The sequence below is a fragment of the Oryctolagus cuniculus genome, chromosome 1 (genome assembly GCF_051225735.1).
Source record: "Oryctolagus cuniculus isolate XC-2025 breed Fujian yellow rabbit chromosome 1, ASM5122573v1, whole genome shotgun sequence".
NCBI classification, from domain to species: Eukaryota; Metazoa; Chordata; class Mammalia; order Lagomorpha; family Leporidae; genus Oryctolagus; species Oryctolagus cuniculus.
Window position 1 is genome coordinate 66329823 of NC_142867.1, and position 60948 is coordinate 66390770.

A 60948-nucleotide genomic window follows, 5' to 3' on the forward strand; every position below is an offset into this window, starting at 1 on the left:
GCCTGCCTGCAGCAGGCCTGGAGCAGGACTAGGATGAGAATTGAGGTCTTGGGACTGGTGCTGTGGTGTAGCAGGTTAAGCTACCACCTGCAAAAATGGCATACAAGTACCTGTTCTAGTCCCGGCTGCTCCACTTCCCATCCAGCTCCCTGCTAATGACCTGGGGAAAGCAGTGGGTGATGGCCCAAGTGCTTGTGTCTCTGCACCCATGTGGGAGGTCCAGATGAAACTCTTGGCTCCAGGCTTCAGCCTGGCCCAGCCCTGGTGGTTGTGGCCATTTGGGGAGTGAACCAGTAGATGGAAGATATTTCTCTCTCTCTCTAATTGCATTTCAAATAAATAAAAATAAATATTTTTAAAGAACAAGAATAAAAAGCACAACTTGCGTGAATGGAACATTAAGGGAGATATGGGGAGGGCTCAGAAGAGAACGGTAGGGAAAGTTGGAACTTAGAGATTACTGGTGTGGCAATGATCAGGATGGTAGAAAGATGACTGGGAAAGGCCATTCTGGAGGTCTTAGCTGGAGCCAAGGAGGAACTGGAGCCTGAAGCAGAGACCATCCTTGTTAGATAGTTGCAAAGGACAAAATGAGAACTCTTGTATTTCATCTGCTTACAGAAATGTAGTTCTGTAGTTGGGCTGACTGGAAGAGGGGAAGGGCTCGGGTTTTGCACGCCGCCCAGGAATCTGACCAGCAGCAGCTTAGCTTGAGACATGCGTGCGAACGGCATGAGGCCCTGGGAGCCGCAGAGCTCTGCAGATCATGTGAAGCCCTGCCAGCAGCGTGAGACGCTAAATAAGGCATCAAGTTTTGCAAACTGTGGGAATCTACAGCTGGTGCTGGAGCCGCACATGTCATGGGGCTCTGCAAAACTCAACAACAGGGAGCAGCCAGCACTACATGCTGGCAAGCGACAGAGCTGGGTGCAAGCCCATGTGTGCGGACCTGAGCCTAGGCCATCCACAGGGGGACTTGGCTGCAGGACTAGCCTGGAGCCAGTCTGCAGGCCTCTTAACTTCAGTCCCAAAGGGTCCTAGGTGGCTTACACTTGCTCCAGGTCCACAGCTCTGAGATCAGGCCTATCCTTGGCCCAGGCTGTGGCAGCCTGGGGGGGCTGCAGTAATTAATGAAAGCCACTCGGGCCCAAGAGTACAGCACGTGCAGGGCACAGAGCAGGGTTGTGTCCAGCAATGGCAAGATGAACTTAGCCGGCCATGCTGGCCCCAGAATATACCTAGACTTTGCACACAACTTCTTCAGCCTCTGAGGCCAAGATGGGACAATGGAGCCTCCGGTGAGTCTAAAGGGCCTTTCTTGCTCTCGGCAAGGTACCTACAATTGGAGGCTGGAAGTCTCCGTGTCTGCCAACTCTGTGAAGACTCACAGCACTGACTTCAGTCTCAGGAAGTATAGACAGACCCAATTTGTTTTTCTCAAGCAGGATCAGGGGCTGGCATCTTGACCCATCCATGTCAACTCTTGGTCTCTCCCACGGCAGTGGTCATGCGTGCCTTTACACCTCCAGTTTCTCAAAGACTCATTCATCCACACAACAGCTGTCTGCTGAGTGCCTGCTGGGTGCCAGTAGAGTGTGATTACTTCAGATATGCCCTACTTGTGACTTGCGCCCTTACACAACCACTAGGAGCCAATTGTGATTGATGGGTGTTTATCTGGGCACCTCAGAGACCACAAACCTCACATGCCCACTCCATGCAAAGGTCCTATCCTGGAATGGCATCAGGCTCACTTTTGTATCTTGGATTTGGAGAAACCCAGAGATCTTCCTCAGAAAGAACAGCCTGGACAGAGAGAAAAGCTTGTAAAACACATAACAGGGAGCAGCCCACACCAGACACTGGCAAGCAACAAAGCAGAATGCAAACCCATGTGTGCAGACCACACAGAGGTTGTCCAAGCCATGGCCCTACCACTGGCTAGCTGGATGACTCCAGCTAATTCCTGAGCCTCGCTGTAAAGTGGAGGAACAGACGCCCAACCCCAGGCCCTCTGGTGTGAACACACTGTGTGAGCTGGGAAAGTGAAAGGGATTTGTTTTCCCTGGCTGTGAGGTTCCAAGTTCACCCCTGCCACTCCCTTCCCTGAATTCCAGGCCTCCAGGCGCGGTGTCTTTCTCCATCAGGGAACTTCCGCAGGGGCCCTGCCAGCAAGGATTGTTGTCCTTGGTTCACAGATGAAGGGACTGACGCTCAGTGAGTTGTAGGGACTCTCCCAAGGCTGCTCAGAAGAGAAGCATGAGATGGCTGGGATGACACCAGTCTGCCTGGCTCCAAGGGCTCCATCCTCAGGCTCAAGTCAGAAGAGTCTGGTCATCTCGCTGCTGCCCTTCTGCTCCCCGCCCCCATGGCTGTGACTGATGGGCGGGCCCCACCAGCATTCTGGGGGACAGAGTCCTCCCTTCCTCACAGGGCAAAGGGCAGATGGGGTGGCGCAATGCGAGGAGATGAGGGCTTGGGGGAAGAAGGGGCTCAGACAGAGGATCAGGGAGGCCCACTGACATCCCGAGTCCTCCTTCCTCCCCCAGTGCTAACAGAGTAGAAGGAAATATCCAAGGGAAATGCCTAGAATGAGGCTGGGAAGAAACAGGCGGAGTCTAAGCCACAGGGGGGTGGGACCACAGCCCTTTCCCAGCAGGGGGCAGGACCTAAACAAACCCGCCTCCTCTACAACTCTGGCCCCAGGCTGCCCCTGCCGGGAGAGCACAGGAGCCAGGCACACAGAGGCAGGAGCAAGTTTCCCAGGAAGACAGCTGCCTGGAGAGTGGGTTGAGTCTGAGCAGGACTCCCTAACCCACGCCTGGAAGCAGTGACTACTGGTCCGTGTGGCCTGGGAAACATCGCCGGGTGCCTGCGGTTCCCGCCGTGGGTGCATCCGCTGCAGTCTCCAGAACCCTTGGCAAGGCTCACTTCCTCCCTGCTAAGCTCCAGGTCCTGAGATCCAATTGAGGGCTGGAACTTGCTTCACTCCAGCCATCATGGGACCTAGGATAGGTGAGTCGGAACAAGGTTGGGAAGGGGCATCGGGCAGAACCCAGGGAGCCTGCTTGTGTGAGAAGGGAGGGGCAGTAGAGCCCAAAATGGGGGCAGGCAGCAGCTCTACACAGAGTCAGGCACGTGGCCAGGAGGCGGCGGAGGTGTGCTGAGAGGGAATGACCGCTGGGGCAGGAAGGGGTGCTGTTTACTCAGCTGGAGCCAGGGAAGCCAGCCGCCCCTCCTTGAGGGGACTGAGACTGAGACAAGAGGAAGGCAGGCTGGGAAGCCCCTCATCACGTCCTGCTCGCCCCCTCCAGGGGCGAGGGAGCAGAGGGAGAGAGGAGTGTGGTCAGCGAGCAAGCACCCGTCCAGAGAAGGCAGACTCTGAGCCCGCGGCGGGAAGGGCAGATGAGTGACACTGCAGAAAGTGGTGGCTGGGCCCAGGCAGGGAGTGATGTGGATGCAGGGAGGGCAGACAGAGAACCCCAGAGGTGTGCCCCACAAGGAAGCGGGTGCCAAGACCCACAGGGACCTACCTGTGTTGGCTGGGAGGAGGCTAGACAGCAAACGTCCTGAACCCTCCAGGAGCCAAGCTCAGAGAGTGATAAGGAAGCAGTGGGTCCAGGATGGTGTTTCTGGAACCACAGCACTGAGCATTTGTTGGGCAGGCAGAGGCAGGGGGAGGCCTTGGGAGGGGCGACACCTGCGTGTCACCTGCTCCCACCAGGTGACCCTCACACCCCCTCAGGCAGGGCGGCACTTGCTCCTGGGAGCCCGGCAGTGAGGGCTGCATGGTCCATGGGGCAGGCAGGGACTCCATGGAGTGGGGACTGTGGCCGGCAGGAAGGGCCAGCGGGTGCTTCCTCTCAGGGACCGCTCTAGGGAGATGCAAGGGAAATCAGACTGGGAGGGTCACTTGGGGTTGTGAGTGTGCCGCTGACAACTTGGCTGGGTGTTGGGGGAGGGCTGGAGGTGTACGGCCATCATGCTTTGCGCCCCCCTCCCCGTGACAGTTTCCTGACCTCTGCAGGGCCAGCTCTGGACCAAATACTCTAGCTCCCCACTCCCCACTCCACCACCACCACACACACACACACACACACAAACACACACAGGCATGTGCATGTGCACATGAACATACACGCACACACATAGGCACACAAGCATGCGTATATACACAAACACACATGTGCACATACACGCACACACATAGGCACACAAACACACATACATGCACATACATACACATGCACACAAACACGTAAGCACATGCTTTGCAGCAGAAAGCTGGCCCCAGCATCTCGCCCCTCGACCACCAGAAGCCACTTCTATACCCTGCTTCCTAAGCCCTAACATGCACTGTGCTCAGGGTCACAGGGCACGGAGGGATGTGGGAATGCAGGTGGGGCAGGATACAGAGCCAGGCTGCAGGTAGAGAGCCAGCTGCTCAAGCCATGTGCAGATACCAAAGGGATGAGGGTCAGATCTGGCTCCCACAGAGCCCCAGGCCAACTCGCCGAGGACCCCCGGCATCGTGTCCTGCCACTCCCACAATGGGATTCAAAGAAGCTGATTTCCTCTCTGTCTTTTCTCACTCCTCCAAATGCCAGCTCCTCCTGGAAGCTTTCCTAACTTCCCCAGCAGGAGGTCACCTCTTCCTCTCAGCTCCCAGGTGCTGTTTGACCTCTCTTTGTGGGTCATCCTTCCTTGTCCCCAGTGGTGCTGCTGCTATCTCCCCATCCCCCTGTGTGAGCCAGTTAGGGAAAGAACCAGCAGCCCTGGGTTCAAATCCAAGCTCTGCTCCCCTAGCTTTAGGATAGCTATGTAGGAAACAGGGATAGGAAGGCAGTGATTGGAGTGGGGATCAGGCCCAGGTCTGCCTGGCACCAAAGCTCTCTCCTCTCTGTGCCCTCGCCCTCCGGCTCTCTCCTCACTTCCACAGACCCTGCACATGATTATTCTAGGGGAGGAAACAACATTTGCAAATGCTCAGGGAAGTGACCTGACCTGCATGTTCATGGGGACACTGAGCTGCCCAGACCAAGTGGTGTAGGGGGGACCCTGGGCAGTGCCACTGGGCTCCATCACCTGGAGCTTGTATGCCAGAGTAGTATTTGGACATTGTCTTGAAGGCAGTTGGGAGCAATAGAAGGTACCTGAGAGAGGCATTGGCCATGCTTCAATGATGCGGAAAATCTGTGTCTTTTTTTTTTTTAAAGATTTTATTTGAGAGACAGAGAGGGAAAGGTCTTCCATTGGCTGGTTGACTCCCCAGATGGCCACAACAGCTGGAGCTGGGCCAATCTGAAGCCAGGAGCCAGGTGCTTCTTCCGGGTCTCCCATGCAGGTGCAGGGGCCCAAGCACTTGGGCCATCTTCTGCTGCTTTCCCAGACCATTAGCAGAGAGCTGGATTGGAAGAGGAGCAGCCAGGACCTGAACTGGTGCCCATATGGGATGCTGGTGCCACATGTGGAGGCTTAGCCTACTACACCACAGTGCCAACCCCAGAATCTGTCTCTCGGGAACGTACAATAACAACCCCACTTTCATGAGTACAAAGCACTCTCGCATCCATTTCACAGGGGAGGAAGCTAAGGCCAGGAGCAGCCCAGTGACCAACCCTGGGCCACAGGGTAGTGCAGAACCAGGCTCAAACTGAAGCTCCCATAGGAGGCAGGGCCCTCGCTGGTCTTTGACCAGTCTATTGCAGGCCTGTGCTGGCGAAGAAAGACTGAGGGGCAGGAGCCACAGGGAGCCACCCAAGCTGCTCCCCAGGACCTGTGGGGCCTGTGCAGCTCAGACCTGTGTTTGGAAGCTGGACTTTCTCAAGGGCTGCGGACTCATGAGAGGGAGGTATCTGGGGTGCTGTGAGCCCCGTTTGGAGGCAGCTTAGCCACAGAGAGCAACCATGTAGATGGAAAGCAGCGTGGCCCTCTCTCTGAACTGCTTGCTTGGGGTCCAAGGAGACCGGCCTGGGTTCCCAGGGGTTCTGGGAGCACCATCCCCCATGCTCTTTCTGGTCTCTATGTTTAGGGTCATCAGGGGTCTAAAGGGAGCAGCAGGGGCCAGAACTGGGAACAGAAAGTCCCAGCGCAGGGTCCCTGACCCGGCTCGGAAACCACCAGACAATGCCTGGCCCCTCCCCGATGTGGCCTGCTCTCCCTCAAGGAGCTACAGCTGGGAGGCCACAACAGCTGCCCGTTGACCACCCAAGGGGCCTGCTAGGAGGAATTTCCCCGGAATGACAGCCAAGCCCAAAGCCGAGACCTCCTTCCTTCCTGTCCTGCTCCAGCCTTCCTTCTCTCTCATTTGGTTTAGCTCAACTCAGCAATTGTGTTTGTGACCTGGGCAGGCCTTGAAAACTGAGAAGTGGTTTGTGTGGAAGGACACCCCAGGCTGAGGCACAGCCTGGCAAAGGCTCAAAGGTGGCAGGGGACATGAGGTTGTGAGGAGTGGTGACAACCTATTGAAACCAGAGAGTAGGGGTCACTGGGGTGTGTCCCTGAGGGAGGAGTAGCTCCAGGAGCCAGGATAACTGAGACATTTGTCTGTTCCATTCTGCAGGTGCCTGTCCTGTGTCACACCTTTCTGTCCTGTGCTACATCTGTATGTCCTGTGCTGTACCTATCTGTCCCATGCTGCATGTGTTTGTCCTGTGTCGCACCTGTCTGACCCATGCTGCACCTGCCTGTCCTGTGTCGCACCTGCTTGTCCTGTGCTGTACCTGTCTGCCCTGTGCTGCACCTGTCTGTCCTGAGTCACACCTATCTATCCTGGGCTGCACCTGTTTGTCCTGTGCTGTACCTGTCTGTTTGTATCACACTTGTCTGTCCTGTGTCACACCTGCTTGTCTTGTGTTGTACCTGTCTGTCCTGGGCTGCACCTGTTTGTCCTGTGCTGTACCTGTCTGTGTCACACTTGTCTGTCCTCTGTCACACTTGTCTGTCCTGTGTCGCACCTGCTTGTCTTGTGCTGTACCTGCTTGTCCTGTGCTTCACCTGTCTGTCCTGTGTCACACCTGTCTGTCCTGTACTTCACCTGCTTGTCCTGTGCTGTACCTGTCTGTCCTGTGCTGCAGATGGAGCCAGAGGAGCGGGGAGCTCACCAGTGTTGAGGACTCTGGTGTGCCAGGCCAGGGGATTCTCCTTCAATCCCACCAGCAATGCTCTGAGAGAGGCACTCTTCTCTCACTTACAGAGAAGGAAACTGAGGCGGGGAGAAGCTAAACAAGCTGCCTGAGGCCACACAGCTTCAGTGTGGCAGATCAAATATTTGACTCCAAAGTCTTCTGACCCCAAAGGTGTCAAAGGGGACCTGACTTGCCCCATCAGGCAGGAGGACAGTGGGTACAACCTCTGCCCGGGGCGGATGACTGCCTGCTCAGGCAGAAACAGGGGTAAACAATGCCAGATTTTACTGTGAGAGAAACCCAGACCACCCAGTGCTGCAGGAGCCAGGCAGGGGAACCAGTGGCCAGGGGAGCCAGGACAGTGCAGGAGGCAGGCAGTGCTTGCGGCAGGGGGTCACTGGCAGGAGGCTGGCCTCCCCGGTCCCCGCCATATCTGACCAGAGGCATCTGCCCTCACAAGGGACGCTGGCCCAACATCTGCTGCTGGCCACTGTTCCCTTCCAGGCTCAGGCAGCAGGCATGGTAGTGAGGGAGCCTGGTGACTTTCCCACTGGCACCATCCCTGGGTGGTTCCTCCTCAGTTCAGGCACAGGGTACAGGCATCTCATTCCCTCTGTGCAGGTGTGGCCACTTGTCACTTCATCCACAGCTCCCAGACCCCCCAAGATCTGCCCCCAACCCACATCCCCTCTCCTGGAGCCCATGGTCTCCTGGGCATCAGCCCTGGGTGCTTCTCTGCCGCCCAAACTCACCATGACTAACGGTGAACTTGCCACCACCCTGTGGGCCTGGCAGTCAATGATGGTGCCCCTGGCTCCGGTGCTGCTCCCCAACTCCGGGCCCTATCACCCCTTCCCACTGTGGGAGCACCTGCTCCTCAATCCATTGCCACTGCCGCTGCACCACCCTGGCCCTGTTACCCTGTGTGCCCCTGGACCTCACTCTCCCCTCTCTCCCATCCCTGCCTCTAGCCTGGCATCTCTACCCTGCCGCACAGCCATGGTGGCCTTCCCAGGAGGGGGAATCCAACACATCCCCAGCCACAGGGCAGAGCCCAGCCCTTCAGGCTGGCAATCAAGGCAGGTCACAGCCTGGTCCCCCCAACTCCCGACACATCCCACCCCACCTCCCGGCCTACCTCTTGGTGCTCCAGCCTTGCCACTATTGTACTCTGCCCATTTCTCTGAGGCTTGTTCCTTTTGGAAGCTTTCCAGAGCTCTCCCTTCTCAGCAAGGATCCCTCTGGTGTATTTCTGTAGCCTTGACACACCCAGTGTTACACTCTGAGCACCTCTCAGGGTTCAAAGTTCAAAGTCTGCCCCACTCCCACGCGCATGAACCAGGGGCTCCCTGAGGGTGGACGCTGGGCTGCCTGTCTCTGATCCTTGGTGGCCTGGCTCAGGGAGGCATACATGTGAATCTTCCTTCAGAGTTTCAGCTCTGAACCTGCCATGGTGACCCTGAGCAAATACTGGTACCCTGGCCCCATTTCCTCACCCCTGAAAGTGGTTAGCCCAACCCTGTCCTGTGGATTCCCCATGCCCACCGTTTCTGGGGTTCACAACTGGGGAAGACCACAGGCAGGTGATGAGATCCCCAGAAGCAGGTAGGTGGTCACTCCCAGCGAGGTTCCCACGGGACAAACTGCCACGTGCAGGTCCAACTGAGCATGGCTGTGTGGGAATAGGGGCTCAGCGTTGCCAGATCTGCTGGTCTTTCAAGACAAGAAAAAGAAAAAAAAACATCTGAAGTTTTGTGTGGGATTTCCTGGTTTTTAAATGCTGGCAACTGATTGAAGGCTGTCCAGGAGCCAGCATTGTGCAAGCCCGAGAAAAACAGGCCTCAGGGCCACATGTGCTCCCAGGCAGAGCAAGCCCAGAGGACACCAGCCACCTTGGGGTGCCCACCAGAGTTCACTGCCACCCGGGGGCCAGGGGCCTAGTGTCCTGGTGAGTTTGGGGCAAAGGCTGACAAAGCTGGCGCTTGTGAGTCACCATGTAGTTGATGAAAGACGTTCTCTGGGTGACTTCTGTGCAGGTGGAAATAGGACAGGTGTCTCACGGCTGCTTTCACAACACACAGGGATCTGCTTGGTAGCCCAAGGGCACACCAGGGCCAAGTGGTCCTGGGTCTTGCTCTCTACCAAGTGACAGGCTGGAACATTCTAGACAGAAAGTGTTGCAACTTGTGACTCCCGGGTCCAGGCCCTTCTCTGGAGGCCAGCCTGGAGCAGGCGTCAGGACTGAGAGCTTTCCTGGGCTGTGGCTCAGCCTCTCCAAAAGGTTCAAATCCAGGCCTGGCTGTGGGTCCTGGACCCCAGTGTGTGCAGTTCCCCTGACCACAGGCCACATGTCCTTCTTGCCGTGGTCTCCTTCCCAGCTGCAGCTGACAGTCACTGGGAGAGGGTGTTGACCGTCCCAGAAACTGACTATTCAGAGAATGGAGAGCTGAAGGATAGGCTGTCACTTTGACAGTTCCCAGAAGGGAAGCCGGACCAGAAAAACAAACAGCCATGGGATTATCTTTACATTTGTTCTAAGCCTGTCATTGCAGGCACCACCTTGTGGTTGCCACTGGGGGCCCAGGAGTCAGACAGACATGAATCCCAGCTCAGGCTTCAGGATTTACCAGCCCTGGGCCCCCAGAGAATCACCTCCCATCCCTGAGTCTGTTTGCTTGTGTACACCGTGGAGTCACAGCAGCACCCTCAAAGGGTGCTCGGAGAGGCCTACGGGACCAGCCTGTCCCCGCACACAGCGATGCTGGGACTGTAACAGCCCCTGCTTCCCCCAGGACAAGCTCCCCAGTCTGGCTCTGCTGTCAGATCTGGCCATCCTGTCAGGATGACGGGAGCCAGGGTGCCCTGTCCCCAGCCAGGGCCCTTGTTGACTCTCCTCCCCTCCCCCAGCACACTGCTGTTGAACTTTGCCAGAGTCTCTGGTTCTGGATGTGGCAATGCTTGTTGCTGCCACAGAATAAATATGGAGACATGTGAGTGGTCATGGCAGAGATCAGACAGCTGGCAGGTGGACTGGCTGCCCGACGGGCAAGAGGGCCACACTCATGAAGCCTCCACTATGGGTCATGTCGATATGGACCCCCTAGGTTTGACCTACACAGCTTGTTGATGAGATCAAGTCTATTGCTGGCCACAGTAGGGGACAACACTGCTGCTCGGGGCTTTGGCACCATCTCTGGGCAGGGAGGTAAGGGCAGCATTTAGGATTTAGAAATGGAAGTTTGTGTTAAAGCCTTTTGGTGCAGCCTGGGAGGTGGATCCATTTGGGAAGAACTGGGTATGAATCCCAGTTGAATGGTTTGTGATTGGTAGAAATTACAGCCAGGTGAGAGATTCAGGGGGAGAGGTCATGGGAGCTGAGGCCAGCACTGACAGTCTCCTTGGGGGAGTAGACTGGTCTCTTAAGATTTCATGTTGGCCGGCACCGTGGCTCAATAGGCTAATCCTCCGCCTGAGGCGCTGGCACACCGGGTTCTAGTCCTGGTCGGGGCGCTGAATTCTGTCTCAGTTACTCCTCTTCCAGTCCAGCTCTCTGCTGTGGCCAGGGAGTGCAGTGGAGGATGGCCCAAGAGCTTGGGCCCTGCACCCGCATGGGAAACCATGAGAAGCACCTGGCTCCTGGCTTCGGATCAGTGCGGTGCGTCGGCCACAGCGGCCACTGGGGGGTGAACCAACGGAAAAGGAAGACCTTTCTCTCTGTCTCTCTCTCTCGCTGTCCACTCTGCCTGTCAAAAAAAAAAGAAAAAAAAAAAGATTTCATGTCATGTACAAACTATGTGCTTGGGCTGTACAGTCTGGAAAGGGGAAAAAAATGATATCAAAGGAAATGGTATAGCAAGATCATGTTCATGTAGGTGCTCAGGTGTGGTTTCAGGTTTTTAGTGCCTGGACTGAATATGGGGGTGGATGCTTTTGGTTCTCATAAATGCCTTCAGCACTGGGAGATGAGACCACTAGCCTAAGTCCACACAGCAGGACTGCAGCTGGGGGCTTCAAACCTGGGTCATTGCAGGAAGAGAGCTAGGGGTCCCAATCCTCAGGCGTTGTGGTTGACCACAGCTTGGCTGAGGGGGCGAGATGATGCAGAGATGATGGTGATTGTGTCAGAATGGAGGCAATACCTTGGAGGATGACCAGGTATGTGTGGAATGGGGTGGATCCAGTTGGGCCGAGCAGCCTCAGAGGCTCTTGAAGATTTATCAGGAAAGGGGAGGGAAATGGCTGTTTTGGAGAGTCCACTGTGTGCCTCATGTGCCTCACCTTGTGTCAGGGGAGAAGAGGTTTCTTGCCCTCCCCCACTGCCAGGCTCATGGCTGAGGCACCCGTAACAAAAGGCAGATTCACAAGAGAAGAGCATACTAGTTTCTCTACTGGAAGCTTCCAGCCATGGACATGCATGGGAACAGGAAGCCCGAATGGATAGTTGGCATGATGCAGACAGGCACCTGTGGGGGAGTGTGGCTGGATGAGGGGTCCACTCTCACAGTGATAAGGGAATTCCATAGAGCCTGTGCATCGGGATTCCTCTCTGCCCCTGATCATCAGATGTCAGCTCGTTCCCAGTCTGCAGATACGGGGAGGACAGCTGGCCATGGGTCCTGCTGCAGGGAGAAAGGCAGGAGGGTGACCTCTGACACTTCACAACCTGCTTCTGCTGTTGGCTCAAATGCAAGGGGGCTGAATTGAGGGTGCGATGTCCTCAACCTCAACCATAGACAGTGTCATCCACACCTCACAGATGAGACCAAGCCTCAGAGAGATTGAGGGCTGGGTCCTGGCTCACATAGCGGGCAAAGCCAGGGTTCCAATCCAAGTCTGAGGACATCTAGCCTCCAGCCAACTCCATGTTTCCCTGAGGGGGGTGGGCTCCTGAGCCTTTTCAGCAAGGGATAGGCTGGACTGGGCAGCTTTGCCCCTCGCCACCCAAACTCAGCTGCACTGCACAGCTCAGATACCTGACCAGCCAGGGGAAGCCTGCAGCAGGAGCTCTGACAGATCTGCAGCTTCCTGTGCCCCCCACCCACCCAGGGGTGCTGGGAGGAGGAGGTGTCATCTTTGACCTCCAGAAACAGCCATATCTCTAAGGGATGAAAGAAGCCCCGGACACTGAGCCTCACAGAGGGGTGAAGACTGGGTCCCTCAGGGGAGCAGACTCCAGGAGAGAGCAGTTGAGGGCATGGGGACTCTGGGACTAGGGACAGTCTCGGGCATAAAGAGGCCCCAAGGATCCAGGCTGGGGCTGAGAGCCACATGTTCTGAGCTGGCCCCTGTCCATCTGTCCCTCTCCCCCTCTCCCCCTGCCATTCCCTGGTGGCCTTCAGAGCTGGGGCTGCCGGTCAGCGACTCCTCTTCCCCAGTCGCAGCTCCTGCCCTGTCATCTGGTCTGCATGGCCTCGTGAAGGGCTGGCCCTGCTGCCTGCAAGGTGACCCAGGGAGGCCTGGGGGCCATGGCAGAGAAGCATGCTGTGTACACAGAGCCTTGAGTGATGCTGAGCTCAACCCCTGGGGTTGAGGCCCAAGACCAGTGAGGCCCAGCAAAGCTAGGGCTCCGAGCCTGGCTGTCCTTACCAGAGGCATGGCAATAATAAAGCACAGAGGGCATGGAGCCAGGGAGAAGGTTCTCGGGTGTGTGGCGCATGTGGCCCAGAACCCAGACTCCAGCAGGTGACCTGAGGCTGCGAGGGAAGGGAAGCCAGGTTCAGCCTCCCCTGGGAGCTTGTGCTTTGAACCACCCTAGCTCCTCTGCCTCCTGACCCCAGTAACCCTGCAGAGCCTCCCCACACTCCCCTGCCCCAGGCTAGCCCCCACGCCACCTCCTCCCTGTCAGGTGTCCATTTTGTTATATTTTCCTGTTTCCTCTGAGTGTTTATGCCCCCCCAAAAAGGGACTCCTCCCCAGACGTACGCACTTCCATTTCCTCAGTTGCATTCCTCAAGGCCACCAAAGAAAGATACTCAAATGGCCAGCAGTGGGGAGTGACAAATAGAAGCTACTCTGGCTCTGGCACTTCACCTGCAGGATGCTAATGATTGGAAAGACAATAGCAAGTATCAGCAGAGAAACCTGAATCCAAAATGGTGCGGCCACTGTGGAAAACACTGGCAGTTTCTCAGAGTTAAATCTACAATTGTACTATGACTCAGCAATTCTACACTCACATAGACACCCAAGAGAAGTGAAAACGTGTGTCTAGTATATGTTTGTATGGAATGCTTATGCACAATGTTTGTCATACCTGAAAACAACCCAAGCATCCGTCAGTTCCAAGGGGATGAGCTGACTGTGGCGACCCCCGCGATGGATTATCATTCAGACACACAAAGGGGTAAAGCACTTCCACCTGCTGCAACGTAGATGAACCTTGACAAGATTGTACTATACCATTCAGGGCTGGCACTGTGCCGCAGTGGGTAAAGCCAATGCCAGCATCCCATATGGGTGCCAGTTCATGTCCTGGCTGCTACACTTCCGATCCAGCTCCCAGCTTATGGCCTGGGAAAGCAGCGGATGATGGCCTGAGTGCTTGGATCCCTGCACCCATGTGGGAGACCCAGAGGAAGCTCTGGCTCCTGACTTCAGCATGGCCCGGCCTCAACCATTGTAGCCATTCAGGGAGTGAACCAATGGATGAAAGAATCCCAGCCTCAGTCTCTCTCTCTCTCTCTCTCTCTAACTCTGACTTTCAAATAAATAAATCTTTTTTAAAAAAATAGCTGGTAGCAAAAGACTCATACACACTGTATGCTTCCATTTATAGAAAATGTCCAGGCTAGGCAAGCCCGAGACAACAAGTGGCTTGGTGGCTTGCCAGGGGCTGTGGGGAGGAGCAACAGCGAGTGACGGCTGATGGGTGTGGGGTTTCTCACGGGATAATGAGACAGTGTGGAATGAGATCCTGGTGATGGTTGTACAACTTTGTGAATGAGCTGGAAAGCATGCCTTGTGCACTTGAGAAGTGTGGATTTACTGCATGTGAATTGTGTCTGGATTTAAACCTCAGGCACCCACGCACCCTGTGTGTTGAGCATCTGGTGGTCCAGGGTCTCGGCCGCCGCCTCCCAAGTTTGCTTCTGGGTATGAAGACCAAACAGGGAGGGCCTCCCTGGTCAGAGGTGTCCTCAGGTCGGTGTTCAGGACTGTGTCCTCTGAGGGGAAGTGCTGCATGCTGGGCGAGGGGCCTGGACAGTCGGCAGGAAGTGGGGCCCTGGGAACAGGGTGGGGGGACAGAAGGCCCTGGGGCCTCTGTCAAATGGAGGGTGGAGTCTCCCAGGGCTGGACTTCCGTACTCCCCAATGAGTCAGCAGCAGGAGATGCCTTTGAAGAGGCTCAGCTTGCCTCTGGCTGCAGTGACAGGGATGTGACAGGGGCCCCACAGACACCTTGTGAGACAGGGCCTCCGGCGTCAGCGCAAGGGTTGGATTGGGTGAACACAGAGAGCCCTTTGTGCGCTGGCCAGCAACGTGGGTGGTGGTGTGATCTGGGGACCGGGCTGGCTGGCCCTGTGATTCCATGCAGGGTGCACCCTGTGGGGGGTGGTATCTGTTCCAATGCGTCTCCAGGAAGAGCCTGATGCCCTGACTGTGGACTGGGTCTTGACCCTGCACCTGGATCCAGACAGACCCAGGAGATTTGGGCCCAGACTCAGCCTTCAAAGTTCCCGCTGTCTCATAGGTGTGGGCCCACTGCCGCCTGAGAAACTCTACATGCCTCGTCCAGGTGGCTGGGCCACTGCTCTCGGGTGTGCTGTGCCCAGAGGTGGGCAGCTGCTCCCTAGAAGGGGAGTGTATGCTGGGAATAGAGCGAAGGTGTCGAATAGGTGCCCCCCAGCGAAGACCTAGGTGTCATGGCACGGGGGACACTCCCACCCTGGTAGGGAGACCCCTTCCCATGCGTGAGCTAGGAATCCAGACCTCTGAAGGTGGCTGGATTCAAACTCTCTCCAACCACTGAAGTCCCTCCCCCTGAAATACCTTGGATTCCAAGGTCTATGGGACATGGATTAGGACTGTTCTCTGAGATTTCACCTGTTCCTGGGTTGTCCATCCTATAGGGCCAGCAGGCGAGGAGCCTCCCACACCAGACAAGGCCACCATGCCCTCAGAAGACACAGCTGGAGAGGATGCCAGCCCAGCCCCTCGGGACTTAAGGCCCAGCGTGTTCTACAACATCAAGGTAGCTCTTGGGGCCTGGCAGGGGCTGGGGCCTTGGAACCTAGTTCTCTGGGGAACTCTGCCAGGTTTCTAGGTGGGCACTGGTGGGCGGAGGTGGGGGTGGGCAACTGTATGCAGGTGGGCTCACAGGGCTCCTCTAAGGGACAGCTCTGTGGTACTGTGGGAGGATCTGGGTGAATCTGGGATGGATCCCTAGAGAAAGCAGCAGGGTGGTGGAGCAGGGAGGAAGACCTGGTCCAGGCCACAGGGAGCTCTGAGGGTTGGAGGCCCCCCAATTCTTGGCACCATGAAGACCCCACTCTCCATCATGTGGGTCTCCAGTAGCCTCCAAGCCCCCAAGAATAGATCCAGTTTTGAGGCTGGTATGAGAAACTATGGGCTATTACACTAACTTTCTCTTGCTATGTCTCCTCTGATCTGTTTCCCCTCCTCTATTCCACACTCCTCTCCTCCTTGCCCCGCCCCACCCCACAATCTCCCCCTTTCCCGCACTCCCTGGGACAGTTCTTCGTCCTGTGCCACAGCCTGCTGCAGCTGACCCAGCTCATGGTGTCCGGCTACCTCAAGAGCTCCATCTCCACCGTGGAGAAGCGCTTTGGCCTCTCCAGCCAGACCTCGGGGCTGCTGGCCTCCTTCAATGAGGTACCATCTCCAGAAGCCCCCAGCACTCCCCAGTGCCCCCTGGAGCATACCCAGGATAGCAGTCTAGTTTCTAGTTTCTAGGAGCCAGAGGCTGCTCCAGGCACTCTGCCCTGCCCAGTGCCCTCAGGCAACCCCCATCACAGTCCCCTCCCTGAAACCTCCCCAGCTTGCTCCTGCTAAGACATCCTGGCCCAGCAGCCTGCCAGCCACGTGCTCAGGACAGAGGCCCGCAGGGACCCCTCCTGCCTCGTGTCCCTATAGTGGGTGCTATCCTGCCCTCATGGGTGCTATGGAACACTTTAGAGCGAGTCGGTGTCCCCAGAGACACCCACTGTCCCTCTGGTTCCTTTACCTTTGCAGGTGCCTGGCCACTGCCTGCCCCTGGAGGTTCTCAGAGAATCACCCTTCAGCGGTAGCAGGGGAGGCTTAACAACATTCTGACATCTAAGGCAGAACTTTCAGCCAAGGGGTGGCGAGCGGTGTGTGACTTTGGGGCACCGACAGCGGCCCTGAATCCTGTCTAGGACTCCACAGGCCTCTGCCCCTGGGGACAGCAGCCAAGCAGGAAGGAGTGGATGAGCGGCTTTGGGTGGATTTGGAATCCAGCTGTGACCAAGCGCCTCCCCCACCAACTGTTATCTCCTCTCCCACCCCGGGGCAGACTGCTACGAATTCTCCCCAAGGCCTGCCAGCTGCACAGTGTCCCCATAATGCTCTGTAATGCACCCCCACCCCCCCTCCCACCACCAAATCTCAGGGCCCAGAAGGGCGGGTCCTTACCTTACAAGTTGCTTCCTGTCTCTGGGCCTCAGGGTCCCATCTATAAAATGGATACCACATCACCACCCCCACTCCCCCAGCAAGGGGCCTGGGGCTCACCCCTAGTCACCAGCCTGTACCCCAGCAGAAGTGCTGACCGGCTTATACCAGCACAGCCCACCCCTGCCCTGCAAGATCACACATCCCTGCTGCACCCGCATCCTGGGACTGTGATTCTGAGGCTTAAATTCCTAAGCCTAAACCCTCCAGCCACACACTGTCCCTTTCGTTCAAGACATCCCTGAAATTCAGGACCCCTTTCCCTTCCCGCCCGCCCCCTCCCTGTTCTAACAGGGCCCAGAGAAAGGGACCTGGTTTTGCCCACCCTGCCCTCCTTTCTGCCCCCTAATGGAGCAGTAGCAGCCCATCACACAGAAGGGAACACTGCAGTGGGCCACAGGGATGAGGGTGGCGGAGACTCTGGCCCAGGTTTTGCTCCCCTGTGACAGGTCACCTCGTCCCTCTGCAGGTGGGGAACACAACCTTGATTGTCTTTGTGAGCTATTTCGGCAGCCGGGTACACCGGCCGCGACTGATCGGCTGTGGGGCTGTCCTGGTGGCCCTGGCAGGCCTGCTCATGACTCTCCCACACTTCCTCTCGGAGCCGTACCGCTATGACCACAGCAACCCCGGTAAGATCAGAGGGGCTAGGCAGCAGCCTCAGATGAGGAATTGTATTACCACACACCCGGGCTCACCCTCAGGCCTTCCTCAGACTGAATGGATCCCAGCTTCCCAGGACACCTGCTAGCCCTCCCCATTCCCTCCCCACTGCTCACTGAGCCCCAGTCCAGGTGGGTCTCCCCTGGGGAGTGGAGATGTGCAGGCCCAGGGCAGGGGGAAGAGAACTCCTTGAATGTCACTGAGGGCTTTCTGAGATGGGGTTGGATTTAGAACGCAGCCTTCTTTAGGGCCTGGCATGCAGCAGAGCTTATGAAATGCTTGTGGGATGATGACAGCAGCATCGTGCCCTGCTTACTAGGCACCACACAGGATTCTAAGCTCTTTGTGGATATTTACACGCTTAGTCCTCACAAAAAGCCAAGACATCAATGGAAAAAGGAATCAAGGAGTGAATGAAGAAATAAAATATGAAAGACTATTAGGCAGGAATAGTGAAGCCCCAGCCCGTGGGATTTTGTCGAAGGCCTACTTGACAGATACCTGTCTCTTAAAGAATGACCAAGCCACTTGAGAGTTTACCTCATTCCTTCCCTCTTCTAATCACCCATCTATCTGCTCATCTGTCTATCTACCCATCTGTCATCCATCTGTCTGTCTAACCTTCCTTCCATGCATTTGTCCATCCAATGTTCCATCCAACCATCCTGCCATTTATTCATCCTTCCATCTACCTATCCATCCATCCATCTATCCACCCATCCACCCATCTGTCCATCCATCTAGGCATCCATCCAACCTTCTTTCCATCCACCCTTCCATCCATTCATCCAATCTTCCATCTTTCCATCCATCCATCCATCCATCCATCCACACATCCATTCATCTATCCATCTACACATCTATCCATCCATCCAGTCATCCGTCCATCTAATGATCCACCCAATAAACACTTAATGCTGTCTACTTTATGCCTGACCCTCACAGTGAGCTCAGTACTTGCATCCAGGGAGCTCCTAGTCTGGGAAAGGAGACAAAAACAAACAAAACCCCCAGTGTCAATTGTGTAAGCAGATAGCAATAGAATGAGCCCAGGGGAGGAGCCCTCACCCGAGCCTGGCATCAAGGAAGGCTTCCCAGAGAAGTGCTGTCAGCATCCTTCTTCCCTTACTCTCCCATTGTCTCTGACCTCTGGAGTTTCACCATGTGCCAGGACCAGGGGAAGGGGATGAAGCTGATGTGCCCCAGTGAAGTGCAGGGTTGGAGTGAGCATGGTCGACTCTGCTATGAGGCCTAGAGCCCAGCACCTTAGGAGATGGCCGGAGAGAGGCTGGAGAGACCCTGAGTGGGGGCAGGACTATGGCAGCTGGAAGGAGCTGCAGGGATAAGGAAGCCCCTGAGCTGCAGCTTAGTGGGAAGGGGGCAGTGCAGGTAGAGGGACAGGGACAGAGCTGTGGAAAATGCAGAGTGGGTGTGGAGCATACAAACTGGACACCTCGATCCAAGCCAAACGGTGATAAGAAGACTGTTGCTCGAAATACCCCAAAATAATACTTCCTGATGTTTCTTTGTCCAGAATTTTCATTTTACAGAGTCTTTGTGCAAGGTCCCTTATGCCCTTGTTCATCTTTACTGCCACACAACACCGCCCCAGCTACAGCTCTCTGTGAAACCCCAGCAAAGCCTTCCCCTGCCTGAGCCCTGTCTGTATGTGGGCCCAAAATGAGGGCAAGTCTTAGTGGCCTCTGAGCCCCCAACCTGCTCTGCCTCCCAGGATAATTCATACAGGAGTGTCTATTTACCCCAATGTCTATGGGGGCTCTCTTGTGTGCCAGGCCCTCTGAGAGGTGCTAGGGACCCAGGAGCGGAAGAGGTAGGCATCTGCCCTAGAGTAGTCCTCAGAGCTGACATCTAAGGGGAACTGTGCAGGCAACATTCATCTTCCATGGGGAAAGAGTAACTGCCATGTCCTCCCAAGTGAGGGCAGCCAGGCTCAGAGAGGAGAGGCATTTCCCAAGCCCACAGCCAGCAGAACGATGACCCAGCTAGGTGGCCCTGCCCAGAGCCCAGGCACTGCATGCTGACTCTCTGCTTCCAAATCTCTTATCTCAGGGAACATCAGTGCCAGGATGTCTGTTGGTTCTAGAAGCTCTGCTTGAGAGATGAGGAAACCCAGGCCCAGAGAGGGTGAAGGCCTCTGCCCAAGTCACACAATGAGGTCTTGGCAGCCTTGTGGAAGGTCCAAGTCCAGGTTCATTTAAACTTGGTTCCCATAGCTCTTTCCAATCCAGGGAGTGGCTCTCTGGGCTTAGGTGCCCCAGCCCAGAGTCCCATAATGGAAGAGCCACAGAGAAAAGGCCTCTCTGACACCCACCCCAGGATAATAATAGTGTGAGGGTCTCCTCCTATTTGCTCGCCAAATACTGGTAAGCTACAGGGAGCAAACCTCGGGGACTAAAATAGGAAATCCTCCTTCACCACGCTCTGCAGCTGTGTCCCCAGCTAACACTGAACCTCCCCAAAGTGAATGCCAGGGGCACCAGAGTTCCCCAGGTCAAGCCCCTGCTCCCTGCCCCTGCCCAGCCCTGCCTTTGGCCTTGGGCCAGCCCTTTACTCTTTGGGACTCAGCCGTTCTGAACTCCTACCAACACAGTGCCCTTCTGCAGCCCTGGGTTTTGCCTGTTCTGTGACCTCTCCCTGGAACGCCCCTTCCCTCCTCTCTTTCTGGAAAATCTTGTGTGTTCTAAACACAGTTCAGACTCTACCTCCTTTGCCTTCCCCACCCAATGCAGAAGCCACCATGGCCAAGCCACTTTCAAATACCTGTGCCCACAAAGGTGGCATACAGGGCATGGACTTGAAGCCAGACTGTCTGGTTCCAGTCTTGGCTCTGCCCATTGCTAGTTGCTGTCTGAGCATCAATGAAATTAGAGTCATGAGAGCACCTATCCCCTGGGTTTGTGGTAAAGATCCAATGGCTTAGGCACAGAGGCTTCAAACACTTCCACGGGGATGTGCTGTACAGGCCCTGGCAGTTGTCAACAGTTCTGTTCTCTTCTCTCAGAGGACACGCCCCAGGACGTCCAGGCTTCCCTGTGCCTGCCCACGACCCCAGCCCCAGCCCTAGCCCTGTCCAACAGCAGCTGCTCCAGCTACACGGAGAACCGGCATCTGACCATGGTGGGGATCATGCTCACGGCACAGACCCTGCTCGGCGTGGGCGGGGTGCCCATCCAGCCCTTCGGCATCTCCTACATCGATGACTTTGCCCACCACAGCAACTCGCCCTTCTACCTCGGTGAGAACCAGCCCCACCCCTGGGGCTCAGAGGGTGAGGCCAGCCTCCCAGAGAAGCAAGGGAGACCCAGGGGAAAAGCCAGGCAATGAGCTGCAGACCTCCACCCTATCTGGCTGGTAGAGGCCTGGAGAAGCCCTGGAGAAGGCGGGTCCTCACCCAGGCTTGTGTTGCAGGGATCCTGTTTGCGGTGACCTTGATGGGACCAGGCTTGTCCTTCGGGTTGGGTAGCCTCATGTTGCGCCTTTATGTGGACATCAACCGGATGCCAGAAGGTGAGCCTCGGGAGCCAGGTTTGTCCACAGACGCACGCAGCCACTAGCTAAGTGCCCCGGCATCACAGGGGATACGGAGCCAGGGATCTTAGCTCAACTCCCAGAGACACCACTGGCCCCAGACAAACCTCATAACCTCCCTGAGCCTCAGTTGTCTCATCTTTTGAGCTCACCTCCCTCCTGGTCACCTCCCATAGCTGCCCTCAGACCCAGGCTGGAGCTAGAGGTGGACTGCAAGGTGCTGCCCCACGGCGTGCTGGCCACTATCACTGCTGACAGGATAAGGCTCCACTTGGTTTCACGGCCATCCTCAATGAGGCCCTCAGCCATGCTCACACATGCCAGGGACCACACAGGGGACAAGCTCCCTTGGCCTGCAAGGAACTCCCATCTTTGGGGGAAGCTAGGAGCAGGACTCATGATGTAACGTGTATCCTTGGCCTTCTCTCAATGTGACATTTACTGAGTGAACTCGGAGGGACCCCAGAGTCTGGGAAAGTGGTGGGGTCACCATCTGTGAAGCAGCAGTCCCTGACCCACGTGAACAGCAGAATGGCCAAGCTGTGGGACCACAGCTTGGTCTGAAGATGGCCAAGAGGGAGGAAGGTTGGGGTCTCTGGAGCCTACGAGGGGGTTTCAGGGGGGACTCCCATGGCATCTCAGCTTCATGTTTGTCACAGCAAGCAGCCAGAGGCCCCAGCTGTGCCCTCTACCACCTGGGAGTCCTGTCCCACATGGGCAGATCTTCCAGGAGGTCTAGAGGCCTTAGGTGCCAGTGCATGGCTGTGTGGGCTTTCTCAGACCTTTGCCCATGGGTGCCCATGCCTGGAGAGGGTCGGGTGGCTCCGTGCCACAGTCACTAGGGACAGCCTGCCCACCTCCCTTTCTTTAAGGGAGCAAGGCCTAGGAGCCAAGTCTGTGCTCAATTGCAACATCTCCTTCTTCCTCGGAAAAGAAGCGCCTGGGAGCCAAGAGTTCCCCAGGTTTCCCAGCCAGACGCACCTGTGCCGGGGGCGCTTGTGTGGTTTCTAACTGCTGGTATCATCCTGGCAGATGTGGCGTTTCAGGGGCCCCACTTTCCCCCTCCCAGAAGCTTCTTTCTCTCTGGGGAATGTCTCAGAATGGGCAGCTCAGGCCTGCTGCAGGCACAGACTGGTGTGTGTAAAACGGAGGAATCAGGGAGGTGCAGGGGTGAGCTCTCCCTGGCCCAGCCCAGAGGCAGGGCAGGTGATAGGAGAGGAGGGAATCAAGCCCTATCAGTGCAAAGATCAAACTCATGGCGCACTAGACGGATGCATGTGCTGGGTCCTTCGGGTCAGGCACCTGGGGATCCTGGACCGCACACAGAGTGGGGGCTGCCATGTAGCTGTATTTTCAGGAAGTAGGGGCAGATGCTGTGGAGACTGAAGAAGGGTATATCCAGCTCAGACTTGAGGTTCAGAGGTTTAAGGTCCGTCTGGCATAAGCCAGTCCTCATAAACCTGGTGGGGGATGAGAGTACCCTGGGGAACATAGAAAGGGACTGATTCCGTTCTTGTCTGCCCTCCTCACCCTGTGGGCATTCTAAGTGGGTCTTCTGTAGGGCCAGGCACTGATGACAAGCACTCCTGCTTATATTACTGGGCAGGCAGGTCCAAGAGTCACAACAGTAGTTCTAACTATTAATGTCGTGCTGATCATTGTGATAGTAACTTAGCAGGGGAGGAAGAACAAGCATCCACACAGCACAGCTCTGCTCCGCATTTCACATGCATTTGTTTCCACACTGCTCACCACTCCCCAGTGATACAGGAACTATTAATATCTGTGTTTCACGGAGGAAGAAACTGGGGCACAAGGAAGCTAAGCACATTGCCCAAGGTTATAAGTTAGCAGTAGAATTCAGACCCATCGGCCCATCCTGCCATCCATGACCTCGACCCCTACACCAAGTTGCCTTGTAAGTTGAAGAAACCAAGGCCCAGAAAGGGTCAAGGATTTGCCCAAGGTCACACAGGATGTAGGTAGCAGACCCGAGACTGAAACTCAGTTCTCCTGACTCCTGACCCAGGCCACCGAATGCCTCAGGGGCCAGTCCTAGGGTGCTGTGCTAGAATGGAGAGCCTGTCCTGACTTGAACATCACCATGGTCTTCTCTTGCAGGTGGCATCAAGCTGACCTCAAAGGATCCCCGCTGGGTGGGTGCCTGGTGGCTGGGCTTCCTCATCTCTGCAGGCGCAGTAGCCTTGGCTGCCATCCCCTACTTCTTCTTCCCCAGGGAGATGCCCAAGGAGAAGCGTGAGCTTCACTTCCGGCGAAAGCTCTTGACAATTGCAGCATCACCTGCCAGCAAGGTAAGGCTCGTCCCCACCCCAGTGTGGTCTCCAGCCTCCACCCCCGTGCCCTCCTTTGTCACATTAAGTGTCAGCCTCCTGGGTGCTGCACACTCGCCACTCACCAAGCTCATTCCTGTCTGGGCTCCATTGCGCCCTCCCACATCCCGGCCTGGTGACTGCCCTCTGCCCCTTGCAGACTTGAGGGGACCAGGAGCAAGATGGAAGTGAGTTCCCTAGGATCACAGAGCCAGCACAAGCTGGGGTGACAATGTGTGCTAACCGCAGCACTCCCACCCTGTGCTGTCGCTGAGAGTTTTGTGCTGCTGAGTGTGCCCGTGGGAACATGGAGGCCTGCGAGGGGGCTGAGAGTGTGTGTGCTGGGGCTGGGGTAGGGGTGTCTGGGAAGATTTCCCTGAAAAGGAGGGACTTGAGCTGCACAGGAAGGGATGTGAGGAAGCACAGGGAGGAGAGCCTTGGGCATCGCATGCCCAGAAGCAGCACGGGCCGAGGTGTTGCCTATAGAAGTGAGCCTGGCCCTTGCAGGGACAGTGGCGGGTTCCACTGTGCATTGAGTGCTTGCTCTGGGCCAGGCCCCAGGCACATGGATGGTGTCTACACTGAAAGTGGGCACCATCCAGGGAGGACAGAGACACGAGGACAAGTGACAGCTGTTGGTTTGATGCTCCAGGGATCAGTCGGGAACCCCTGCCCCCCCCACCCCAGCTCTCGGGGCAGGTGGGCCTCTGCCCAGTGGTGGGATTTGCCCAGGGTCACACAGCTGGTAACAGGGTGGGAATATGTGTGCTGTGGGGGCAGGGTAGACAATTCCAGACCAGGGCCTTGGTGTTCTCCAGGGACCCACAAAAGCAGCAGCATGTTGGCTCCAAATCAAAAAGAGAGAGGATAGAGATGCGATTCAAAAGTTCAGTTTTGTCATGACTGGCAACGTCATCCATGTTTCTCTAATGTTCATACTCACTTCACTGTATTCTGAAAAGGCGTGTGTTAGAGGTGCTTCCTGAGAAATCACAGACCATCACTAGTCAAGTTCCTCATGCTGAGTAATTCTCATTTCAAAAACATATTTTATAAAAACCCTTCTGAATATTTTGCCACCAGAAAAACCCTAGTGACTGACTGTGCTGGGCTGATGCATCCCAATGGTTGCCGTCATGTGGGACAGGCCCTCCCCAGAGCAAGAAAGGTTGAGCCCAAAAGGCAGGGCTGACAGTGGTTCTGTCTGGAAACGGGGGAGTGGAGCCCGAATTTATCTGCAGCCCAGGCCTGCTGCCCTAAGGAAACTCACCAGGCAGGGACGCAGGGCATGGCCGTGGGGGCTCCAAATAAAAACGACACTGGAACAGCCAATAGGAACCAGAACAGGCAAGGTCTTGACTGCAGGCTTCAAGGCCAGTGGGTGGCCCTTGGAGGAAGAGGGGTGGGCAGAGGGGTGCTATGGCTCGGCCACCAGGTGCCTGGCAGATAAAAGGATGGTGAAGCAGAAGGTGAGCGTGCAGGCAGGGAGACGAGTGAGACCTCTGCAGCTCTGGGCCGGGCAGGAAGTGGAGCCGCCGCTGGGAGGGGATATGGTTGAGTCCAGGAGCCGGCACTGGATGTGCATGGATACTCCCTGCACTACTACAGGGTTCACGGAAGGCAGAGAAGGGTTGGCCAGTGCTAGGGATGCATTGGATGCAGCACGTTCTGAGGCAGGAGGAAGCAGGTGCTGCTGGGAGGACAAGTTCAGGGCAAGAAGACAGCTTGGGACTGCAAGTGTTCCTTCCTGATTCTGCCTAACTCAAGCCCAAATTTGGATGAGACGGAATTCTCGGAACTTAGGGAAGAGTTATTGGAAATGAGGGCAATTGCAGGGCCAGGCGGTTGCTGGTTGCCAGGTACAGATAATCTCTGAGTTGGGAGCTGAATTTGAATGGAGAAGCAGGCCAGTTGGGCAATGGGGTAAAAAATTGGTGGAAGGAACAGGGGCTGGGGGCTGGCAGACTGTGCTGGGCTCTGTCCCACGTCAGCCCCGTGACCTTGAGCAGCAAGTCACTTCCCCATTCTGCACTGCGTGTCAAGTGCCGAGGTCAGATTCCTAGAGGATTCCGAGAATCTGGGATTCCTTGAGTGGCAGCTGCAGTGCTGCAGGGCCTGGGGTTTTAAGAGCTGTGTCTCTGTGATGCACTGAAAGCCTGGCTCCCCGGCTGGGAACCTGTCTGGCTGTCTGGATTCATTGTCAGCACATTGGGGATGGGGAGTGCAGAGGGAAGGGGGTGAGAGGTTCTTTAAAAAGAAGCAAAGGCTGAGAACATCATGATCTGCTTCCAGCCGCTCTGAGGCAATAAATATTGATGTGGGAGGAACCGCTCCCCTGTCTCCTGCAGGCTGCCTTGGCTGGGGCCGCTTGCAGCGATGCTGCTGTCCTGGCCCACCAGGGCCACTGATGGGAAGGGATGGAGCTCCCAGAAAGTCCAGGTCCTCAGACACTGGCTGTGTGCCTTCTGTGCAGAGAGGGACTGGGCAAGGGGAGAACGTGGGGTGGGGGCTATCTCTGAAATCCCTCCAAGCACCTTTCCCCAGGCTGAAGGCTAAACACCTTCCTAGAAGTAAATGCAATTTGAAAGCTATCCAGTTGATTCTGATAAGGGTTCTGTGACTCCCAAAAAGGTCTCTGGCCTTAGTCTCACTATCTGAATAATAGGCAGCAGACTGGACCAGGTCAGCCAGCTCTGGCGAGTTAGATACCATCTCTCAGTGGCTCCCTGTCTCTGTAGCAGTACCCAAGCAACTCCACAGGGGAGTGTGGGGGTGCATCCCACAGCCCCTGCCCCCCGGGAGCTCTGAGGGAGCGAAGGAGGGTCAGGTGCAGGACATGGGCTGACACTCCGCTTCCTCCCATGACCACAGCTGCCTGCCCACTTCTCTGCCTGGGGGCGGGGAGCCAACAGTCTCCATCGGGAAGAGGATGAGATGGGGCTGATAGGAGGGTGATGGCCATACAGGCACAAGAAGGACAAAGCTTTGCTTTCCCGCCCTTGGCTCTGCCCCTTTGTCTGTGATATCAGGGCACAGGTAGCCACCCTGACACTTTCCTAGGAGTGATCCAGGTCAAGCCTGGCCTGCTCTCTTACAGGTTCCCTATGGAGGCAGGGCCCCTGTTTGGCCAGCATCCCTCCCTGAGCCCTCCGAGAACCTGGTCCTTGGGGCTGAGCCAGGGGTTGAGCAGGGCCCCTTCCATGGAGGACCCTATCCCTGTGCAGCTTCTAAGCACCCTGGACTCCAGGCCCTCCCTTGGGTCACTTCCCTGGGATAGGGCTGAGTGTCTGGGGTCCTTTACAGTCCAGACTGCTAATATTTAAAGATCCTCACATACTCAGGTTCTGTTACTCCAGGAGTCTAGGCATCACATGGTCTAGGACGGCCCAGATCCATCTTCCTCAGTGGCTACAGTTTTGACAGAATGTGTGCGTCTGTGAAATCCACTGAGTCCCGCTCATTAACCTCGATGGTCAGGAGGTCACCCCATGCACGGTGCAGTAGCTCCCTGAGCTTACTCCTGCTGTCTAACTAAAGTTCTGCATCCTTTGATAAATAGCTCCCCCATCCTCCCTCCACCCCAACTCCTCAACACCCCAACCACCCTGCTACTCTACTTTTGTGATGTTGACATTTTTAGATTCTACATAGAAGTGAAATCATATTTGTCTTTCTGTACCTGGCTTACTTAAAGCTTAGTATCATGTCCTCCAGGTTTGTCCATGTTGTCACAAATGACAGAATTCCCTTCTTTTCCAGGGCTGAAAAGTATTCCATTGTACATAGATGAGAGTACTTTTTAAAGTTCATGGAAAACTGGAATTAAAGGGGCAGCCATTTAGTCTAGCAGTTAAGACACAAGTTAAGATGTCCATGTCCCACCTTGGAATATCTGAGTTCAGTTCCCAGCCCTGGCTCCTAATTCCAGCTTCCTGCTCATGCAAATCCTAAGAGACAGTAGTGTTGATCTGGGTAACTGGGCTCCTGCTACCCACATGGGAGACCTGAATTGACTTTCTGACTCCTGGCTTCACCCTCGGCCCAGCCCCAGCCATTGTGGGCATTTGAGGAGTGAATCAGAAGATAGGAGTTCTCTGTCTTTTGGTCTCTCTGTATCTTTGCCTCTCAAATAAATAAATAATAATAAATCTTAAAAAGAAAAAGGAAAATTTATTTTGGTGCAAAAATATTTTAAAATCCATGCATAGTATTTTCATAATACACATGTCCATGAGCTCTTTGAAGGTCCCTTGTATGCATGAATTTTTTTAAGAAAACTTTTATATAATAAATAAAAATGTTGAAAGTACAGCTTTTGGATTATAGCGGTCCCCCCCCCCATAACCTCCTTCCCACCTGCAACCATCTCATCTCCCACTCCCCCTCCCATCCTATTCTTCATTAAGATTCATTTTCAACTATATACAGAAGATCAACTTAGTATATACTAAGTAAAGATTTCAACAGTTTGCACCCACACAGATACACAAAGTATAGAGTACTGTTTGAAGACTAGTTTTACCATTAATTCTCATAGTACAACACATTAAGGACAGAGATCCTACATGAGGAGTAAGTGCACAGTGACTCCTGTTGCTGATTTAACAATTGACAGTCTTATTTATGATGTCAGTAATCATCCGAGGCTCTTGTCATGAGCATATGCATGAATTTCAAAAAATTTTTTGCATCAAAATAAACTTTTAAAAGTCTGTCTTCCTTGAACATTTGAAACACCCTTATATATCATAGTTTCTTTATCCGTTCATCAGTGGATGGGCTCCCAGGTTATTTCCATGTCTTGGCTATTGTGAATAGTGCTGCAGTAAACAAGGAAGCATGTATGTCTCTTTGATAGACTGATTTCATGTCCTTTGGCCATGCACCCAGTAGTGGGATTGCTGGATCATAACTTTTTGAGGAACCTCTGCATGCCTTCCACAGTGGCTGTACTAATTTACATTCCCACCAACAGTGTACAAGGCTTCCTTTTTCCCACAGCCTTGCCAGAACTCGGTACCTTCCTCGTCCTCTACAACAGCCATTCTGATAGCAGTGAGGGGAGAGCTCATTGTGGTTTTATATACTTCTCTCTATCCTACTTCCACTGCATTCCAGGGGAGGCTCGAGACAGCTCACACCAAACACAGATATAGATAATGCTAGTAAAAAGCCTTGATGACTTTCACTATCCTAAGACCCTTGTGCCTGCTATCTCATGTAATCCTCATAAAGCCCACCTGTGAGTCAGGTGCACTTACTACCCCCGTTTCACACCTGAGGGACTGAGTTACAGAGAGGGAGATGATACAACCTGGTCACATGGTTAGCAAATGGTGGAGCTAGGAGTCAAACCTCAGAAAACCCATCCAGGACCTCTGCCAACAGATAAAATATAAATGAGAACAAAAGGTTAACTGAATGAGAGAGAAAGTCGTAGATGCATGCATCCTGAAGATGTACTCCGTGGACCCCCAGTAGAGCAGCTTATTTGGCTCGGAGCTTCCTAATAGCCAGCCAGAAGAGGCATGGCCAGTTGCATGCACATGGGTAAAAGACAGCTAGAAGCACATGTAGTTTCTCGCAGAAGCTCCGATCTCCGGGCAGTTCCCCTGCAGGGGTTCGGACATTGAGCAGGTAAGCCCACTCAGGTGGCTGCTGTCCATGGAAACATGTGACAGACGCTGAGTGCTAGCAGCTGGCTTCATATTACCTGCCAGAGTCCTAGACAGAGCCCTCTGGGACCTCACCTCCCTCTCGGGATGACTCCTGGATCCCTGGAGGCCCAGCATGCCACAGGGCCCTTGTCTGTGGCTGAGCCGCATATAGCGTGTCCCAGAGGCTCACGGCGGTCAACACAGAAGCCCTGGGAGGGAAGTCCTGACAGCCTCTCAGGCCAGGCTGCTGACCTGGACAAACCGCGGCCCAGACGGGTGTCCCTGCAGACCCTGCTCTGAGCACAGCACACGCTTTCCTGTTTCTGCTGCCCACTATTACTCAGCAGTGCTCAAAACAGACATGGGCCGAGAGACGGAAACCAGGGGCGAGGGCAGGGTAGGAGCTAGGGGTACGCAGGCCCAGGACGAAGCTCCAGTCACTCACTCTGGCCCTTCCCAATGGCCCAGGTCCAGCTCAGCCCCTCTCCTGCTCCAGCTGCTGCCCCTGTGAGGCACTTGCAGTAGGCAGGTTGGCATCCTCACTGCCACCACATATGCCAGGCACCTTCCCCACCACTACACTTTAAACAGTTTTTTTTTTTTTCCCTACTGGTTTACTTATTTATTGGAGGAGGAGAGATCCTGTCAGTTATTTCACTCTCCCAAATACATGCAGCAGCCAGAGATGGGCCAGAGCTGGAGCCCAGAGCCAGGAACACAATCCAGGTCTCCCATGTGGGTAACAAGGACCCAAAAACCTGAGCCATGACCATGGCCTCCAGGGGTCTGCATCGGCAGGAATCTGGAGGCAGGAGCTGGAGCCTGGACTCACACTCAGGCACTTAACTGCTGGGGCTAATTGCCTGCTGACCAACCCCACACTGTGCCCCTGCTTCAGAGAGCCTCTTGCTTCCTGTCTGCCCAAATCCCAAACCTCAGGTCTGCCCTCCCCACCTCGCCCGCCCCTGAGATCTGTCTCTCTCCACCTGTCTCCTCTCGATCGCAGCCTGAGATAGAGGCGAGCCAGGGACACTGGAGGATGTTCAGCCAGTAGCCTCTTGGGTAGCACCCTCCATGTGGGGGCCTCGGCCTTCTCTCCTGTGCAGTAGGCACCGTCATAATCCCTGCACCAGGTAGACCCGTGTGGTAATTGCAGAAGCCTGTGGGTGTGAACGTGCAGTGTGGACACAAGGAGGTGCACCTGGGAACAGATGATGCTGTGTTTGTCTACATGGGGACAAGGAATCCCAGGTGAGGACCTCACAAGACTGCTTCTCTCTGAAGGGTGGGCCTGCCTCTCCCAGGTGAGAAACACTGGAATTGGCCAGGCTGTCCACAGCTTCCTGCCACCCTGCCACAGCAGCACCGCATCCCCAGACCCTCGTCCCTCTGCGAGCTCCCTCCGGGACCACCCACCCACCCTACCCCACCCCAACCCCCATAGCTTGGCTGGGACTGAGGGAAGAGCATGGGGAGCTGCTCACTTCCTTGAAGGCAGCCTGTCCCAAAGAAACGAGTGTGGTGGCCACAGACATCATCCTAGCAGCCACGCTCAACATTGAAAGCAGTTTGTTTTAGTAATGTCCTTTATTTACCTCATTATATCTAAAATAGTCATGTTTTAGCATATGATAAATATTAAAAAGTAATAATGAAATTTCTTTTTTTTTAAGATTTATGTATTTGAAAGGCAGGGTTACAGAGAAAGAGGGAGAGACAGAGAGAAAAATCTCCCATCTACTGGTTCTCTACCCAGATAGCTGCAGCAACTGGGGCTGCTCTAGGCAGAAGCCAGGAGCCAGGAGCTTCTTACAGGTCCCCCACATGGGGAAGCATTTGGGCCATCCTCCACCGCTTTCCCACGCCATCAGCAGGGAGTTGGATCAGAGGTGGAGCAGCTGGGACTCAAGCCATTGCCCATATAGGATGCTGGCAAGGCACACATCAGCTTTACCCGCTATGCTGCAATGCCAGCCCCTGAAATGTCTTTTTCTTTTTATTTTTTTAAAGATTTATTTATATATTTATTTATTTATTTGAAAGGAAGAGTTACACAGAGGCAGAGGCAGAGAGAGAGAGAGAAGTCTTCCATCCGCTGGTTCACTCCCCAAATGGCCACAGCAGCCAGAGCTTGTGCCAGGAGCTTCCTCCAGATCTCCCACACAGCAGAGAGCTGGATTAGAAGTGGAGCAGCTGGGTCTCAAACTGGTGCCCATATAGGATACCAGAACCACAGGCAGCAGCTTTACCCACCACGCCACAGCACCGGCCCTGAAATATGTTTTTCATGCTAAGTCCTCAGAACACCATGTGTGTTTTCCATTGAAGGCATGCTGCACTTGGACAAGTCCCATTTCCCGTGCTCAGTGGCCCACGTGGCCGGTGGCAGCTGCATCAGGCAGTGCAGCTCTAGGTCTAAATGAGTAACAGACCCAGGATATCTCACCTAAAGAAATAATAAAGAGCGGGACTTCAGACACCTTCAGATCACACCACAGAGGGGCCTCCTGGCTCTGCCTGTCCTGCGGCAGGGCCACTGGCTCACCGGGCACCGCGGCTACAGCAGGTGTTTCCTACGAGGCAAGCGAGCTCAGATCTTCATTGTGCCACTTTGCAGCCGTGTGAGGCTAAGCAAGCTGCCTAACCTTGGAGCTCGTCTGCTCGTGTGTGAAGTGGCATGAGATTTCCCCCGTGGGCGGGGCCAGTGAGCTGTCTGCACAGGTCTCAGCCCACACCCCAGGGGCCTGGCAAGTCCTGGAGTCTCTGTTCTGCCAGCCCCCAGGGGCGCTGTGTGTGGGTAGACCCCTTGCCTGTCTCGGAGCTCCCTCGAAGCACACCAGCATCGCCTCTCTATGTTCTCATTTTTCCTGAGCCTGGCACAGGCTGCACCCCAACCCGTTTGAGCCATCTCTCATGCTCCTCCCCTGAATCGATGTTTATCGGCTGCTCGCTGTTTCACCCCCGGCCCTGTGCTGGGCACCAGGGCTTCAGGAGAGAACATGAGAAACACAGCTGCTGCTCCTGCAGAGCTCAGGGCCCCGCAGGAGAGAAAGAGGCTGAACAGACTTAAACTCAGGCATTAGTGTGCATGAAATAGAAAATCTTATTCTTTTCTCTAAAAATCAGCTTATTTTACTCTGATTGCCCATCCTGCCAGGTCATCAAAAAAATTCAACGTTAGCCTTCTCAAGGTTTCCCCACCTGAGGTCTTACACAGTGTCCAGGACTTGGAAGGGGGTCCCCACCCCCACCCAGCAGGCATCAGCGTTAGTCCACAGTGGCTGCTATGATGATGCCCACCTGCCATGATGATGCCCACCTGCCACCCTAGTCCATCTGGTTCCCTTTAAGACACTTGGAACAGAGGTTAGGGAACCTGCATTCTGCATCACAATGCCTGGGTCCAATTCCAGCTTCCTCCTAACACGCCCCCTGGGAGGCAGCCAGTGATAGGTCAACTACCTGAGTCTCTGCCACCCACGTGGGAGAACCAAATGTAGTTCCAGGCTCCTGGCTTGGGCCTGGCCCATCCTCTGCTGTTGTAGGCATCTGGGGAGTGGGCCGTTGGATGGAAGAGCTTTCTTCAGCTATTTCTCAGTTTCTCTCTGCCTTTCAAATAAATATTTAAAAAAAATAAACAAGAAGAAAAGGCCGCACATTTTTGAAAATAATGGAAAATAAATACATAAGTAAATAACTGCTTGGAGCAGAAGGGTCTTGGTGTGGCTGGGAAGGGGACAGCCCAGTCTCCCTTGTCAGCCTGGGCTGTCCCTCCAGGTACACAGCTTCCTCAGCTCAGTCTCCCCGCGGCTTCAGAACCCACAGACTGCCTGCTCCTGGCCCCAGCCTCATTTCCAATTTTTAGTTGTGGGGAAGACAGCATTCTCTCCCCGTCACCCTCTAAGGCCAAGGCCTCCCTGTCTCCTCACACCACTCCCAACACCCAACAGAATCCTTTCAGTGTCCTCAAACGTTGGAAGTGAGCCAGAGGAAAATCCTGAAAGTGATTACTGCTTTCTGCCCTGCCACAGCGCCTCATGGGGACAGGAAACCCAGGCCAGCTCCCGGCTGGAATAAAGGAGAGAAGGGAAAAGCCCACGGGGCAACAAGCTCATGAATTAATATTTGAGTAGATTGTCCTGCTGGGACAGCCAGCACCAAGGAGCCAGGTGGAGGGAACTGGGAGCCAGGCACCCCCAGGTGGAGAGGGCAATGGAGGTTCCAAACTGTGTTTGCCTCCTGAGGTTCCCTTAAAAAAAAAAAAAAAAAAAAAAAAAAAAAAAAAAAAAAAAAAAAAACCTGAGATGAGAGCAGGAAGAGAAGGTGTCAGACACCAGCCAGAGGGTGAGGCCTAGGGACCTCACAGAAGCAGGGAGAGGAGTGGCAGAGCCAGGGAAGCGCACGTGAGCCCCACAGCCCATCCTGCCCTCCCCCATGGCATCCAGCATCCAGCCTCTGCTTGCACGCCACCCTTCACGGGGAACTCACTTCCTCCCAGGGTAGCCTCTTGCCAACAGCTCTTTACCCCAGGCTTAGATCTTCCTCCATGGAACTGGTTGCTTCTGATTGTGAAGAGCTGGGCTGCATGGAAAACCGCCATGAATCAGAGCCCCTTTGGTCACTTGAATCAGAAAAACCCTGTGTCAGTAGCAACCTCTCCAAGACTCAGTTCCCATCTACAAACGCCTCACAGTGTTGTATTGGAGGGATGCAGGTGGAACACCCCGCCCCTTCAGCAGCTGTGTCTCCTCCGTCCTTAGGACCAAAGGCATTGCAGTGGTATCCGCTGCTGCAGGTTGCTGTAACTGCTCAGTGAGTTACCTGCTGGTCATCAGAACAGTGCTCAGCATGTCCTAAGTGCTTCGTGCACATGAACCACAATTCCTCATGATTTCCTTCCTTTTTCCCAACAATCAGAAGGTGGTCACTGTGCCCCCCAGCACACCCCAAGTCTTCCCTTCCCCAGGATAAAAGTCTTCAGTACTTGCAGGTAGGCCATCCTCACCCAGATGGGGTGACACCTCCGTGGGCACCCTCACAGGGAAGAGGAGGAGGGCTGTTGTTTCTGGCCCCCTGCCCAGTCCAGTTCCCTTCCTGTCCCACCAGAGAGCAGAGAACAGGATAGGGTTCCAGGCCCAAACTACCCCAACCTTTTGGTAGGTACAGCCCACGGACGGCTCTTGCCCCAGGTGCCTCTCCAGGTGGTGACAGTCCTAACATAATCACTGGCCACCATCGTGTTGGTGATGTTGATGGTGGCAGTGGCAGAAGCAGTGAGAGTGGTAAAGATGTTGTCGATGGTGACAGTGACACTGAGGATGGTGGTGATAGTATAGGTGATGGGCCAGCGCCGTGGCTCACTAGGCTAATCCTTCGCCTTGCAGCGCCGGCACACCGGGTTCTAGTCCCAGTCGGGGCGCCGGATTCTGTCCTGGTTGCCCCTCTTCCAGGCCAGCTCTCTGCTGTGGCCCAGGAGTGCAGTGGAGGATGGCCCAGGTGCTTGGGCCCTGCACCCCATGGGAGACCAGGAGAAGCACCTGGCTCCTGCCATTGGATCAGCGCGGTGCGCCAGCCACAGCGCGCCGGCCATGGCGGCCATTGGAGGGTGAACCAACGGCAAAGGAAGACCTTTCTCTCTCTCTCTCTCTCTCACTGTCCACTCTGCCTGTCAAAAAAAAAAGAAGAAGAAGAAAAATATAGGTGATGCTGATGGCACCAGTAACAATGATGGTGATGATGATGTCAGTATTAGAGATGCTGTTGAGACAGTGGCAGTGATGCAGGTAGGACTGTTGAGTTGATAGTGCTGTTGGTGAGTGTTGAGGTGATGGTGTCGGTGTTGGTGACAAGGTTGGTGACACAGATACTGGTAAAGACAGTGGTGAGGTTAGTGATGATGCTGGTGATAGAGAACAGTGATAATAAGCAGATGATTCTGACAGTCCTGGTGTTGGTGGTGATCCTGAAGGTTCCGTGACAGTGATGATGGTACTGGCTGTGCTGGTGGGGGTGGCCGTGACAGTGGCCATGTCATGATCATCATAAATGGTCATTTATTCATGAAGCTGTTGGTGCTGTGAATGGGGATGATTTTTAAGATGACAGAAACAGTAATGATGATGGGGGTTATGGTGGTAATGTTCATGTTAGTATCAGTGATGGTTGTTATATTAATCAAGGTGATGACCCATTGGCCATGTGGATGTGGGTGGTGATGATGACAAGTTTAACCACAGGAATTTCATTCACCCTTTCAAAACTACTTGTTGAAAATCCATGGGGCCAAGAATCAGTGGAACACTGCAGGCCCCCATTGCTCCTGATGAAGTGTAAGAGACCCCAGACGCTCCTCTCCCAGAGCTCTGCTGGGCTCATGGCCATCTCTGAGCAGGACCTCTGACATCCAGCTGACTGCCCGTGGCTGTGTGTCTCTCCAGGGTGAGGACTCCCCCCTTGAGCAGAGCCTGGGGGAGTCTCAAAAGAAGCAAGATGGCTTAGCTCAGATTGCAACAGACCTCACCGTGATCCAGTTCATCAAAGGTAAGTGAGCTCTCACCAGGTTATGGGAAGGTGGGGCCAGAGGGACCCCTGAGGCTCCAGCCCCTTCATGCCTTTTATTTATTCATTAACTTATTTATTTAAAAGGCAGAGTTACAGAGAGGCAGAGGAAGAGAGAGAGAGAGAGAGAGAGGTCTTCTGTCTGCTGGTTCACTCCCCAAATGACTGCAATGGCCAGAGCTGAGCTGACCCGAAGCCAGGAGCCAGGTGCTTCTTCCAGGTCTCCCATGTGGGTGCAGGGACCCAAGGACTTGGGCCATCTTCTACTGCTTTCCCAGGCCATAGCAGAGAGCTAGATCGGAAGTGGAGCAGCCCAGGACTTGAACTGGCGCCCATATGGGATGCCAGTACTGCAGGCGGTGGCTTTACCTGCTGCACCACAGCGCCAGTCCCTTCCTGCCTTTCTTGATTCATCTTCTACACTCTGGCCCTTATGAGTACCACATGCTCCCTGCCAGTCTTTGCTCATGTGGTCCTCTCTGCGTAGGCCCCCACTTTTTATTGTTGTCTATCAAAATCTTTCCTGCTCTTCTAGGTCAAGCTCAAGAGCCCTCCTTGCTCCAGTGTGTTGGGCTCTTGACCCGGCAAGGCTGCTTCCCTCTCCCTGGTAGGCCCTCAGAGCCCTCAGGGTTTCTTTATCAGCTAAAATCCAGGCCAGGCCAGCCCAGCCTCCAAGTAGTGAGCTCCTGAAGGTCACAGCCAGTGGTGGCTCCTCCTACCAACCACTGAGCCTACAGCAGGAGGCCTCAGGAAATATTTGTTAAAACCCCAGGCAAAAGCATGGGTGGAGGGAGCTCTGGGCTAAAATCCAGAGGCCTGATTTTTTTTTTTTTTTTTTTTTCTGATAGGCAGAGTTAGACAGAGAGAGAGAGAGAAAGGTCTTCCTTCCGTTGGTTCACCCCCCAAATGGCCACTACAGCCGGCGTGCTATGCTGATCCAAAGCCAGGAGCCAGATGCTTCTTCCTTGTCTCCCATGTGGGTGCAGGGTCCAAGCACTTGGGCCATCCTCCACTGCCTTCCTGGGCCACAGCAGAGAGCTGGAGTGGAAGAGGAGCAACCGGGACAGAATCCGGCGCCCCAACCGAGACTAGAACCTGGGGTGCCGGCGCCACAGGCAGAAGATTAGCCTAGTGAGCCGTGGCGCTGGCCGGCCTGAGTTTTTGCTCTGGATCCCTGCTTCTATCTGGGTCTCAGTTACCTGTGCAGTGAGGGATAGATGGTGAGCTAAGTAAGACGCACGCTGCTCTGACCCTGACACCTTGAACGCGGGCAGTAACCAGGTCTGTGTTGTGACCAGGTGGTCCTTTCTGAAGATTCCCATCCCAAAGGACACTGAGCACCTGCTGTGTGCCAGGCTCTTGTAGCATGCTGGCTGGCTAGTCAGGAGACGTAGACTTGAGCCCCGCCTCTAACGCTGACCAGTGCACAGTTTTGTCGAGTGACTTCCCCTCTCTAAGCAGCTTCCTCCTCAGGATGGGACCAGTAATCCTTACTCTGCCTCTCTCAAGGACTGTTAGGAGAAGCAATCAGAATGAGGAAGGGAAAAGGCTCTGCATACTATTTTTAAGATCTGCACTTACATAAGATATAATTATTTCCATGCGTGCTCCTACCCTGCTGTGATTGCTCTGACCATGCCCTGGGATGGAGAGTGGAGCTGCCTGCTTTAGGAAGTGAAATCCACAGGGCTTGCTAATTCCTTACTGAGAGTTTTGCAAGAAGGAATCAGGTCTGCCTGTTGAGGAGAGCTAGCTCCTCGTTCCCCAGCATCCTGGGGGAAAGGAGGGCGTGGGCTCCCTGGGGCTAGGCCTACAAGGGCCGGAGCTCCCTAACCTCAGGTCACCCGCAGCTGCTGGAAGGCCCCAGAACACTGCACCATGGAAGAGCTTATTAATCATGGCGTTGGCTTCTGCCCAGAGCAAGGCTGGGGCGGGGTGCTGAAATTGGATCGTAGAATTGGGTGTTCTCTGGCAGTCTGAGCTTCTACGTGAGACTGGGGCACGGCTGGCCACAGGCCCTGTGGCCAGGAAGCCAGCCTGGCTTCTGGGCTTCTGCAGAATTCCACAGGGACCAGCCGGACCTAGGGCCTGGCCTTGACCATCTGGGTCCATGAGAGAGGCAGAGGGAGTTGGAAGCATGGTCCTTTAGCTAAAGAAGCCTTACACTCTTGGGGAACAAGGAAATGACACGAAGGCCCCTGGCTGATGGGGGAGACATGGTCCCTGAATTGGAGGAGGTTCATGTCTAATGGAGGAGACATGTCTTTGAGTTAAGGGAGGGACCCCCCACATAACCCCAAACTGACGGAGGACACCTGGACACCTGAGCTGTGTGAAACCCCCAGCCCATGGGGAAGAGGCCCTGGAGTGTCTGATGGGGGAGGCACTGCTGAGCTAAAGGCAGCCCTGTGGAGAGAGGAAGAGCTGCCTCTGAGCAGGAGCCCTGCCCTCTAGGAATTTTCCATCTCTCCTGGAGACTGGCTGTAGATGCTGAGGGGGGATGGGCTCAAAGTGGGGAGTGCAGGGGTGGGGGTGAGAACCGTCAGAGATGCCTAGCCATGGAGGGGCAATGGGAGAAGACAGAAGGGGAATGGCCCTTGTCCCGGGCATCAGGAGACCCTTGGGGGCTCCTGGCCATCCCCCAGCCTCTCTGGATCAACTAGAACAAATCCCTGACCCTTTCTGGGGACACTGTGCAGTAAGGGCACCGGAGCTCCGTGGGCCAAGCCGGGGCAAAACCCCACAGCTCCTGCCTGGGGACATCAGATGGTTTGGCAGGGGCAGCTCATGGAGAGGGAGAGGGAGAGTCCAGTGACCTGGATGAGGGCCAGCATCACACCCCCCACTCTGATGCTGGCCTTGTATACTGGGTGTGTGGCCAGGGACTAGTGACAGGGAGTAGGCCTGAGCCGGGAGGAGGGGGAATTCCACAGCCCCAGTCCCCACCCGTCCTGTCTGGACTATTTTGTCTATTTTCTGGCTCCCACAGAAATAGTGCCTGGCCCGGTCCAGGGAGCTAGGGAACCAGCTGACTTGGCCATGCTCTGAGGACACACAGAGATCACTTCCCATGACAGACTGAGGCCCTGGGCCTGCTGCAGCAGGAAGAAAAGAGATCCCCTGACCTCCCGCAGGGCCCTGAAGACCCCCATGGCCATCTCTCTTACCCTGCCCAGCCCAGCCAGGGATTTGCCTTCTCCCTCTTTCCTGCTCTCCTGCCGAACACCCCTGATCTGACTTAGTCTGGCCAGCGGCAGGCAGAAGCGTAGCTTTTGCTCCTTCATTGTAGGGGACAGAGGGGCACACATGTCGGAACAGAAAGCGCTCTTGGACATCACTTGTTCCCTCACCCAGAAGAGACTGACACCCAGAGGGGCAACTTGCACTGAGAACAGTGAGGCTGAAGCACCTTCAGAGGAGCTAGCAGGATGCTGGGGAGGTCACCGGTGCCACAAGAGTCACTTCTCTTCCTGCCTCCCTGCCTGGGTCCCTGCTGTGTACTTAGTCAGAATTCCTCCTCCCCCCTCCCCACCCCGCCCCTCCTCACCAGCTGTCGCCAGTCTCTAGGCCTTCACAGTGTCCTACCTCCAGGAGGACTCCCAGCGCCAAGTCCGCTCAGTTCATTCCTGGAGGCCTGGATTCTGCCCAGTGTCTTGACATGGGATCACACAGTGGTCTGAATGCCCCCTCATTCATTCCTTCATTCGTTTGACAGGAATTTACTGAGTGCCTGTGATGCCTCGGGCTCTGGAGGTCTAGCATTTAACACAACAGACAAACCCCCCTCTCCTGGAGGATGCTTACGTCCTGGCGAGGCGACCATAGCATAGCTAAATGAACCAACTATGTAGACTGACAGGTGGTGTGCTATGGCGAGACACAGACGAGCATAGGGGAGGCAGCCCTGTGCCGGGGACACAGGGAGGACAGGATGGAAAGGGCCAAGGGGAAAAGTAGGTGAAGGAAAGGCGGCCAAAGTGTTGGCATGGGATAGAATCACACCAAGGGGACTTCAGCAAGTTTGTGAAAATGGAAGTACAAAATACTTTACATAAAAATGTTTTATTTGGCCGGCGCTGCGGCTCACTAGGCTAATCCTCCGCCTTGCGGCGCCGACACACTGGGTTCTAGTCCCAGTCGGGGCGCCGAATTCTGTCCCAGTTGCTCCTCTTCCAGGCCAGCTCTCTGCTGTGGCCAGGGAGTGCAGTGGAGGATGGCCCAGGTGCTTGGGCCCTGCACCCGCATGGGAGACCAGGAGAAGCACCTGGCTCCTGGCTTTGGATCAGCACGGTGCGCTGGCCGCAGCGCGCTGGCCACAGCGGCTATTGGAGGGAGAACCAACAGCAAAGGAAGACCGGCGCGCTGCGGCTGGCACACCCTGCTGATCTGATGGCAGGAGCCAGGTACTTCTCCTGGTCTCCCATGGGGTGCAGGGCCCAAGCACTTGGGCCATCCTCCACTGCACTCCCTGGCCACAGCAGAGAGCTGGCCTGGAAGAGGGGCAACCAGGAAAGAATCCGGCGCCCTGACCGGGACTAGAACCCGGTCCATGAACTTTAAAAACCGTTCGCATACATGGAGTTCAAAATCTTGTGTTTTTTGTTTTTGTTTTTGTTTTTGTTTTTGTTTTTGTTTTTGACAGGCAGAGTGGACAGTGAGAGAGAGAGACAGAGAGAAAGGTCTTCCTTTGCCGTTGGTTCACCCTCCAATGGCTGCCACGGCCGGCGCGCTGCAGCCGGCGCACCGCGCTGATCCGATGGCAGGAGCCAGGAGCCAGGTGCTTTTCCTGGTCTCCCATGGGGTGCAGGGCCCAAGCACCTGGGCCATCCTCCACTGCACTCCCTGGCCACAGCAGAGGGCTGGCCTGGAAGAGGGGCAACCGGGACAGAATCCGGCGCCCCGACCGGGACTAGAACCCGGTGTGCCGGCGCCGCTAGGCGGAGGATTAGCCTAGTGAGCCGCGGCGCCGGCCTGGAGTTCAAAATCTTTTGCACCAAAATCAGTTTTATCTTTTAATTCCATTTTCCGCAAACTTTTTTAAATACCTCTCTATGGAATCAGATAGATTGAATGGAGATATACACAGCGGATAAATGGCCATCTAACGCAATGGAATGAAACAGAAGTTTAAAAATGGAATAGAATGAAGGAGAAAGGAGGGAAATGTAATGGGGAAGAGCTGAAAGCAATAGAAGGAAGTGGAAGGCAAAGGAGTGGGACAGCTGGAACTGAACAGAGCAAGCTGGGCCTGCGCTGACTGCTCCCTACTCGCCCCAACAGTCTTCCCCAGGGTGCTGCTGCGGACCCTGCGCCACCCCATCTTCCTGCTGGTGGTCCTGTCCCAGGTGTGCATGTCGTGCATGGCGGCGGGCATGGCCACTTTCCTGCCCAAGTTCCTGGAGCGCCAGTTTTCCATCACAGCGTCCTATGCCAACCTGCTCATCGGCTCCCTCACCATCCCCTCGGCCATCCTGGGCATCGTGGTGGGGGGTGTGCTGATCAAGCGCCTCCACATGGGCCCGCTGCGCTGCGGCATCCTTTGCCTGCTGGGGGCACTGCTGGGCCTGCTGCTCACCACGCCCCTCTTCTTCACCGGCTGCTCCGCCCACCGGATCGAAGGCATTGCCCAGAGGCCCGCGTGAGTGTGCGCATGCGCGGGGTGGGTGGGGCCAGGACCGGGCGGCTTTAGGGGAGGCTAGGTAGAGCCTCTTCAGTAAGGTTCAGGCCCTCTGGGCAAGGCAGTCTCATCCCTAGGGGGTGGGGGGATGGAGGCTGAACCAGGGCAAAGCAGCCCAGCCTGTAGGCCCAGCGGAGGCATGGCTGAGGCCTCAGGGCAGGGGAGCCCCTGCCAGAGGAAGGGTGCCTAGGAGGAAGCAGGCTCTACAGCACCCGGAGCTGGGGTGGGAGGAGTGGGGGAGGTGCTGGATGGCCCTGTCAGGAGGCTGCATTTGGGGCTCAGGCACTGGACACCTCGCAGGTGCCTGGTTCTTAGAACCTGCGAGCTGAAAGTCCGCCGTTCCTTGGCCCAGATGTTCCAGAATTCGTTGTCCACACCCATGAGGCAAGCCCCTGGCTCCTCCCTCCTGCAGGGAGGTCCCTGGAGCCTGTCACCTCCCCTACCACACCGTCCCTCACACACAGGCGCTTCCCCCTGAGAGCCTTCCAGGAGCAGGTGTTGGGAGTTGCTCCCCACCAGAATGGCTCCTGTCCTGGACGCTGCTGCAGGCCAAGTTAGCCCAGCATCCTGCCAGAGTTCCCCGACTTGCTCTGTGCCACCTCTTCCTGGGCCTCTCTTCCTCTGCCCAGGTGCGTGCTTTCCTACCTGGGGCTCCATCTGTGTGGCTGGCCACTGTCCCCTGTGTGGCCCTGCGCTGGGCACCAGCCTCTGTTCAGGGCCAGGGAAGGCCTAGCTCCCCGCCCGCATGTCCGAAATTCCCCTCTCACCGCCTCTCCCCATCTCCCCCTCCCCTGTCCCCTCTCCTTTTCCTAAGCAGGGGGGCAGCTCTGCTTTCTGGAACGGGGCCTTCTGGATACAGTGCCCTGTGCCTCGGGAAGCCCTTCGCCTGATAATTAGTGACTTTTAGAGTAAAAAGTAAATAGGTATTTTTACCACAATTTTTTAAAAGTAAATAGAAAACAGTTCATTCCCCACGCCCCATCTCTCCCCTCTCCACACTCCTTGGCGTTGCTGTCTCACCACACCTGTGTTCGCAGCCATGTTTTTGCAATTTATGCATTAGGCTCAGGGTTCTAATTCATCAGCAAAGCCTTTTGAGACCAACTGAGCAAGCTGAGGAGGTTCCTCACGTTCCTGCCGAGCTGACATTACCCATGCGGCCAGAAACAGAGCAGTTCTTGTTTGACATCCCATTGAATTCCATGGGATCTCTGTCGTGGGCCCACTTCACAGCTGAGTATACTGAGAATCAGAGAGGGGAAGTCACCCACCCAGCTGGGACAGCGCAGAGCCTGGAGCCAGGACTCTCCCCACAGAAGCTGCCTGCTCCAGGTGGTCTTGAGAGAGGAGGGGCCGAGGGAGAACCCACACACATCTCACCCGATCGGCCTTCCCACTGCTGGCAGAGGGCTCTGGGCAAGGCTTCCTCCTGGGCCGAGCACCTGAGCATGCTCCCGATGGCCCTCAGCTCAGACAGTGCCAGCCTGCTTCCCCAGCCCCCTGCAGGGGAGACGTGCCAAGACCATGGGGTGGGAGAGGAGACAGTGCCAAGTGATGATCTTTCTCCCACACAGATGGAGCACCCACATCTCAGGAAGGGGTTGGAGCTCACCTCTGCCCCACGCCCCACCCCCACCCCAGCGACCAGTCCTCTCAACAGCTGCCCTGCTCCCAGCCTCCCCAGACCCACTAACCCCTGCTCTATGGAACTGATATGTCACCAAGCTTGCCAGGCCCGCCGATCCACCGGGGCCTCAGCCCCACACACTCCCCCAACCCGAGAGGGGGCCCTCCAGCCTCCCTCTGCCCAGCCTGGCCACTGACCCCTGTGTTGCCCTGCGCTGGGCACCAGCCTCTCCGGACCCCTGTCGTCTAGTACTTGCTTGCTGTACTCCCTCCCAGCATGAAACCAGAGCCAACTCTGCCTCTCCCTCAAACTGAGCCTCTCTCTGACCTCCTTCCCTGTCCCCACCCCCACCTTGCCCGGGCTAGCTGGAGCAGATGCTCGGGAGGGAGGCAGGTGGGAGTGGACACGCGGAGCAGGGTGGTGACAGGGAGGAAGGGCCCTTCGCCCAGCGGACAGAGAAGCTGAGGCCCAGAGAGAGGCAGGAACAGGTTGGAGTTGCTACAGCTGGTCAGGTGTCCTGATTGGGCTCCACACGCAAAGGAGGCAAACCCCAGCTCCTGAAGACCCACGCAGTCCACCTCTGGCACTGAGTTCTGGAAGGAGCACATCTGGGTTCCTCCTCGAAGGGTCGCTGCGGAACAGGGATCTCTGCCGAAGAAGCTCCAAGACCCGAGGATCTGGGAGCTGAAAGGGGGCTTGGAGGCCTCTCGTCCAGCCCAGTACCCACTTCCCCCATTGGCCCACCTCCCTGCTCACATCCCTCTATGGCAAGGGGCTCCCCACTGCCCCATCTGGGGCAGCCCGGGTGGTGGAACACCTCTGTGTGCGGCTCTCCATGCTGGGTCATGGGCCCAGCGCTACAAAGGCCCCTGCTTGAGGCCTGGGCAGCAGGAGAGCCGGGCCAAACCTCAGGAGCCTGGCCTTGTCTCTCTCCAGCATGCAGCCGGAGCCGGGCCTGTTTCCCAGCTGCATGGAGGCCTGTTCGTGTCCAGCAGATGGCTTTAACCCTGTGTGTGACCCCAGCACCCACGTGGAGTACATCACGCCTTGTCACGCGGGCTGCACGAGCCAAGTGGTCCAGGAGGCCACGGACAAAAGCCAGGTGAGTCTGGGCCCTGGAGCAACCTCTGCCAGGGGCTCTGTCTTCCCTTGTGGGCCCAACGCGCTGAACCCCTCTGCTTGTTCCCTCTCCATGGGTCTCTCCTGTTAGCAGATGTAGGACGTTACTCTCTGCATAGGCTTTCCCTGCCAGCTTGGGTCCAGGGCTCCGAAGCAAGCCAGCTCCAGGCCCTGGCCATCTGGGCAGGGGAGAAAAGGAAATGACTCAGAGGAATTTCAGGGAATCTGAGAGGCCAGAGGGGTGGCTCCTGCAAGTACCCACAAGACTGTGTGTAGAGGGCCAGTGCCAGGCTGCCTGTCATGACAACATCTCCCTCCTTCAGAGTCTCCATCATGCCAAGCATCAGGGCCACAGCCCGAGAGCCTCCTCAGGGAGAGGCCCTGCCCCGCCAGCTGCTGACAGGCCTTGAGAACCAGCCAGGCACAGCCTGGGCTGGGTAAACCTTCGCACCTGGGATCTTCACAGTCCCAGCCTTGAGCCTCCTTACACCGCTGTCCTCATGTAGTTCATCTCCCTGAGAGCCCTCCCAGAGGCCCCAGGTCCTGGCAGGGGGCCAGGCTGCCAACAAGGCCATGTACTCTTGTGCCTATGGGTCCCTGGGCACAGCCCAGCTCAAATCCCTGTCCTGCCTGTTAGGACCCTGTCACCCTAGGCAAATTGTTGGACCTGGGCCCCAGTTTCCTGGTTTGGAAAACCAGAGTGATGTCATTGCCGCCTACTGCAGAGCAGGCACTGTGCTAAGTGCCTTACCAGGAAGAATTCACTGAAGTGTGAATGAAGGGCCCTGGAACACAATCCATGAAAAGTGCTTAGCCTGGCACCCAGGAAACTTTAAGACTCAGTAATACTCCCACATGCACAAAAGGGGTCTTCAAATAGTTCGCTGGGGCATGCCCATTATGAAAAGCTATGCATGCGTTTCAGAATTTTTGCACCAAAATCAACAGATCTTTTAATTCCATTTTTCCACAAGCATTTTAACGTATCCCTGTGCTATGCCCATAGTATGGGTAGGAAGTGGAGGCCTGGAGGGCACCAGAGTCTCAGACCAGAGCTGGGTCTGGAACCCAAGGCTCTTGCCTCCCAGCCTGGCCTTCAGTTAGGACCAGCCACAGAAGTCTGAGTTTGGAGGTAGCGTCTGGAGGAGGGTGCAGCTGGGACCAGGCCACTCAGGGACGGTCACACCGGCCTGAAGTTGTCTCTTAAGGAGTCTGCATCCCCAGGCAGACTGTGAGCAGCCAGGCTTGGGATGGGTCACTCTGGGCCCGGTGCGGGTGCACTCAGTGACAGTCTTTATGCTTGTTACTTATTTTCACTTTATTTGAAAGGCAGACAGTGAGAGATCTTCCATCTGCTGGGTCACTCCCCAGTTGCCTTCAACAGCTAATGATGGGACAGGCTGAAGCCTAAAGCCATGAACTTGATCTGGGTCCCCCACATGGGTGGCAGGAACCCCAGTACTTGAGCATCACCTGCTGCCTCCTGGGGTGCACGTTAGCAGGCAGCTGGATCAGAAGCAGAGACAGACTCAAACTAGGCACTCCCTCGTGGGCTGTGGGCATCCCCAGTGGTGACTTAACCCACTGTGCCAAACGCCTGTCCCTATAAGCATTTTTTTTTTTTGACAGGCAGAGTTAGACAGTGAGAGAGAAAGAGACAGAGAGAAAGGTCTCCTTTTTCCATTGGTTCACCCCCCAAATGGCTGCTACAGCCAGCGCACTGCGCTGATCCAAAGCCAGGAGCCAGGTGCTTCCTTCTGGTCTCCCATGTGGGTGCAAGGCCCAAGTACTTGGGCCATCCTCCACTGCACTCCTGGGCCACAGCAGAGAGCTGGACTGGAAGAGGGGCAACCGGGACAGAATCCGGTGCCCCAACCGGAACTAGAACCTGGGCTGCCAGCACCGCAGGTGGAGGATTAGCCTAGTGAGCCATGGCGCCAGCCAACACCCATAAGCATTTTTCAACAAGTGAGCAAGCAGGTAGGATCGGGAGAGGTGGCCGGCCACTGAGCTCAGGGACCTGGGGCAGGAGAGGAGAGTGAAATCATTCAGGAAACAAACTCCCTGCCATGGGACGGGAATGAAAGGTTGGGGGGAATGTCAAGAGGAGAGCCTCCAGCCTCTGCATCCATCCGGCCACCTTCTGCCTTGGCGAAAAGGACCCTCCAGGGCCTCTCTTCCAGTAACCCTGCCACAGCGCATTGCTCCACTTCCTGTCCCTCGTTTTCTCTCCAGCCCGGTGGCTGCTCAGCCTGCAGTTGAAGGTCCTGCAGTGGCCAGCAGTGCATGTTCAGTAGGCCCCCTACAGGTGACAGGGCCCCTGAGCACGCACATCAGCCGGCTGGGCACCGGGGAGAGCATCAGTCCCCACCCCAAAGTTCTCTCCCTCCCTGGCTCCACCTCTAAATCAGAGCCCTGTCGTCCGGCCACCCCCCTTCCCCTTGCCTCCCCCATCAGTCCAGCCATCAAGCAGCTGCCACAGGCTCCCTTGCACCCTCGGGTCTCATCTGCCCCGGGCTCAAAATCTTTCCGTTATGGACCCCAAGGCTTCCCGACCCTGTGACATGGGAAGCGTCTCTGTTGGCTGCCAGAAGGGAGGTGAGAGGTCTAGAGGGATCCTGCTGCCCCCAGCCAACATGGCCACCCGGAGTACGGATGTGACCCATCCCTCAGCACCTGTCTCCTACCGAGGCCCCAGGTGACTTGGACACACTGCTCAGGAAGCTGTGATCCATGGGGAAGAAAGGCAAAGCCCAGGCCTGTTGGCTTGGCCTTACTCCTGCCAGGCCTGAGGACACTGGAAAGGTCATTCCACTCTCGGGGAACCCCGGGTGGAGGGAGGGCAGTCGCAGGCAGCCATCCAGCATGCCGAGGGCCAGCCCAGGGTGCACTCCTGTGGTTGGTGTGTAGTGTTGGCAAAGTTGTGCTCACTCGCTCTCCGCTTCCTTCCCCCTCCACGCCTCAGCCCAGGTTGAGCACAGATAGCCTATGCCTCTGCACCTGCACCTGCCTGGCTCCTCCAGCCACCTGGACTCATCTGGCTGTGGCTCTCGGGCCTTCAGGCCTTCTCTGGTCTCAGGCCTTGACCAGCTCCTGAGTGCTCTAATCCCTGCTTTCTCCCCGCCTACCCCCCCCCCCAGCCCCAGGTTCTCTACACCAACTGCAGCTGCGTGGAGGGGGGCGGCCCTGTGCTGGGGGGCTCCTGCGACTCGGCCTGCAGCTACCTGGTGCTGCCCTTCATGCTCCTGGTCAGCGCGGGCACAGCAGCGTTCTCCATCACGCACACGCCTTCCTTCATGCTCATCCTAAGGTGAAAGCAGGAGCAGGGTGAGGCCGTGGGCTGCCGGGGGCACAAGGCAGTCTGGGGAGGTCAAGGAAGAGGCCACGCGGGCGTCCTGGGCACCACGACAGACCAGCCCCTCCCTGTTCTGTCTTCATCCCCACGCAACCTCCCAAAGGGAGATCTTTCTGCCCATCTCGCAGATCAGAAAACTGAGGCTCCAAGAAGCGCAGGAGCTGGCCCCAGTCCCAGGGCAAGTGCTGGGTAGCATAGAGCCTGTGGTTCTGCATGCCGCCCAGGCCACAGGAGTTCCTGTGGACCCAGCCCAAGCCGAGCACTGCTTTTTGAGTTAAGATCTTTCTGGCTTTTGTCCTGAGAGTATGTGATGGGCCTGACAAATTGTCACCTGAATCCAAAGCCAGGGTGCCCTGAGGTGGCGGCTGGGAGAAGGGGGCCCAGGGCAAGAGAATTCCAGGGTTTCATGCGCTGGGATTATTGCGTCCACTGGAGGGGGCCTTGCATACATTGGAGACATACAGCTCTGTAGGACAGGCTGGCGGGGGGACAAAGTAGGGGCTCAGGTGTCCCGGCAGGCCGCCGAGGTCCTGGCTTACACAGGAGTCAGCTGTGGGGTCTTGGCCAAGCCCCTTAACCTGTCCATTTCCTTAAATGTAAAATGGGGTGAATGAGACACCTGCCTCACAGGGGTTGCCAGGGGGTGCAGGATGGGACTACTAAGCCCGGAGCAAGCACCCATAAATGCCAACCCCCGGTGTGAGTTAGGAGATGCCAGTGACTGCCACTGCATCCCAAGCTGTGGAATTACTGAGCTTGGGGAAGCCGGAGGCGCATCGGGCTGTTCCAGCTCCAGGTGTTGCCAAGCATGGCAGGAAGGTGGGAGTCAGGTGGGGGAAGAGGGCCAGTGTCTGTGGCCAGAACAGAGTGCTGATGGTCAGCGGGGTGGGGGTGGGGGGAGTCCTGGTACACGGAGACCAGTCCCTGCAGGGTGAAGGGAGATGGGGTGTAGGGCCTACCACACCCCTAGTCAGGCTAGACCTTGGCGGGGGTGGGGGGCGGGAAGTAGGGGGAAGCAAGGGCATGTTTGGAGTCCCGATGGGGGCTGGAGCCCTCACCATGCTCCTATCCCTACCTCCCTGCTTATTAGGGGAGTGAAGAAAGAAGACAAGGCTTTGGCTGTGGGGATCCAGTTCATGCTGCTTAGAGTTTTGGGTAAGTTCCCTGCTTGGACTCTTCGGTGGGGTGGGGTGGTGGGTAGATCCAGACCCCTCCCAGGTACCCTGTGCAAGCAGAAGGAGCCAGAGACTGCTGGGAGACCCCCTCAGGCACAGGGTGACCGGTGGGCTTGAGGGCCAAAGACTCCTGGGCTGAGGGGCCCCCACAGCCCCAGCGCCTGGTGGGCTTATGTGCCAGGGAAGGGGGAGCGGTGGCAGGGGAAGGCCAGACCACCATCATCCCCTGAACCCCTCCTCTCCTAGCCTGGATGCCCAGCCCCGTGATCCACGGCAGTGCCATCGACACCACGTGTGTGCACTGGGCCCTGAGCTGCGGGCGCCAAGCTGTCTGCCGCTACTACGACCACGACCTGCTCCGGACCCGGTGAGACGCTGGCATTGTGCCAGCAATGCCTTCAGTGCCCCCAGCAGGACACCACCACGGGGAGGTCCGCTGAAGTCCACTTGCTGGGTGACAGGTGCTACAACCAGTGCTGAGCTCAGCGGCCCTGCCTCCCCCTTCACGGGCGAGGGAAGTGAGGGGCCGGCGAGCAGCCTGCAGCCACGCAGCTCACAGAGTCCTGTCCGACCACAGAGTCCATTCAGGCAAGCAGCCCTGCTGTGAGAGACTCAGGGTAGGAGGCTGGGGAAAAAGCCCTGACCAGGGCACAGGAGGCCTGGGTTCCAGGCCCAACTCTGTCTCCCTCATCAGAGGACTCACCCTTTCTGGGACTCAGTCTTCCTATCTGTACAGTGGGGAGCTCCAAAGACCTTGAAGGTGCAGAGCCTGTGGCCTGGGTTGAACATGGGGAGGACTTGTTGGCACCGCACGGCCAGGGCGGGAAGCTGGTCTCTTCCAGAGAGGAGGGCAGAGTTCCTGCAGGCTGGGACTATCTAGGGGGACTTCCTAGAGGAGGAAAGTTCCAGCAAAGACCTTGATGGCTTCAGCTGGGCAGAGGGAACCCTTCTTTCCTCGCGGCCAGTGGGGCAGTCCCGCCTTGTCCAGCCCCTTAGAGGCAGGGCCAGCCCCAGGCACAGAGCAGTCACAGTGTAGGCCGACGCCCAGGCTGCTGCCTCCGCCCAGGGCTCCCTCTGCAGAGCTTGTCCTCCTGCCAGGGAAAGGCCCCCGCAGAGCTCAATGTGTCCCCAAGGCCTCGATGCCTCTAACTGCCTGCACCCTGCCCCAGCCCAAGGACGTGCATGCCCTGGACTGGGGGCTCTGGAGTTCAAGGGCTCCTCATTCTCCCCCCAGGTTCATCGGCCTCCAGTTCTTCTTCAAAACAGGCACCATGGTCTGCTTTGCCTTAGTCGTGGCCATACTGAGGCAGCAGGATAAAGAGGCGAGGGCTGCGGCCACTGTGTCCGGGCCTGGGTCCAGCCCTGGTCTACAGCAGAAACTGTTGGTATCGGAGCCAGAGAGGAAGCGCGAGGATTCCAGAGTGTGAGCTACGCCAGGGCTGGTCCTCTGGGCCCCTCGCCCGAGGCTGGGCGTCCGCAGCCCTGTGTTCTTGTTCCGGATGCACCACTAAATCGCTGTGTGATATCGGGCGAGCCACTGGCCCTCTCAGGACCGTTGTTTGCTCATCTGTGCTAAGGAGTTACTGGGAGTCGTTCTAGGGTCTCCCCGCCACCACCCCATCCTCGGCAGTCCATAGCCGGCCCATCATGCCGGGCCCCAGCCAGCTCCACCGCTCCCCTGGAGCCCCCACTCCCAGCATCAGCCGCTTCATGTTTCCCATGCCCAGGGTCTTGCCACCCCATAAAGCTGTGACCATCCCTGTGGTCACCTCCCCGGCCCCTGGCAGCCTTCAAGAAGTGTCTGTTTGGCGCCCCCTGGAGGCAGAGCCCTGAGTTGGCCTCTGAGGGGTGACCCACGGGCAAGAGGGAGCTGGCCTCACCTTCAGGACTTCCAGGAGTGGTGGGGTCCCTCAGGAGGCCTGAGGCAGGGGGTGGGGCCCAGGGAGTCTGGTCTGCAAGTCCCGGGCCTTGCCCTCAGGAAGCCACAGTTTGGGGCCCTTCCTTGGATATTGTCTAACTTCAGATACCAAACACACAGCACACGTGCACCGCTCCTTGCACATTGCCGAGGTCTTACAGGTGGCCAGGGGCCACCAACGTCACCAAGATGCCTGTTAATAGAGTCTGTGTCATCCAGTGCCATGGATAATGTCCGCTTCTGTGACACCCGGGGTTTGCATGACGCCAGGGCCTGTAACGTGGGAGCGGGAAAGCCCAGCTTTGCGTGACGAGTGACCCTGCGCACGCTTGGGTGAGAACCGGCCAGTCCCCTCCTGCAGCAGGCCCTGTCTTGCTTGCTGGCCAGTCTTCTGTCTGAGAATAGGAGAGCGTTTCCTGCTCTCAGCCCAGTCTGTCCACATAACTCATCTGGCTGGGGCTTGGGGCTTGGGACTTGGGCGGCAGCAGACGGAGCCCCCAGCAGCAGCCCCGCTGGCCCCGTGTGCCCAGCTCTGGAGCATACGTGGCTTTGCCCTTGGAGCAGCCACAGCACCATGACTTTGAGGCTTCCCCCCGTGAAAGAACAGGAGGAGGCGCAGAGGTTCTCCTTCCTTTTCATCCTGGTCACTGCTTGCCGCTGTTTAGCAAATGTCCCAGCGTCAGTTCAGCCATGCCAAGAACGTCAAAGTCTCCTCCAAGAAGAAGAGGCTTCCAGTCTGTCTGATTCCTTCTCCTTCCCTCCTGTTTCCCAGGATCTGCAGAAGTAATCTGGAATTGTGGATACAGCTTGTGCTAAAATTTCATCCTGTATAATGTCTCTTCTATTGTTTTTTAAAGATGTATTTATTTATTTGAAAGAGTTAGTGGGATGAGACAGAGAAAGAGAGAGAGAGAGGGGAGGGGCTGGGGTCTTTCATATGCTGGTTCACTCCCCAAATGGCTCCGACAGCCAGGGCTGGGCCAGGCCAAAACCAGGAGCCTGGAACTTCATCTGGGTTTCCCACCTGGGTGGCAAGAGCCCAAGTACTTGGGCCATCTTCCGCTGTTAGAAGGGAGCTGGATGGGAAGTGGAGCAGCTGCGGCTCCAATGGTGCCCATATAGGATGCCAGCATTGCAGGTGGCACCACAACGCTGGCCTTGTAATGTCTCGTCTGTTAGAAAAATCCTCTTACAAACTGCGTTAGAGGTCGGCAGCAAGCACATTACTTCCAGTTACTGAGATTCAGGTTTTCCTGGGCTCGCTGCTCGCCATCGTTTCCGGTGGATGACATCCTTGCCTGTCTTCATATCCTGCTGTAATTGTTGTTTGACTGGGTTACTTCCCCTAGCGATTGTTTCCAAAACGGACTCGGGTGGCTAGGGCCTCTGCGCACTCACCTGCCCGAACTGCCGTTGGCAGTTCACAGAAGAAACCAGGTCCAGAAGGTAAGGGAACTGTCCAAGATCACACGGCAAATAAACGGTGGGGCCAGGGCTGGAGCCGGCTCTGACAGGAACTGGAGCTTACACGAGCTCAGGAACCCTCTTGCGGAAAAAGAATATAAAATGATGACTACAAAGTTAGTGAGAAAAGGAACCAAATTCATCACACATTCCGGAACAATAGCACAGTGTTTGTACCTGAAACTGCCTTGCACACTCCCCAAATACATTCCCCGCCCGCAGGTCCTTCCTCCCAGGCCAGCCTGTGGCCATGCACTCTGCAAACCCTCTCTCTGCTGCTGCTCCTCCACCCGCTCCATGTTCCACTGCCCTGGATTCAGCCAACCACGGATGGAAAAATATCTACATGTATAATTTTTTAAACAGTTCTTGATTGATTTGAAAGATGGAGTAACAGAGTGAGGGAGAAACAGAGCGAGAAAGAGATCTTCCATCCTCTGGTTCACTCCCCAAATGGCCACCATGACTGGGGCTGGGCCAGGCCTCAGCTAGGAGCCTGGAACTCCATCTGGGTCTCCACGTGGGTGGCAGGGACTCAAGCAGTTGGCCCTCTGCTGCTGCTTTCCCCAGCACGTTAGGAGGGAGCTGGATCAGAAAGGGGGCAGCTGAAACCAGCACCAGCACTCGTATGGGATGCCAGCATCGCAAGTGGCAGCTTTAACCCTCTGTGCCACAATGCTGGCCCCGAAAATAAATTTTTCTTTTTTTAATTTTTTTTTATTTGACAGGTAGAGTTATAGACAGTGAGAGAGAGAGACAGAGAGAAAGGCCTTCCTTCTGTTGGTTCACTCCCCTAATGGCCGCTGTGGCTGGCGCTGCGCCTATCCAAAGCCAGGAGCCAGGTGCTTCCTCCCGGTCTCTCATGCGAGTGCAGGGCCCAAGCACTTGGGCCATCCTCCACTGCCCTCCCAGGCCACAGCAGAGAGCTGGACTGGAAGAGGAGCAACCAGGACTAGAATCCAGGGTGCCGGTGCCGCAGGCGGAGGATTAGCCTAGTGAGCCCTGGCGCTGGCCCGGAAATAAATTTTTCAAAACATGCATCTGTGCTGAATACATGCAGAATCTTTTTCTTGTTATTATTCCCTAGACAATGCAACAATTATTTACATTGCTTGTACATAAAAGTGGGCATCGACGGCCATCTAGGGTTGAGTTAGCACACAGGAGCACGGGTGCAGGTTCTCTGCAAATCCTGTACCAGTAGATGTTAGGCACTCGAGGCCCACAATTCCTAGTATCCACTGGGGCTCCTGGAATCCGCTCCCCAGGGTATCAGGGACAATGTACTTCTGGAGTCAGGTGGCATAAAACACTCAGATCCCCACGTGACCTTTGCACGTGGCACCTTAATGAGACAGTGCTGAGTGGACAGTGGGTAGGAATATTCCTGAAAGCCAGCTCTACACAGGGGTGGCTGGCAGTCATTATCTAGGCACACAGATCATGGAAAACCACATACGTACATCCTAATGAATCCGAACTAAATCTTTTTCCAACTAGACTCCCTTAGCCAGTTCCCAGGCCTCAGAGAAAGGAAAATTGTGACCCAGGGAAAGCGGGGGTGGAAACAGCGATCGCGGTTGTGGTTAAGGTGCCTTCCCTCTGCAAACGTTATCAAAGCACAACCAAACGCACTGCGTGCCGGGGAGGCGCGGCTCCTCCGGCAGCACTGGCTCCGCGGAGAGGCTGCCTCTGAGATCTGAAGAAGACGAGGACTTGGGAGTGGTCGAGTGGGGGTGCCCAGGAGTCCTCAAAGAGATACCAACCATGGACTGAGCAGAGAACTAAGGGGAGGAGCGGGGTGGAGGGGGGCTGGAAGTGGCCCCTCCCCTCACATTGTCCCTGGTCATGAAGTCACAACAAGTATTTGCATCTGTGAGCTCTCCTTCCCAGCCTGTCCCTGGGGGGTGGGAGGAGACGACATCCCAGTCTCCCCGCTAGGTTCTTCTAACAGCAATAGTAGCAAGTTCCAGCAGAGTGGAGGGCAGAACGAGGGCCGGAACGGACACCGCCTGCTGGCCCCGAGTCCCTTTTGCCTCAGCAGCTGGGGGCAAGGAACCATGAATGGCACGCTGGCGACAAGAGCCAGAGCCCATGGGCACTCACCGCTGCCTGGAGGCGTTGCGTCCTCTCCCCGAACCTGCTGTTCCCTCTGCCCACACTGCCTTCCTCGTGCCCACCCCACTGTGGTCTCTCCAGCCCCACTTCATGAAGTCCTACTGAGAGTTCCAGGTCCAGCTCAAAGGCCGCCACCTCTAGGGAGGCAGCTCCACTCTGGGGGATAGGCAATGGGGGCAGGCGACAGTCACCTTGGGGAACCTGACACAGACTCACTACTAAAACAAAAACAAAGCAAAACAAAAAGCACAAAAACACACTTGTGACTCCGAGTTCAGAGGCTGAGGACCTGCTGAAGCCCAGGTGTAGACCTCCTCTGAGTCCAGGGTCCCAGCAGAACCCCTAAGTGGAGTGAAAAGGTTGGAGCTGCAGATATCGTCAGATCTGGGTTCAAATCCTGACTCTGCCACTTTTTCTCAGGGTGACCCTGAACGAATGATGTAACATCTCTGCACCCATTTATTTGCCAGTAAAGGGCGGTAGATTGGACTGGTCTCTGCTTCCAGGAACTGGTAGAGACACATGAATAACGTGCTCATCCATGGCTGCACCTGCTGGGTGAGACTGGTAAGTTTCCTTCCTGTCCGTCCCCGAGAGAGCCGGGGATGAGCACTGAAGCGGGCCAGGGGAGAGGCGCAGGCTGGGGGAGGAGGCCCACCCCTGGCCCTGCCCCGGCCCCAGCTCCGCTTGTCCCTAATCTCTCCTCCGCTGTCAGCCAGGGCTCAGCTGGCCCAGCCTTATCTCTCCCCACAGCCAGCCTGGGACAGCTTTGCTCCACCAGATTTACATTTTTATTGATTTTCTTTCTCTCTTCCAGAGCAGTCCCTTCCTTCTGCTTCCCTTTTGGCTATAAAATGGGCTAGCCCTGGGAAACAGAAGTTCTGAGGCTCTCCAGGAAGCGGAGGTTCAGGATGGGTTCATTCAACTTTCATTCATTCATTCACTCACTCACTCAACCACTTCCCCAACCAACATATCCTACCTGGCTGCTCTGCCCCTGTGCTGACACTGCTGGGAGCATGACCAGGAAGCTCCCCGTGTAAGCAGACAAAATGACAAACTCCCACCCTACAGGAGGGGGAAGAATAGGAAGCCACAGACTCTTCCCAGGGGCATCAGGGAAGGCTTCCCAGAGGAGGCTATACCAGAACTGACTTTAAAAATTAAGCATGCTTTTCTCCGGTAGAGAAGATGAGGACAGGAAGGAGAAACAACAAAATAAGCAGAGCTAGAGGGTGAGGCGTGTCTGAGACAGGGCGGCAGGAGCCGTGTGGCTGGAGGCTGCCAGCTGGGTAGGGGCAGCGGGAGAGAGTGGAGAGCTGAGGCTGGACAGACCTGCAGGGAGCAAGCCTTGGGCTCCCGCTGAGGGCTTTGGATGCCTTCCTGAGGACCAGAATAAGCCCTTGAAGCATTGATTGATGGATTCTTCCATTGACTGGTTATTTTAAGCAGGGAGGGACAGGACTGGATTTGCAGTTGAGAAGGCTACTGGCCGCGCCACGGGGGCTTGGAGTGGAAGAGGAAGCAGGGGTTCGGGAGCCCATGCAGGAGAAGCAGGAGGCCTTGAGCCAGGCCAGCGTGGCATCCTGGAAGTGGGACATCCAAGCTGAATCTTGAAAGATGAGCAGGAGTGCACAGGCAGAGTGCTGGGGAGGGCGGCCCAGGCAGAAGCTGCGGCAAGATAAAGGCTGGGCGCACCGCGGCGGCTGCTGGTGGGAGGGGAAATTTCCACTAGTGCCGCGGGGCAGCCACGCGGCGAGGGGAGGGGCGCTGCGGGGCTGGGCGGGGCCCTGCGGGGTCCTCCGTATTCCCTGCACGTGGAACCAGGTGGGAGCAGAGGGAGACTGCGGGGCTTCCTCCCAACAAACTTCCTTTGCTGGCCACACCTTACGTGTTACAGAATCCCTTCCCGGCTCCCACGAGTGAGGCAGGCAGCAAAGGGATTACTCTTCCCACGAAGGAGATAAAGCACTTGAGGGCCAGAAAGTACAGGAACTTGTCCAAGGTCACTCAAGAGCCCAGGCATCCCGTTAAACTCCTACACGGCTCCTGTTGCAGCTCTGCTCCGGAATCACGAACGAGGCCAGCTGGTGGGGCTGGAGTGACACCCGGGAGGTAGGGCAGGCAAAGACATCAGAGACAGACAAGACCTCCCTCGTCCCTGCTTTCTGGAACTTCCCAGCCCAGAAGGCAGAGCCAGGTCCTCTGTGCTTTGGAACCTAACAGGATGGCAAACCCCAGCTCTGCTGCTCAACACAGGGCTGGAAGTCATTACTCCGCTGAGCCTCGGTTGTCTCCTCTGCATAACGGAGAAGCAAGCTCCACCCATCAGAAGTGTGAGGGTGTCACGTGATAGAGCGGCACTAGAGTAGCTGTCTGCTGTGGAGCACCAAACAGACCCACAATTTAGCAGCTTAACACAAATAGTTGTGATTTCGCACATTTTATTTTATTTAAAATGCAGAGAAACATACAGACGAGATCTCACATCTGCTGGTTTACTCCTCAAATACCTGCATTGGCCAAGGCTGGGCCAGGCAGAAGCCGGGAGACAGGAACTCAAGCCAGGTCTCCCCCCGAGGTGGCAGGGGCCCAACAACTACAGGCATTACCTGCTGTTTCTGTGCGTTAACAGAATGCTGTGATGGGAGTGGAGTGAAGACTTGAACCCAGGCTCTCCGATACAAGGCATGGGTGTCCCACGTGGTAGCTTAACCACTTCGCCAAACACAGCCCCATTTTAAATCATTTCTGAGGGCCAAGAACCCACACGTGGGTTCACTGGGTGATGTCAGCTCAGGGTCTCCGAGGTTTCAGGCACACCCCAGCCAGGGGTACATGCATCAGAAGACCCCACTGGGGCTGCAGGAGCAACTTCCAAGCTAACCATGTGGTTGTTGTCAAGCTTCCATTGCTGTTAGCAGTTGCCCAAGGCCTTTGGTTCCTTTTCACGTGGGCCTCTCCGTAAGGGCTGCAAGTGCTGGGGCAGCTAACTTCCCCCAGCATGAACGACCCAGGAAAGAGAATCTGTGCGGCCAAGATGGGAGCCAGGCTGTCCCTGAGAACCTAGTCCTGGAAGTGACACACCGTAACCTCTGTCGCACTGGACTGCTCACACGGACCGCCCCTGGCGTGATGCAGGAAGGGAACACAAAGGGAAAGTCAGGAGATGGGGCCCACTGGGGTCCATTTGGAAGCAGCTACCACAAGTACCAAGAAGAGCGCCCACTGCACAGTAGGCGTTTATTCACTAGTAGCTGCTGTCACTCTCACCCTGACCACAGTCTGGCTGGAAAGGGAAGATTCAGACATGAAAAGACGAGAGAGCTGGCAAAGTGAATGCAACTTGAATTAGGTGGTACTTAATTACCTGGGAGAGGAGGATGCGCTGGACAGGGGATGGCAACCCAGGAAGACTTCTCGGCACAGGCAAGGAGGAGGGTGGAGGGCAATCAGAGAGAAGACAGAAGGTGAGTGTGGGAGGCACTGCTGGCTGCCTTCCCACAGCCCCTCCACTCTTCCTCATTCTGGTACCAAGAGGCCCAGCCACAGGGGCGATCCCAGCCAGCAATGGAAATGCCTAGAAGTATGTGATCTAAGAGCAGGTGCAGGTTTGTTTGGGTCAATGAGATGTAAGGGAGTGGCCTGCTGGGAAAGTTTCCCTCTGGATAAGAGAGTGGCAGGAGAGGAGAAGTCGACGTTTGCCACCGCGCCCTCTCTCCCTGCTGGGGGGGTTGTGGTATTTGATGCCACCCCAGCCGCCTGGGCATCAGAAGGAAGGGCTCCCTCAAAGCTAGAATGGGAAAAGCCTGAATCATCAGCGACATCGTTGAATCCTCAAGCAATCCTGGCTCCAGCTCCCTGGGCCTCCTTGTTGGGGAAATGAAAGGTTTATGCTGGTCTAGAGCAGTTTATTTCTTCCTTGCATCCTGAATGACTGAGCAAGCAAAGAGCCCCGCCTCCCTCTGGGAGTATTTCCTTCTTGTGAGAAAGACAAAGGGAAGAGTGGAATCGGAAAAGGCCCTGGGCCAGGAGGCAGGAGTCGTTGGTCTCACCCCAGCTCTGCCTCTGCGTTACTCTGTGATCTGGAACAAGCCCCTGCCGGCTCTGGGCCTCCAATAACTACAGCTAATATTTATCAACTGCTCGCTGCTGAGAGCTTCCTTTATGTGGTCTCGTTCATCCTCACTTCCACCCCATCAGGCCGGTATCCCTTCTCTCTTTACGTTATGGATCATGGGCCTTGGGGCCCTGAGACATGAGGTTGCACTGCAGGCGAGTGCTGCAGCTCTGGATTCCAGACCCAGGCTCTACTCTCCCTGAGGATCAGGCTCCCGACCATACAGCCACATTGCCCAGTGGTGAAAGAAGTCTCTGGACAAGGTGACCCATAAAGGCCTTTCCAGCTCAAGCATTCTTTGATTTGCTGTCCCATTTATAGCTACATGATCAACAAGCCAGCTTAGCCCAGGGAAGAAAGAAATAAGGACTGTCTTTAGCCATCTGAAAAGCTGTCATGTGAGCAGGAGATTAGACTTGCTCAGTGTGGCTCAGAGGACATGAGCCGGACCAGGGTGGGAGCACACCAGGGAGACAGAGGACAGCTTATATAAGAGAGAACTTTCTAGCTGCTGTTTGGCAGGGGTCAGAGCTATACCCAGACGGAACAACTCCCTGGCAGGCAGGCTGTGAGAGTCAGCGTTTGATAAGCCTTTGTCAGAAGTCCTGCACTGGGCAGGGAGGGAGCTGATTGGCTTACGACTCTGGGTGGGTATTAAATGGGATAACTCCAAGGATATTCCCAGCACCCAAACAGAAGGGGTCAATTAACTGCTGTCTCTTTTCCTTTTGTTGCTGAGATTCTTGGGTTTGAAGATTTCCTGATACGGTTTTGGGGCTCTGTGGCTCTGATATTCTACAGTTCTACCGTTTTCCACAACTGAGATTCTGCTCTGCTGGGTTGCCACGTTTTTAATTCTCTGACTTTCCATTATTGTGTGCATTGACAAGATCAGCAGTCTCTGATTTCATAATTTAATAGTCTCTAGCTTTAACAATTCAAGATTCAATAAAGCATCTCTCACCAGCTCCAAAAACATAAGGGAGTTGCTCCAAAGAGTGTGTTTCTATGACCTGGGCACACATTGGGCTGCTCCCTCTGCCCACCCTATCATCTACCCCACTTCCTTCACCACCCAGCTCCTGGCTCCCCATTCCAGCAACCCTCTGCCCGATCCCTGTGCCACCTCCACTCTGCCATCTCTCAAGCCCCAAGTGGGTACAATCGCTCCCTACCTGCTGTTGGTTGGTAACTAAACAAGAGCCTTCCCTGTGACCAGGCTTGTACTTATTCCAAAGGGGACATAGGCAATGCCCCTTACTTTCCTCTAAGTCCAGATGGATTTAGTAAGCCTCCACCAGGAAGACTTCCATGATTAACATTAAATATCTAACACAAATCACCTCAGGCACAAGTGTGAAGAATTGAGCTCTTTGGTTGACAACTGTGCCCACCTGTAACTCAATTGTCTACTCTGTCACCCTATTTATATATGAGATTTCTCCCTTAATCAGGAAATGTCTCCTCAATCAGATTGGGAGATTTCTGAGTAGGATCATGTCTTCCCAGTCAGATTTGGGTCTCCATGTAGGCACAAACCTTGCCTCACTTATATCGTACTTGGGTTAGAGGGAGACTGATCCTCTTCCACCGGAGTGATGAGTTCCCACAGTCAAGTTTACTCCCCTGCCAGTGGCCTGAGGAGTCTGTAAACCAGAGCCACATTTCCCCTTAAGAGGGAGAGGCCTTCAAGGTCAGGGATGTGCCTCCACCCTCAGACTTGGGGCCCCTCTCCTTGACATCAAAGAATCCAGGGCGCACCCCTGTCTACATGTTACTTCAGTCCCAGCCCAGGTCTCAGAGGAGATAATTTCCATGAAGCAGACAGACGAATGCAGAAAAGGGAAATCGGGAGACAGACTAGTAATTCAGCATGTCCAGGCCCTCCCTTGGTCTGTGCTGGGCTCTGTCCTAGAAGCTGCGGTCCCTCTGCCTAGAGTGGGCCTCTCCTAGCTCCTCCCAGGAACTCGGGGCAAGTGAAGATGTCAGCACCTTGGACAGCGCCCAGCCCATTACAGGACTCAGCCAGCGGAAGGCAAGCTCTCCTACTGCCTCAGCCTCCGGGTGATGGATTTCCTCATTTCTCAATTTGATTAAAGCCCAGTAGATAACCAGAGCGCCTTGTTCCTTTCTCTTCTCCCTTCCTGATGAACATAATTAACTCCGTTAGGCTGGGAAGACTCGCTCTTAAATACTGCCCGCCCAGCCCCCACCCAAGCATGAATCAGTAACAAAGCCAGAACGCTTGGAAGACGTGCACGCTTCTTCCTGGGAAATGAGGGTGGGAAAGGAAATTCTCCTGAAGATGTGCGGAGGCTGAGAACGGCAAATGAAGTGTGGGGGTTGAATAAAGAAACCCCTGAACTGGAAATCAGGAGTTTAGTCCTGGTTTTTCCCACTCATCAAGACATGATCCAGAGCAAGTGGGATGCCCTTTCTTTCTAAGCCTGTTTTTTCATTTGCAAGATGATAATGTTGGACTGGACAATCTCAAATGCTACATTCAATGCTAAGACCTGGTGGGGAGGGCCTTTAAAATAGAGAGGAAAGGGGACTTTCCCAAGGTCACAAAAAACTCATGGCAAAGCCAGGCTTGAATTCACAGCTCCCACCTTCTACTCCAGGATTATTTCCCCTGCACAGAACTTGCCCCTTCATCTGCTTCATAGAATTTCTTGCCTGGGAATGGAGAAAAATGAAGACAGGAGGAATTATGTTAATTGGTGCCAACAGAAGAAAATAACATTTAAGATATGTGGAAATGCTGATCTTTCCAAAGAGAGCAGACAGCAGAGCATAAATAATTAAGATTAAGAGAAATGGATCACCTGATAGAGACAG

The 60948-nt window shown here is 55.7% G+C and overlaps 1 protein-coding gene across 3 annotated transcripts; it reads left to right on the plus strand.

Moving 5' to 3' along the window:
- The first annotated feature begins 2628 nt into the window (after window positions 1-2628).
- On the plus strand, window positions 2629-51228 carry SLCO2B1 (solute carrier organic anion transporter family member 2B1). Of its 3 annotated transcripts, none has more exons than XM_008263935.5 (14): window positions 2629-3015; window positions 15196-15317; window positions 15821-15958; window positions 17247-17409; window positions 20463-20696; window positions 20870-20968; window positions 23111-23301; window positions 35414-35516; window positions 40815-41172; window positions 43775-43940; window positions 47098-47267; window positions 48403-48467; window positions 48734-48854; window positions 49722-51228. In XM_008263935.5, the coding sequence occupies exons 1-14, from the start codon at window positions 3000-3002 to the stop codon at window positions 49912-49914; spliced, it is 2139 nt and encodes a 712-aa protein (XP_008262157.4). In that variant the 5' UTR covers window positions 2629-2999; the 3' UTR covers window positions 49915-51228. The 3 variants fall into 3 exon arrangements, with proteins under 3 accessions (XP_008262157.4, XP_089187126.1, XP_089187129.1); XM_089331000.1 differs by having other exon boundaries at window positions 2699-3015; window positions 16319-17409; XM_089331003.1 differs by lacking the exon at window positions 17247-17409 and having other exon boundaries at window positions 2705-3015.
- Window positions 51229-60948: the final 9720 nt, after the last annotated feature.

What these genes read in the sequence shown, in the direction of transcription:
- SLCO2B1 (XM_008263935.5), top strand. An exon ending in CAACTCGCCCTTCTACCTCG is followed by an intron (nt 20,697 to 20,869) that starts GTGAGAACCAGC and finishes CTTGTGTTGCAG; the next exon opens with GGATCCTGTTTGCGGTGACC. An exon ending in TCCTTCATGCTCATCCTAAG is followed by an intron (nt 47,268 to 48,402) that starts GTGAAAGCAGGA and finishes CCTGCTTATTAG; the next exon opens with GGGAGTGAAGAAAGAAGACA.